General features: G+C 42.8%; 2 protein-coding genes across 2 annotated transcripts; both read right to left on the bottom strand.

The window, feature by feature from the left end:
• Window positions 1-46,655: 46,655 nt before the first annotated feature.
• On the bottom strand, window positions 46,656-51,008 carry LOC133906174 (uncharacterized). Its single transcript, XM_062347981.1, has 4 exons — window positions 49,252-51,008; window positions 47,564-47,780; window positions 47,275-47,473; window positions 46,656-47,082 (listed from the first exon to the last, which is right to left on the bottom strand). Exon 1 carries the CDS (start codon window positions 50,878-50,880, stop codon window positions 50,104-50,106), a length of 777 nt encoding a protein of 258 aa, XP_062203965.1. The 5' UTR covers window positions 50,881-51,008; the 3' UTR covers window positions 46,656-47,082; window positions 47,275-47,473; window positions 47,564-47,780; window positions 49,252-50,103.
• Window positions 46,965-50,096, bottom strand: LOC133905968 (uncharacterized). Its single transcript, XM_062347788.1, has 7 exons — window positions 50,053-50,096; window positions 49,388-49,966; window positions 49,252-49,284; window positions 48,254-48,257; window positions 47,564-47,780; window positions 47,275-47,473; window positions 46,965-47,082 (listed from the first exon to the last, which is right to left on the bottom strand). Exons 1-7 carry the CDS (start codon window positions 50,094-50,096, stop codon window positions 46,965-46,967), a joined length of 1,194 nt encoding a protein of 397 aa, XP_062203772.1.
• Window positions 51,009-72,089: the final 21,081 nt, after the last annotated feature.

Raw genomic sequence — 72,089 nt, 5'->3', positions numbered from 1 at the left:
CGCTAGTGAAAGGGCATGGCGAACGGTGCACTAGTTGGCTGGGAACATCGATGCCAATCGGCTATAGCGTAGCTGTCCATGATGGTGACGACCGTGGTGGAGTAGATCGGGCTTTGGCCGAGGCTCGAGCTTAGCTAGGAACTTAGTATGATGCTAAAACAGTAGTAAGGGAGGATAAAAAGGGGTCCTCACCTTGCTTTGATGGTCTAGGAAGGATGATTCGCGCAGAAGATGACGTAACGCATCACGCGCGACGGCAGCGGCTGCTCCGGCGAACGGCAGCGCACAGACAGGGCAGCAACGACTTGTAGGGATTGAAACAAGGATTTGGATGAAATTTGAATTGACCTTGAGAAGCATCACGTATGATCAAGGATTGAATAGATGATGAATTCAAAGACTTTGAATTCCAACCATTAAGATCCTTAACTTATTCATTACTGAGTTTTGTAAAACCTTTTCAAAATCTTTTTCACTCAAAATGCCAAAGAGAAAAAAAAGAAAAAGAACTCTAATGCATTTACCTAGCGCCTAACAAAACTTAGCATGCAATGCACGCAAAATAATAACCTTAATTTATTGATTGATTAAGAAAATAGGTTTTAAACCTATTCTACTGGTGAAGCTATTCAATAATCTTGAATTTTTTTAGAAATTTGAGAAATCTGACAATCAGGGTGTTACATCAACTTGTTGGAATCTCTGCTCCTGCACTGTGCTTATAACTGTGTGGAGAATAATTATCCTCCGGCACAGAGATTTTTTCCTTCAAGATGTCAGAGGGTTTTCTACCTCTCTAGCATGGAGGCTATTGCCTTCAAGATGCCAGAGGGTTTTCTACCTCTCTAGCATGGTGCGATCTTTTAGGGGTATTTAGTTGCGTTGAGTGCGAACAAAACTGATCCCTACGTTGGCTAGCGTAAAGTGACCCACACATTTTTTGTGTGTAGAGTGGCCCATGCATTTTTTTTTGTGCGTAGAGTGTCATACCTCTTTGGCGCAGAGGCTATTGCCTTCAAGATGCCTGAGGATTTCTTTACCTTTCCGCCATGGAGGCTTACTAGGCCTTCATATGGCGGAGGGTTTATGCCTGTCCAGCACAGAGGCTATGCTTTCAAGATGCCAGAGCGGTCTTTGACTATCCGCCATGTAGGTAGCTAGACCTTAAATATGGTGGACAAAATATGCCTGTCTAGCACGGAGGCTTACACCTTCACTATGCTGGAGTAGTCTTTGCCTATCCACCACGTAGGTCAGCTAGACCTTAAAGCTGGCAGACGGAATTACTTCTCCGGCATGAAGGCACTGCCTTCAAGATGCCGGAGGTACTGTGTAATAGGTCTTTAAGACCTCTCCATCACCAAGGCTATGCTATCAGTGAGGAGTTTTTTAAGATATCTCCGTTTTGCGGAGGTTTTTCGAACATCTCCGTAGGTGGAGGTTTTTAGAACATCTTCGTGTGCGGAGGTTTTTCTCTTAAGACATCTCCTCGTGCAAACGTTTTTTTAAGGCATCTCAGGTTTAGGGAGGTTTTTGAAAGACTCTATTTTTGCGGAGGTTTTTGGAAGACTCTCCGTATTTTTGGTGGTTTTTGGGAAGACTCTCTGTTTTTTGCAAAGGTTTTTTGAAAGACTCTCTGTCTTGCAGAGGTTTTTGAAACATCTATTTTTAAGACATCCTCGCACTGAGGCAAGGCCTTCAGGTGCGGAGGTCATGGAAACATCTCCGCGTGTTAGGTTTTTAGAACATCGGCTGAGTCAAGGAACTCCACGGGTTTGTGAGGAAGGGCTTAGCACATGGGTACTTACCTTCACACGTGGTCCGTGATTGCCCGAAAGAGCTCACCGAGGGTGGCCTCCGGCATGGAGTTGGGCCAGAGCTCGGCCTCTAGGCATGACCCTCAGCATGAGGTGGCACGGCGCGTGGCCTCTGGCGAGGATATAGGCATGGTGGACTGGAGTGCGGGCATACGCGTATGCACACGCGAGGATTTGTGCGGTCTTGTATGCACGTATGCAGCAACAATGCACCATAGAATGTGCATGGTTGCATGCAAGCATGTTTGGCCACCAGCAACCATATGTCCATGGAGCAGCTAATGCTAGAAGGGTCCTTTGTGAAGCCAAGGAGAGCCCAGAGCTGGAGTAGCTAAGGCCGAAGGGGTTCCGCAACACCGGAGGGAGCCCATAAGAGCTGGAGTAGCTGAGGCTGGAGGGGCCTTTGGGATATCGGAGGGAGCCCATCGGAGCTGGAGTGGCTGAGGCTGGAGAAGTCCGCGCTGCCGGAGATGGTCTCTGGTGAGTCTTCCGGAGCAGCAACGAACCGGAGAGGCCTTCAGAATGGCAGCGAGCCAGAGAGAACCTCCAGAGCGGCTGCGAGAAGAAGGTGCCTTCGAAGTGGTTGTGAGTAGCGGAGTGGATGGAGGGGCTTCAGCATGGTGAAGAACCGGAGGGGCCTCCGGAGCGGTGGCGGCTCGAGCACTAGGTGAGTCGAAGGCTTTGGAGAGTAGACTCTGGCGCAGCGATGAGACGGAGGTGCCTTTGAAGTGGTTGTGCTCCAGGCGGAGGGAGCCTTCATAGTGGCTGGGAGCAGCTCCGGCAGTGGACTTCCTCTCAATTTGCGTCCATAGCTAAATGTGTACATGCATAATGCATAGTCCCATAGCATATAACTTGTTTGTGCTCCCGTAGAGCTTTTTGGGCATATGGCCGTAATATCTCAATGGAGTGCAACGAGATTTCGTTAGTGAAGGATCCTCCAGCATCGAGCACAGCGAGCTTCAGTAGCGGAGGGGCTTCCAGCGTCGAGGAGTGCTCCGGTGCGAGGTGGCCCTCCGGCGGGTGTGGCTTCAAAGCGAGGTGGACCTCCAGCAGAATCCTACGAAGCCTATCCAGCTCGGAGGCCTGGGAGCTATGAGGCAAGAGAAGAAGCAAGTAGTGGAATCTTTGTGGCTGCAAGAGCTCGAGCTCTCTGGACCTGCGTGCGAGAGAGATGTAGAGAGCACCACTAGCCATGTGCATTTTAGGGAAAATGCAGTGACGTATCAAAGTTGTTTATGGCAGCATACACATGTGAGCTGATATGACCAACCAGACAAGACATATGACAGTGCGGCTACAAAAGTAAAGTTCATGCACTTGCCATAGCAAAAGCCTCACGAGTGCATGTATGTTACTGCCGGAATAGACCGTGCTAGCGCGGTAAAACATGCCAATACCCACCATGTGCATTAGCGCATACTGCCAGGCGAACTTTTCTAACCCATGCCCAAGGCCGTGTGCCCTTGACTGACTAACTTGGGATATTTTAACTTTTTAGAAAGGAGTGGCTAGCAGGTAACTTAGCTCCTATGGCATGGTGGCTTTTAAAATATTTGTGGGTAAGCGGAGCGTGGGCACACAGGGCTGCTATATTTAATGCACCTGCCACCGACAATGAGATGAGCTTGCTAGAGCAAGGATACATGGGTACCACAAGAGTCGAGAGCTACCCTTCGGCACCATCCACATACATGCTACTATCTCTTCAGTGTATGCTAAATAAAATATACTACTAGGTCCCGTCCATGAGAACAAAATATCCACGAGACATGGTCTGAAAGCAAGGACCCTTAGTCCAGTATTGCGGTGCCATGTCTTGCGGTGGACATTGCATGTGCCAGGAGCACACACAGGGTGCATGAAGAGTGATAAACGAGAGGGTGCTTTGGGTGCAGTAGGCACTCGACTATAGATGAGCATGCCATGAGGAAAATACTAGTAGGAGTACTAGCTAGTCCACTTGCAGGTCCCTCTGACCACCGACTGACAATAGGAATAAATAAAGGTATTCTCAACCGTTGAACAATAAATGGATGCGACCTATTACCTTGTGCGTGGAGGTTCGCACGGATTTTACCTTCTGCCTTTTCTCTCACATGGTTTAGCCCTTGCTTGAGGCTAGATGGGCATGGAGAGCCACACTTGTACGTGCGTTGCCTTTGGGCAGCCTCGGGAACCGCTCATAGCATGCCATGGCTACAGTTCATGCGCGCGCGCCCGGGCCAATGCAACTGTGGTTTCTTCACCCACAAGATGCTAATGACTGCCGAAGGACGGAGGGAGGCTCCGGCAGCCTCCGAACATGTTTCGCATGGAGCTGTGTTCAGAGGCGTTGTCTCGTCCTATAGACCGGAGGACATGTTTTGCTCTTTTGATGTCTTCCCAACCTCTTTCCTCTCATGGCTTTTTGTATATGCATCCCCACAGATGGCGCGCTATTGGCACAAGAGGATGTCTTGCGTGAACAGAGCATGGCAAGAGTCTCTTCCAACGAGGAGGCTCAGGCTTAGGACTGCAGTGAGCTGAGAGGAGAGAGTGAGAGAAGGTGTGTGTCTGTGATGGACCTAAGAACACAAGAGATTTTACTAAGTTTGGGCCTCCTGCTCGGATAACAGCCCTTACGTCCTATGCTTTTGCATATGGTGTGTATCAACTGGTTACAAGAGGAGTTTCTACATCTGCTCAAAGGAGAAAAATCCTTCCCCAGGGGTCTCCTCCTCTCTTCACCTCTTGATGAGCAATGTTGGCCTGATCTTCCGATAGGTAGTGATAAGTCGGTGGGTGGAGAACTCGACGTTGATGATCCAAAGGCTTTGACCCGAACCGATCGTCTCCCTTGCAATCACTACACCACAACTCCGATGGTTATCAACCGTGTCGCGCGGTTGACCTCGCCAAGAAGGCTCAATCCCTGCAAGCGTACCGAGAACACAAGCAAGAACGTAGAAGATGCAATCTGAAATATTGCGAATTGAATTCAAGCACTCGAAGTCGGGGTTCCACAAGCACTTGCAGCGGCCTAGTCGGTCCGGAACAAGAGCGAAAATCTCACAACTGTGTATAGATCAATGTCTAAGCAAAATCCAACCCTAATTAGGGCAGTGGCTACTGTATATAAAAGACTAGGGTCGGCCAAGGACCCCTGGACGCGTCCCTAATGGACTCCAACACGATACACGGCCCAACGGCCCAAAAGATGGTGGCACAGCACCCTAACAGATTCTGGACGTCCATTTGTTTCGACGATTCCCGTTGACTCAGAAAGAATTTGGACATGGGACCAGTACCGTTGGAAAGCTTATCTCCTTAGCTTTCCAGCCATGTGTAGAACGTCAAAGACGGAGTCCGTATGCGTCCTGGGCGACGATTTTAGTGCGGACTGGTCCTGGACTCCAAAACGGACTCGAACTGGATTGGGCCTCCACCTTGGCTTGGGCGCCCTTGCTATTCTTCTCCCGTGTTCCTAAGTAATAATACATCACAATTATTCAGTAGCATCCCATCCTCATCAAAATATAAAAGAACACTAAGGAACGAGCTCACCTCATGATTTAGTTGACGTGCACGAGCTCGTGTCAATGGACCTATTGTTGGAGGAATACTCGGTGTGTGTGTATCCGAAAGAGTGATATCCTTATCATCCTCCCCCTCTTGAATTGGAGTCGTCCTTGATACAATGTCATCTTCTTCTCCCAAGTAAGGCTTTAAATCTGAAATGTTATATGTGGGACTAACCCCATAATCTGCAGGCAACTCAAGCTTATATGCATTATCATTGATCTTTTCCACAATTTTAAAAGGACCATCAGCTCGAGGCAGCAATTTAGACTTTCTCAAATCAGGAAACCTATCTTTGCGCAAATGTAACCACACAAGATCACCAATTTCAAAAGTAATATGTTTCCGACCTTGGCTACCATAAGTTCTATACTTCTCATTCATCTTTTCAATATTTTTCTTAGTCAACTCATGCATTTTCAGAATCAAATCAGCACGTGTCTTAGCATCAAAATTCAATTTCTTGGATGTTGGTAAAGGAAGTAAATCAATAGGGGCACTGGGGTTAAAACCATACACTACCTGAAACGGACTTACCTTGGTGGTGGAGTGAACTTGTTGTAAGCGAACTCAATATGGGGTAGACACTCTTCCCACATCCTCAAATTTTTCTTCAAAACAGCCCGCAACATGGTGGATAATGTGCGGTTCACAACCTCCGTTTGTCCATCGGTTTGAGGGTGACATGTCGTCGAAAACAGCAGCTTTGTCCCAAGTTTATTCCAAAGTGTCCTCCAAAAGTGGCTCAAAAATTTTGCATCACGATCCGAAACAATGGTGTTAGGCACTCCATGCAAGCGAATGATTTCCCTGAAAAACAAATCAGCTATGTTTGTAGCATCATCGCTCTTGTGACAAGGTATAAAATGTGCCATTTTTGAAAAACGATCCACAACGACAAATATACTATCCCTCCCCCTCTTGGTCCTAGGCAATCCTAAAACAAAATCCATAGAAATATCCTCCCAAGGCACACTAGGAACAGGAAGAGGCATATAAAGTCCATGTGGGTTCAAGCGAGACTTAGCTTTATTGCAAGTAGTGCAGCGTGCCACGTAGCGCTCGACGTCGTGCCTCATCTTAGGCCAAAAGAAGTGAGTAGCCAGTACATCCTCGGTCTTCTTCACTCCAAAATGTCCCATCAAACCACCTCCATGCGCTTCCTGCAAGAACAATAGGCGAATAGAGCTAGCTGGGATGCATAGCCTGTTAGCACGGTATAGTAATCCATCATTCAGCACATATTTATTCCAAGTTCTTCCTTCTTCACAATGTTCAAAAGCATCTTTAAAGTCCAAATCAGTAGCATATAATCCTTTAATTGTTTCTAAACCAAAAATCTTATGATCGAGTTGGGACAACATGGTACAACGTCTAGATAACGCATCTGCAATGACATTGTCTTTACCTTTCTTGTGTTTAATGATATAAGGAAAAGACTCTATAAATTCAACCCATTTAGCATGACGTTTGTTCAGTTTGGCTTGGCTTCTAATATGTTTCAAAGCTTCATGATCAGAATGAATAATAAACTCCTTAGGCCAAAGATAATGTTGCCATGTTTCTAAAACTCGCACTAAAGCATACAACTCCTTATCATAAGTCGAATAATTAAGAGATGGCCCATTCAATTTCTCACTAAAATAAGCAACGGGTTTACCTCTTTGTAGTAGCACTCCTCCAATTCCAGTGCCGCTAGCATCACATTCTAACTCAAAAGTCTTACCAAAGTCTGGAAGTTGGAGTAGAGGTGCATGCGTAAGCTTATCTTTCAGCGTATTAAAAGCTTGTTCTTGTGGTCGCCCCCATTGGAACGGAACGCCCTTCTTTGTCAACTCATTGAGTGGGGCAGCAATGGTGCTGAAATCTTTCACAAAACGCCGATAGAACCCTGCAAGGCCATGAAAGCTTCTCACCTGTGTGATAGTCCCGGGGGTCGGCCAGCTCTTGATGGCTTCAATTTTAGCTTCATCCACTTCAATTCCCTGTGGAGTAACAACATAGCCAAGAAAAACAACTCTATTCGTGCAAAAGGTGCACTTGTCAAGGTTAGCAAACAAACGTGCCTCTCTCAAAGCAGTAAAAACAGCACGTAGATGATCAATGTGTTCTTCATGTGACTTGCTATAGATCAAAATATCATCAAAGTACACCACCACAAATCTTCCTATGAAAGCACGTAAAACCTCATTCATCAATCTCATGAAAGTGCTAGGTGCATTAGTTAAACCAAAAGGCATCACTAACCACTCATATAGACCGAACTTAGTTTTGAAAGCAGTTTTCCATTCATCTCCCAATTTCATTCTTATTTGGTGGTAACCACTACGCAAGTCAATCTTTGTGAAAATAATAGAACCACTCAACTCATCAAGCATGTCGTCGAGCCTAGGAATAGGGTGACGATACCTTATTGTGATATTATTAATGGCTCTACAATCAACACACATGCGGCATGTACCATCTTTCTTAGGAACCAAAAGAACAGGAACAACACAAGGACTAAGGCTCTCTCGTACGTACCCACAGTCCAAAAGGTCTTGGACTTGTCGCTGAATTTCCTTAGTCTCCTCCGGATTGGTCCTATATGCAGCACGGTTTGGCAAAGTCGCTCCCGGGATCAAATCTATTTGGTGCTCTATCCCTCTCAATGGTGGTAGCCCCGGGGGTATCTCAGCTAGAAAGACATCCTTATACTCCTGCAAAAGGTTAGTGACAGCAGCAGGCAAAGAGCTAGGTATATCATCAATTGAAAATAAAACCTCTTTGCATACGAAAGCATAGCACAAAGTATCATTATCTTGAATTTCAGCAAGGTCAGATTTAGTAGCAAGCATAACATCACCCTTTAACTTAATGCCTTCGGACCTAGGTGTGTTCTTCTCTTTCTTAGGTGGAAAAACAGATTGAGCTACTTGCTGATTTTCAGATTCCAAAACACGTTCTTTCTTTTCTTTTTCAGCTAAAGCTTTATCACATTGCACAATTTCAGCAGGTGTCAAAGGAAGCAAAGAGATTTTCTTTCCCTTGTGCATGAGAGAGTATTTATTACTTCTACCATGGTGTGTAGTATCGGTATCAAATTCCCAAGGACGCCCTAACAAAAGTGAACATGCTTGCATAGGCACTACATCAAAATCAGCATAATCATGGTAGGAACCAATAGAAAAATGTACTCTCGCAGATTGTGTTACCTTAACCTTACCGCTATTATTGAACCACTGAATGTAGTATGGATGAGGATGTGCACGTGTTGGCAAGGAAAGATTCTTCACAAGATCGGAGCTCAAGAGGTTGTTGCAACTCCCGCCATCAATTATGGTACGAACACGTGCATCTTTGACAATGAGGAATGTCTGGAATAGATTATGGCGTTGTAGCTGCTCCGCTTGCCCCATTTGAGAACTCAAAACTCGCTTCACAATGAAAGTGCGTGCTGCATAACTCTCCATGGCAGCGGTACCACTAATCTCCTCCCCCTCACTATCCATGTCATGATCGGCTACAAGATTAGCTTCAAATGCACATTCTTCCTCGACATCACTATGACTAACATATCCACCATCTGCTGTTGCGGAGTATGCTCGCTGGCTTGGGCAATCCTTCATGACGTGGCCAATACCTTGGCAGCGACGACACACAATGCCCGTTGTACGACCCGTGGTAGCTGCACCTGAAGAAGAGCGTGGCATTGGATCCTGCGAAACAGTAGATTTACTCACCTCACGTGATGGTTGTGGTGCTCCTGCTGAACGCGCCCGAGTGTTGGAGGAGGGGGCAGCAGATCGTGTAGATGTAGAAGGGAATGTTGTTGCTTGTCCCGGTGGTACTCGTGAAGTAGATGTACTCCCAAAATTGTTCCGCAATTTCTGCACCTGTTGTCGACCCTGCAGTTCTTTTTCTGCCAAGATAGCAAAATGGAACAATCTATTGGTAGTATTGTAATCTTTGTAATCAACAAGGTCCTGAATTTTACGTCTCAACCCGGAGTAAAAACGAATCATGGTATCCTCATCATCCTCTTGTATACTACAACGAAGCATAGCAATTTGAAGCTCTTGATAGTAATCATGCACAGATTTAGAACCTTGATTTAAGCGCTGCAATTTCTTTTTCAATTCACGTGTATAATCAGGAGGAATAAATCTATTGCGCATGGCACGCTTTAGTCTAGGCCATGATTCAGGTTCTAAGCCACTAGAAACTAGACCATTCCACCAAATAATAGCATAATTAGTGAACTCACAAGTGGCTAGTCTAACTCTATGCATTTCAGGAACCATATGAGAACTATACTTTTGATCAACCGTCATTTCCCAATTCAAATAAGCATCAGCATCATATGCACCATCAAAAGGAGGCATTGAAAACTTAATCTTAGAATAAGGATCATCGTGACCGTTGTAATTAATATTATTACCTCCATTACCTTGACGACGTTGTTGTTGGCCACGACGTAATTGTTCAGCATGAGGACGTTGCTCAGCACGCGCATCTTGCCCAACAAAAACCTCACCATCTTCTTGGTCACCATCATTAGTATAATCATCATCATCATGTGAATGGTCATCATCTTGTGGTGGCTGTCGCAACTCAAGGTCGTTGACTCGCGTGACGAGGTTAGCAATGCTTGTTCTAATGTCTGTCAATAGCCTAGTATGCTCCTGCAAGGCTTTGTTGAGTTCTTCCTTGGATACACAATCCTTAAAATCCGACGGAGGGCCATCACCTGACATGGTTAGTAGAAAACAAAGGACAACAAGTATTATCCCTATCAACTACTAGGTTGTGGAAGGTGGAGTCACACACACTCAAGCGTCTTACCACGCTCTTACAAATATTCTTACCAATGCAGCAAGGAGGAACAACCGGTGACGAGTCTGGAAGCGTGGGATGATTGCAAGAGTGAACCTGTTCGGATCAAAGGAGGTGGAGCTTGGAAGGCACAATATGGTAGCAAGGGTTAGCAATAAATGTAATCAGAAGAGCAAAGCTAAATAAGTGTCCAAAGTATGAATCACAGTTGCTGGTCTATCACGTGTCCCTAGTCCTAGCACAACAGCTGAAACAAAGCTAAAAAGGATGATCAGAGAAAGACACAGCAAACAGCACAATTATCTGGGTGTTCTCTATGTGCTCCTTTTTTTTTTCTTTTAGCACTAGTAGGAATCACGAAAAAAAAATTCGTATTTTTCTGATATTTTTTTCTGAACTAGGAGCACACAAGCAACAACCACAGAAATTTTCAGCTCAAACGGATGCAAGATGTGGCCTACAGAAAATCAAGCACGTTCTCTGAAAAGCGTGCGGAAACTTCGCGGCTCGAATACTCAATCTTCCAAGCCGAATTTGGGAAAAAAAATTCGGCGGAACCCAGCAAAGCAGGGATTAATGGATGTAACTTTTTCTGTAGATGTCCGTGAAAAAAAAATTTGCCTGATTCCGAGTCCGTATGAGAAAGTTATGGCTGTTTTACTGAACCCCTGTCGAGTTAGGGTTTTTTTTCAAGCAACTCTTGCAGAAATTGACCTCTGTAAGGTATTGCAAGCAATAGGATTGCGAGATGAACAAGGATGGCAGCGGTGGCAGGGCAATTGATACAAGGCGGCTTGCGACCTATCTAGGGTTGGCGTGGCGGAAAGTAACACAAGGCGGCTCGCGGTGGCAAATCGAGTAACGTGGTGGCTCGACTTGTTGGTGGGGATGGTGGCGATGGGATAGCGGCGTGATCAAAGCAGCACGGAGCGTTGACTAAAGACCAAGAACACGACTCTAAAACCAGCAACAAGACTCGACCACGGACACGAACTCAACAACGCGCAACTGAAAACAAAAATTGCAAAGGCACAAAGGGTTCTAGGGCAGCGGAAATTGACGGAATTTTTTTGGCTTTTTCTGGACTCTAGGTAATGAAAAACAGACTAATCTAAAGGAGAAAACGAAATTACCTAACGGGCAACCTGAAAATCTGATACCAATTGATGAGTAATGTTGGCCTGATCTTCCGATAGGTAGTGATAAGTCGGTGGGTGGAGAACTCGACGTTGATGATCCAAAGGCTTCAACCCGAACCGATCGTCTCCCTTGCAATCATTACACCACAGCTCCGATGGTTATCAACCGTGTCACGCGGTTGACCTCGCCAAGAAGACTCAATCCCAGCAAGCGTACCGAGAACACAAGCAAGAACGTAGAAGATGCAATCTGAAATATTGCGAATTGAATTCAAGCACTCGAAGTCGGGGTTCCACAAACACTTGCGGTGGCCTAGTCGGTCCGGAACAAGAGCGAAAATCTCACAACTGTGTGTAGATCAATGTCTAAGCAAAACTCAACCCTAATTAGGGCGGTGACTACTGTATATAAAAGACTAGAGTCAGCCAAGGACCCCTGGATGCGTCCCTAAAGGACTCCAACACGATACACGGCCCAACGGTCCAAAAGATGGTGGCACAGCACCCTGACAGATTCTAGACATCCACTTATTTCGACGATTCCTGTTGCCTCAGAAAGAATTTGGACATGGGACCAGTACCGTTGGAAAGCTTATCGCCTTAGCTTTCCAACCATGTGTAGAACGTCAAAGACGGAGTCCGTATGCGTCTTGGGCGACGATTTTAGTGCGGACTGGTCCTGGACTCCGAAACGGACTCGAACTGGATTGGGCCTCCACTTTGGCTTGGGCGCCCTTGCTGTTCTTCTCCCGTGTTCCTAAGTAACAATACATCACAATTATTCAGTAGCATCCCATCCTCATCAAAATATAAAGGAACACTAAGGAACGAGCTCACCTCATGATTTAGTTGACGTGCACGAGCTCGTGTCAATGGACCTATTATTGGAGGAATACTCGGTGTGTGTGTATCCGAAAGAGTGATGTCCTCATCACCTCTCCTTTGGGGCTTCTTTTATAGGGAGAAGGAGCAGGGAATATTACTACCCTACCCGTAGGATATTATCCTACAACCACATGGACAGGAGGGGTTCTGGATCCTTCATCCCTGTACACACCACGTGGTAGCGGGGATATTATGGTTCCTAGAGCAATGCTACATTGCACCGTATAAATATTTCAGGCTAGGGCGTTCCCCCCAATAGAGAGAAAACAGTGTGAGCATGAATTTGAAAATTAGCAAGTAGCAAAACATATTTTTCCACCCAAAAAGAAGAAAGCAACTACAATTTCTAAGTCTAATGGAATTAAATTGAAAGGGTGTGTTATGCTTGCTACTAAATCTGACCTTGTTGAAATTTATGATAATGAGATGCCATGCTATGCTTTGATATGCAAAGATGCTTTAGATTTAATTAAGGACATAACTAGCTCTTTGCCTCCTGGTATTACTAACTTTTGCAGGAGTATATGGATGTATTTCCAGCTAAGATACCTCTGGGATTACCACCTATTCGAGTGATCAAGCATCTAATTGATTTGATCTCGGGAGCGACTTTACCAAACCGTGCTGCATATAGGACCAACCTAGAAGAGACTAAGAAAATTCAACGACAAATCCAAGACCTTTTGGACTGCGGGTACGTATGAGAAAGCCTTAGTCCTTATGTTGTTCTTGTTATTTTGGTTTCTAAGAAAGAAGATAGTTGACGTATATGTGTTGATTGTAGAGCCATCAATAATATTACCATAAGATATCATCATCCTATCCGTAGGCTATATGATATGCTTGATGAGTTGAGTGATTCTATAATTTTTACTAAAATTGACTTGCAAAGTGGATACCACCAGATTAGGATGAAACTTGGAGATGAATGGAAGACCGCATTTACAACTAAGTTTCGCTTGTATGAGTGGTTAGTGATGTATTTTGGGTTAACTAATGCACCTAGTACTTTCATGCGATTAATGAACGGAGTTTTGCATGCTTTCATTGGGAAATTTGTGGTGCTTTATTTTGATGATATCTTGCTTGCAGCAAGTCACATGAACTACACTTTGATCATTTAGGTACTATTTTCAAGGCTTTGAGAGATGCACATTTGTTTGGTAACCTCGAAAAGTGCACTTTTGCACAAATCGAGTCTCTTTTCTTGGCTATATTGTTACTCCACAGGGAATAGAGGTGGATGAAGCAAAAATCGAATACATAGAGAGCTGACCGACCCCTGAAATTATCATGCAGGTGAGAAGCTTTAATGGTCTTGTCAGGTTCTATAAGTGCTTTATGCGGGATTTCAGCATCATTGCTGCCCCATGAATGAGTTGTCAAAGAAAGGAGTGGCATTCAAATGGGGATCTGCACAAGAAAAAACATTCAAGTTGTTGAAAGATAAGCTCACCCATGCTCCATTGTTCTAACTCCCGAATTTTGGTAAGACTTTTGAACTAGAATGTGTTACTAGCGGAATTGGAATTGGAGGTATGCTAATTTAAGAAGGTAAACATGTTGCTTATTTCAACGAGAAATTAAGTGGGCCAAGTTGGAATTATCTACCTATGATAAAGAATTGTATGCTTTAGTTTGTGTGATTGAAACTTGGATATTATCTATGGCACAAAGAATTTGTTATACATTCTGATAATGGATCACTAAAACACATTAGGAGTCAAGTTAAATTGAATAAATGACATGCTAAATGGGTAGAATTTATTGAGTCATTTCTATATGTCATAAAACATAAGAAAGGTAAGGACAATATGATTGCTAATGCGCTTTCTAGGGGTAATACCATGTTATCTCAACTTGATCGTAAGATTTTTGGTTTAGAGTGCATTAAAGACTTATATGCTACTGATTTAGAATTTAAAGAAGTGATTGAATATTGTAAAGAAGGGAAAATATGGAATAAATATGTGCCGAATGATGGTTTGCTCTATCATGCTAACAAGCTATGTGTTCCAGCTAGCTCCGTTCATCTTTTGTTGTTGCAGGAGGAGCATGGAGGAGGTTTGATGGCACATTTTGGAGCAAAGAAGACTGAATGTGTGTTGGCCGCCCACTTCTTTTGGCCAAAGATGAGACACAATGTAGAGTGCTACATGTCACGCTGCACTACTTGCAATAAAGCTAAGTCCTGCTTAAATCCACATGGTATTTACATGCCTCTTCCTATTTCTAGTGTACCTTAGGAGGATATTTCTGTGGATTTTATTGTAGGGTTGCCTAGGACAAAGAGGGGGAGGGATAGCATATTTGTAGTTGTGGATCAATTTTCTAAAATGGCACATTTTATACCTTGTCACAAGAGCGATGATGCTACAAACATAACTGATATGTTTTTCAGACAAATCATACACCTACATGGAGTGCCTAATACTATTGTCTCGGATTGTGATGCAAAGTTTTTGAGCCACTTTTGGAGATCACTTTGGAATAAATTAGAGATGAAACTGCAATTTTCTACTACATGTCATCCCCAAACTGATGGACAAACAGAGGTCGTCAACCGCACATTATCCACCATGTTACAGGATGTTTTAAAGAAGAATTTGAAGATGTGGGAAAAGTGTTCACCACATATTGAGTTTGCTTACAACAGGACGGTGCACTCCACAACCAGGTAAGTTCGTTTCAGGTAGTGTATGGTTTTAGTCCCCGTTCTCTTATTGATTTACTGCCTTTGCCCACTTCTGAAAAACTTAATTTGGATGCTAAAAAGCATGCTAAATTTATTATTAAGTTTCATGAAACAACTAAAGAGAATATAGAGTGCATGACTGAGTAGTATAGGATTGCTGGAAGTAAAGTTACAAAAGATAAAATTTGAACTAAGTGATTTAGTTTGGTTGCATTTGAGAAAGGATATGTTTCCAGAATTAAGAAAATCAAAGTTGATGCCTAGAGCTGATGGTCCATTTAAGATAATTGAGAAAATAAATGACAATGCCTACAAATTGGATCTACTTGCAGATTATGAGGTTAGTCCCACGTTTAACATTTTAGATTTGAAGCCATATGTTGGAGAAGAAAATGAGCTTGAGTTAAGTATGACTCCAATTCAAGAGGGGGAGGATGATGAGTACATCACTCATTCGAATACGTGAAACTCTGCTCCTCAAGATATACAAGGACCAATTATAGGAGTACATGCGTGACAATTAAACCACCAGGTGAACTCGTTCCTCGTTGTTCATGCTTTCTTGGATGGATTGCTATTAAATTCTTGTGATGTTTTGTTCCTTAGGAATATGGGAGAAGCATCACAAGCACACATGGACATCATCCCTTGAAGACCAAGCTTACTAGGACTTAAAGTCAAGCTCTAGTAAAAACCGAGTAATTTAAATAGATTACAAGTCTTTAAAATCATTACAAGCTTCGTCACATCTAATAAAAACCGAGTAATTTAAATAGATTACAAGTCTTTAAAATCATTACAAGTTCGGCAATTTAAAGGTATTACATGCTGAAATTTAAAGATGAGAGCCAAATAAAAAAGTTTGGGCTATCAACATGACACCAATCAAGTGCTAGAATTAATAAAATAGAACAAGTTTAAATCTGATGATGGGTAGAGTAAAACTACCATATCTGGAGAACCTAGGATTTTTCTACATTCTCAGGACATATCTCTATCCTTGGGAAAGTAATCCCTGCATATATAGAAAATGCCCATAGATAATCAGGATATCTCTATATATATGAAGTCATACAATGACACCCCTATATATATGAAGCTAGGAGACCCTGCAGAGGACAAGCCAATTGAAGTCAATACAACTCCATTGGAGCCATTCAAGCCTACAGGAGCTCTGAGCCCTCGAGCCATCCGCAACTTAGATCTGTATTAGCGTCTCTTTCTGACTACACAAGGAGCCCTCTGGCTAGGTTTAGATCCATCTAGGCTAGCCAAGCACCCCTTTGTAAACAATCTCATAGATTAATACAAGACCAACAGGATGTAGGGATATTATCCTAAGGGATGCCTGAACCTATATAAGATCATGTGTGCACTGTGTGATTCGTCTACGTAAAACATCCCCTACTATTTATGTAAGTTTGTAAGATGAGGGGTTCACCAATCATCAACAGCTGGCATTGAAACTACTGCATATGACATGCCATCGGCTTCACCCAAACCTGCATTGAGGACCAGCTTCTTGAACAACGGGTTCTATGACAACTTCATCCCCTCGACCAACGACAAAACGGTGATCGACTGGGTGGACCTCGATGAAGACATAGTCGGTAATGACTCTAGCTAAGAGGTAAGTTGCTTTATGGATCATTGCGTCAAGGACTACGACATCGAGTTTGAACCACTCGATTGTCAAGATGATTGTGGGAGTGACGTTCGCCGCAAGTCAGGATCTTTCCCTATGGCTTCCGATAATATGGATTGTCGAGATACCTATCCGGAGAGTTCCTCCGATGACAAATCCATAATAGATATAGACTCCTCTTCCATTGAAGGTTACCCTCGAGAAGCCTTTTAACTTGGAGATGGGGACGCCGGTCTAGTCGATCATGATGACAGTCCTGTTGACACGCAGGCCCTCGTCGCTCTGGCTATGGGAGACAGCAGCTAGTCTCCGCTGGTAACAACTCATCAGATCTAAAACCCTAACGGAGTGTGAATCTAATGTCTCGTGATCATCAGCAGGGGGCTCAATGCTATAGATCCTAATGGTGCAAAGGTTTTTCCTTTTGCAACAGGCCCTCCAACGGCCTCCCACCACAGATCTGACTACCCCCGACAGCAAGGGCTGGATGAATTCAATCACCAATCTGGCCAAGGAAGCTATGATCTAGGCTGAAAACTATTATTTAGCTGTCAGCATGAATAGCTCTAATCGGGGGATGTCTCACCTTGACCCTTCTCGTGGTGACTCAAATTTAGAAAAACGTAATCCCCGAAAAAAGATGGCTTGGGAAAATAACCGAGCACCTAGCAACCAAAGGATCACACCGACAAGAGGTCATCCCATGAATGATCTGCGTGAGGTTATCGATGCTCGAAGATGCCTGAGGAAATCAACTGCGCCTTAGCAGTCTAATCGGAGGAGGTCCTGATGCTACTCAAGTAGAATATGGGTAGATCTCCAACGCCTGTGGGTAGAACGCCCGTGGCTACCCGGACCAAGCTAGGCACCATCAACGGGTGTCAAGCCTTATCTCTGAAATTACGGAGGGTGAACTAGTTGCCTCAGTTCTAGCCTTGGTCGATCGAAAAGTACAACGAGAATATGAATTCCATTGAGTTCCTCGATATCTACTCTACGACCATCCAAGCGGCTAGTGGGGATGAGAAGGTAATAACAAATTACTTCGCCACACCCCTTGAAGGGACGACCAGGACCTGGATGACCAACCTATTACCTGGGACAATCTACTCGTAGGAGAAGCTATACGATCTATTCCAAGCCAACTTCCAGGGTAGGTACTTTTGCCCTAGCACAAAAAAAGATCTCTTTCATTGCGAGTTGATGGAGATGGAAACCTTGTGCCAGTTCGTGCACCACTTCAACAACATTCGAAACACTATCCCTAAGACAAATGAGTATGACATCATCTAGATATTTACTCGAATGGTTAGGAACTAAGACAGTCAAGGAACTCATGAAGATCCTTAATTAGACAGCCAAGGCAGAAGAGGAGCTCTTGTTCGTCAAAGAGAGGGACCAGGGCATCAAACACCCTCAGACTAGACTCAACAACAACATGACCAAGAGCAAGCGCAAGAAGAACTCCAAAGGAGTTAATGGCAAAAACACCAAAGTTTTTGCAGATCTACCTAACACTGTCTCGATAAGCGCTCCAACTCATCCTGAGGCAAAAACTACCAACCAGGCTGTAGTGAACATGATGGCAAGCCTTTGTGTGACCTCCACTAGACCGACAACCATAGCCTCCACTAGTGTTGCCTCTGGTAGAAACTGGACAAAGACGAGATTGGCAAGGCCAAGGGGAAGGAGACCTAGGTCACGACCCAAAGTAGGGAGTCCAGCTCCAGCAGCAGCGAGGATGACTCAAACACGATGTCCTATGGACCAGAAGAGAGGACTGTCAACCATATGTCCTTTGATTAGGATGACTGCCCTGAAACTTTGTACAGTTAGGCCGCTTCCCAATAGTGGTCAAGCCTATGATCAACAACTACAAGATCTCCTGAGTGCTTATTGATGGAGAAAGTTCCCTAAACATCCTCTTCATAGGTGCACTTGAAGTGATGCAAATCTCCCGATCTGCAATCAAGCCAATTATGCAAGCCTTTGACGACACAATACCTAGATCTTCGATCACATCCTTTGGCTAGATATCGCTCCCTATTATCTTCGGGAAGCAAGACAACTTCCAAATAGAGAAGATTATGTTCGACATAGTTGATTTTGAGACGACATATAATGCTAGCTTAGGACAAACAACCCTAGGGAGACCCAAGGGAGTCATCACCATCCGGGGTTGCCCCAAGGTAGGCCTCCACTGTAACAAGTGGAGTATTGACATGGCAACGCAACATCAACCCGATAAGGATACAAAGAACTCAAGGTCTAAGGTGGCCGTAAAGTCCCATGGCGACATCAAAACAGTTCCTCTAGACCTAGTGGAGCTATCCAAGACTGTCTGGATCGGCTCTAACTTGGATCCAAAATAGGAACTCGCACTCATCACCTTCCTCTGGGCAAACACCAACGTGGTTGCATGGTAACCACCTGACATGCCCGGTATCCACAAGGAGGTGATCAAGAACAAATTAGCTATTCGCCCTGATGCAAAGCCAGTCAAACAGAAGCTCTAACGATTCACGCCTGACCAGAAAAAAGCAATAAAAGAGGAAATTGGGAGGCTCATGAAGGCTGGATTAATTAGAGAGGTGGATCATCCTGACTAGCTAGCCAATCTTGTCTTGCTTAAAAAATCAAACGGTAAGTGCCGCATGTGTGTGGACTTCACCAACCTCAACAAAGCCTACCCAAAGGATGCCATCCCCTACCGCGTATAGATTAGATTGTGGCTACCTAAGCCTTCTTGATGCTTATTCCGGTTATCACCTGATTAGTATGCATCCAGAAGTTGATGAGAAAACCTCCTTTATTATTCCTTTAGGAGTATACTGCAATGTCAAAATGCCCTTTGGATTCAAGAACATTGGCGCCACGTACCAACGAGGTATGCAAATAACCCTCAATGACCAGATTGGCCAAAATGTTGAGGCCTACATCGACGATCTCGTCATCAAGACTAAAAAGAAGGAAGACCTCATATCCGACCTACAAGAAACCTTCAATAATCTACGCAAGAACCAAGTCATGCTGAACCCGGAGAAGTACGTGTTTGGAGTCGACACGGGAAAATTACCCTAGTACCATGTGTCATACCAGGGGATTGAAGTTAATCCTTAAAAGATCAAAGCCATCAAAGAAATGAAACCCCTAGGTTAGTACAAGAAGTTCATATATTAATCGGGTGCATGGTAGCTCTTAGTCATTTCATATCCTGACTCAGAGATCAAGGACTTCATTCTTCAAATTATTGTGCCAACATGACAAGTTTGAATGGTCAGAAAAGGTAGACGAGGCATTCAAGAGTCTAAAGAGGCACCTTTCATCCCCCCTGTGCTAGTCACTCCCAACCCAAACGAAGATCTTTTGTTATATATAGCGGCCGAACCACGTACCATAAGCGGGGTTTTGGTGGTGGAAAGGGAAGTGCCTAAGAAGTGAGAGAGGAGCCATCGACCGATATACTATGTTAGCGAAGTACTTCACAGTCCCAAGGAGTGTAACCCACAAGTGCAAAAGCTACTGTACACAGTGTTGATGGCCTCTCACAAGCTAAGCCACTACTTCCAGGCTCACAAGATCACCATACCATCAATATTCCCACTTGGAGAAATCCTCTACAACAGATATGCCATTGGACGAATCGCTAACTAGGTTGTCAAGCTTCGGAAATTTGACATTCGCTTCATTCCTCAGACAACGATCAAGTCGCAAGTACTCAGTCACTTCATTATCAAATGGAAAGAACTCGATCAACCCCAGAATAGCTGCAGCAATGTGTCAGGGGTATGGACTCTTTTCTTTGATGGGTCGCTTATGCTTCAAGGCGCAGGGGCTAGAATCATACTTATCTCTCCCATAAGAGAAAACCTACAGTATGCTTTGCAGATTGACTTTCCAGCCACAAACAATGTAGCTGAATATGAGGGTCTGCTAGCCGGACTTCGAGTAGCTTCTCCTCTTGGTATCCACCGCCTTCTCATGAAAGGGGATTCATATTTGGTGGTGAAGCAAGTCAGTAACGAGTATCAAACCTCGGACAAAACCATGATAGACTACCTCGTAGAGGTGAGGAAGCTGGAAACAAAGTTCATCAGACTCGAGGTCAAATATATCAAAAGGAAGGAAAATTGGCTCACCGACAGTCTTGCCTGTCTAGCCTCCTCACGGTATCCAAGACAAACCAGGATTTTCATAGAGAAACTCTCGTAGCCATCCATCAAATCATCAGATGAACCATTCAAAGGAGTGATGATCTACGGGACCTATAACCAGCTCAGGTGCTCGCCAGGAATCGACACTCCAAATGGAGTTGCTAGGGAACTTGTGTCTGAGCTCAAAAATGAAGATTTGTGGATGGATCCAATCCGTAAGTACCTTCAAGATCGAGTTGTGCCTGAAGACGATGCACTATCCAAGAAAATATCCCATTGTCCAGGATGTATACCCTAGTGAACAGCATTCTATATCAACGAGGCGCCCACGGAGTACTAGTGAAGTACATCTCTTAGAAGCAGGGTAGAGAACTACTCAAAGAAATCCATAGAGGGATGTGCAGACCTCATGCTTCATTCCGAACCCTGGTCAAAAAGGCATTTAGACAAGATTTCTATTAGCCTACAACTCTCCATGATGCGAGTGAGCTGGTAAAAACTTGTACCAGTTGTCAATTGTAAGGGAACAAATAGGCTACTTTAACATAAAATAAAAATTTTCTTCCACATTCAACCAGGAAACCATGCTAGTAGGAGATCATAGATTGTTACCACTAGACGCACAATGTAGCAGAAGAAGAGTTGGAGTAGATCAATCCAACATTGTGTGTGTCACGCTCCTCGACCAGCTCCAAGCAGGTGTGTCGAGTTCTCGACCAGTTCTAAGTGGTTGCGTTGTGTTCCTCAACAAGTTTTGAGCAAGTACGTCGAGTTCTCGACCAGTTTTGAGTGGTCATGTCATGTTCCTCGATAAGTTCCAAGTGGTCACGTCATGCTTTGCGACCAGCACCGAGCAGGTATGTCAACCAGTCGAACAAGTCCTTGACCAGCCGAGCAACAGCATCATGATCTTCACACCGAAGAGATTAGCACCATAATAGCAGCAGCGCCTCTACTGTATCTACATGTACTGGGTAGGATCACCGTGCGCTGGGTGTGCTAGCACCGCACACACTGCTAGAGTTTTGGGAGATCGTGTTGCAACTAGGGTTTTGGAGTGGTGCACCCTTGCCTCATCCAACACCTCATCTTATATAGAGCTCGCTTGGGCTCCCATGTTGGAAGCCCTTTAGAACTCTAACTTCTCATGGATCATAATCCAATCAAACCCATATATGAATCTAATCCGTATGTTTTATTCCAACCCATTAAGTGTGTGACCCGTTAGGTTTATGCACAAATGACTTCAACTCGGATACCCTTTTTGAACTGAAATAAATAGCGGCCCCTAGAAGGACATATTGATTTATGAATATACACAAAGATCATATCGGCTGAACCTTGACAAACACATGCATTGATCCCTTTGCCTCACAATATAAGTCAAGCTTAAGGCGAGATACGTGCCATCCTTAGGATAGCTCAACCATTCACTCGATCAAGTAGTGGATTCAACATGATTAACTCTTTAATCATATATTGGCATGGCCATGCACTTTCTCAATCCAACTATCACGAGGGGTCCAGAGATATCTCTCCCGATATCAAGGAGAGGTAAATTTCATCTTGATCGCTCACACCCCACAAACTGTTTCAAGACAAACCCAAAAACTACATTTATGACTACCTAGTTACGAAATAGTGTTTGGCAGCCCCAAAGTATGTCACTACACATTCTGGGAATCAATGACGATCTCAGGTCTAAGGTTCCTGCAGGTACACCATTTGAGATAACAACTGATGGCACATCATTAATAACAATCCCAACAGTATCTAACGGTGGGTCTATCCAACATCATGTTCCCTAACATAAATGTTTACATTATTGATTTGGTATCTCTATACCTATGATCCGTGAAACATGATGATCAATCAATACATGTGTTGGCCTTACAAATCATCACAATGATATGTGACCAGTGATCAACTTAGAATAACATCATGTTACAATTAAAAAGTTTCACGAGCAAATCACGTGCTTGCTAATCAATGTAAATGATAGTGAATCTTGGAATAACACACTAGTCAAAAGTACATAAACATAGACATGATACAATCATCTCTATGATTGTCTCTAGGGCATATCACCATCAATTTCCCACTTGCACTAGAGTCAATCATATAAGTATCTAATACTCATAGCTCTCATGTGCATCTCATGCTTGGGCAGCAGGAGTGGCTTTGTCAACGGATCAGAGATATGGAAATTTGTGTGCACCTTGCATATCTTCATGTCACTCCAATCTAAAATGATAGGGGAAAACCCGTGGGTTGGCCCGATCTTCACGGCAGTAGGTACGATAAGAGATAACTTGCTGAAAAATGCAGCGGGATAACTAGCTTTATACCTGACAAAGGTTGGAATGTGGCCAAGTAACGAGGAGAGAGGCACCGAATCCTTGGACTTGACTCGATCTCCACGAACTCAAGAACACAAACCAGGTAGCTTTAGACCTGGTCAAGGTTGGTTGCGACCAAGCGACGGGGAGAGAGGCACCGAAACCTTGATGGATTTCGACTCGATCTCCGAACGACCACAGAACCACAAACCGGGACTAATCCACACAAAATGGTGCAGCCTAACTGGAAACCGTAGAGCACGGATTAGGGGGTCCCAGAGGAACCTTCACATATAAACCGGTGAATCGGTCTCTCACAAGTCGATGAAGAACTCGCAAGAAATTTGGGGTAAGTCACTCAACAGCTCTTGGCTGGAAACACCATCTGGTGGATTTTTCTTAAATCATAATAGTCCCCCCTTTGGCTTAGATACAGTAGGTATTTATACTAGGAACACCCCTCCTAGCTAGGTGTGAAAGTTCTATAAGTTTCCACGAAAATAAAGGGAGATGAAAAGGTGAAAACATGGGTTCCCGAGAAGCCTCACGTGATCTTCAGCCTCCCTGGCAGTCTTCACTTATATGGTCATTACTCCTTAATGGGAAGTCGAAAAGACGAGCCGTTTGTTGGAGGTGAAAGTAGACTTGATTATCTTTCTGTCCATGTGCATTATGCATGGTGAATCTTGACCAGTTTGTGCATGTGTCTCTTGGAACATGGCTCTGATGTCAGGAGTCAGTGTGATGGTTCAGCTTCTGCGTAACTCGTCTCCTTCTCAGTGTAACTTGTCTCCTTTGGTCCAGCAGCAGCTCCAATATGCGTAAACCTTAGCAATACAGTAGAACATTTAGGTAGTATAAAATTCTCATTTGTATTGTAATCAAATTTAGTAAGGAGGGAGTTCACCTTTTGCTGCAGTTTCCTTGCACGACTCCGTGTGATGGGTCCTTGTATTGGTGTAATTGGTGCTTGACTTGTTTCAGCTGGTCCATGGCTTGGCACATTTGCTGGGAGGTCCTCATCATAAAATCTCTCAAATGAGGTGATAGCGCCGCAATATGTACTTGGTCTTTTGGTGCAATCTAGGTTCCTTGGCTTGCGCAATGGCTCCACTATTATCACAATAGGGATCCATTGGATTAGAAGTACTAGGCATCACACCTAACTCAAAAACAAACTTTCTGATCCAAACAGCCTCCTTTGCAGTTTCAGACGATATGCTCGACCTCCATCATAGAATCAGCCACTGTTTCTTGCTTGGAACTCTTCCAACTCATTGCTCCTCCATTGAGGAAAAACACAAAACTAGATTGTGATCTCAAATCGTCCTTGTCATTTTGGAAACTAGCATCGGTGTAACCACTTAAAACAAGCTCCTCCTCACCTCCATAGACTTGGAACATATCTATAGTTCTTCTAAAGTACTTCAGGATATTCTTTGTTGCTACCCAGTGAGCTTTATCTGGGTTTGATTGATATCTACTCGTAACACTTAGAGCATAGGAATGGGCATGTACAAAGCATAGCATACATGATGGACCCAATAGCAGAAGCATACGGGATCGCGCTCATCCTCTTGAGCTCATCAGGTGTCGAAGGACACCGACTCTTACCGAGAGTGATGCCATTTGACATTGGCAAGAAACCTTTCTTGGAATCCTGCATATTAAACCTTTTCAATACCTTATTGATGTACGTACTCTGGCTTAATTCGATTATCCTTCTCAACCTATCTCTATAGATCTTTATGTCCAATATGGATGCTGCCTCTCCTAGATCTTTCATTGAGAAACTCTTTTGCAACGAAGATTTGACAACATCAAGCATTGCAATATCATTCCTGATTAACAATATGTTATCTACATATAAACACAAGTGTGCTCACACAAGCCTTTTTGTAAACACAAGTCTCTTCTTCATTCTTGATGAAATCAAACCCTTTGATCACTTCATCAAAATAAAGATTCCAATTCCAAGAAGCTTGCTTTAGCCTATAGATGGACTTTTGTAGCATGCAAATCTTTCCAGCATTTTTTAGATCGACAAAACCTTCATACTGTGTTATGTACACATCCTCACTTAGGTTTCCATTAAGGAAAGCCGTTTTGATGTCCATTTGCCATATCTCATAGTCATAATATGTGGCAATAACTAGGATGATCTGGATAGACTTTAGCATTGTGAAAGGCGAAAATGTTTCATCATAATCAACACCTTGAATTTGCCTAAAACCCTTCACCACCAATTGTTCCTTATAGATGTGAACATTTCCATCAACGTCTATATTTTTCTTAAAAAATCATTTACACTCAATAGTTTTAACAGCATCGGTTGGATCAACCAAGTTCCAAACTTGATTATCATGCATGGATTCTATCTCAGATCTCATGACTCCAAGCCATCTCACAGTGTCTGGTCCCATCATCGCTTCTAAGTAGGTCTTAGGTTCATCATTGTCCAACAAATACCTATCGCGCTTCACCGTGGTTAGGAACATAATCCTCTCAGGTGTACGACTGGCCCTTTCCGACCGACGTGGGGCTGGTTTCTCCATAATGGTTTCTGCAACATTTTGGATATCCAGTTGTGGTTCAGTAGGAGTTGAAATGCTTTCTGATGGTTCCCAAATCTCTTTGAGTTGCACCGTGCTCCCACTAACATTCCTTAAGAGAAAACTCTTTCTCTAGGAAAACACCATTCCAAGCGACAAATACTTTGCCTTCTTCCCAGTTATACAAATAATATCCTTTGGTTTCCATAGGATACACCACAAAGAAGCACTTATCTGATTTGGGAGTGAGCTTATTGGACGTCAAACCACTACTGCAGAAACCCCCTTCACTGCCGGTTTTGGAGCTGGCAGTGGGCAACGGGTAGTGATAGTGATGGACTATCACGTCCAGCTCGGTGGACCGGTAGTGAAGGGTGTTATCACTGCCGGCTCAAGGATTTAGCCAGTAGTGATAAACCTGAAATCACTGTCGGCTGAAGGATTCAGCCTACAGTGTTTTGACTCTCCTCCCTCCCCTCCTCCCTCTCTATGTCCTCTCTGTACTCCCTCTCACTCCTCGATCTCTCTGTCTCTCTCTCTCTCAAGACATGAACATAATGATACATATATTTAATGTGAATCAATAATAAATGCACCTTCATTAATACATAGTAATGAACACATATTTCAAGTCATAGGCATCGACAAACACACATATGTACATAATAGTTCTCACAGGTCACCCCCTGAAAAGTCGGTTGAGTTCAGCCAGTCCAGTATCCCTCTACATATACCTCTTCCTCTCCCGCGATGAGGACCGCATCTCTGCACTGTCGACTGTTGGCGTGTGTACATCCGGGGACATGGGAGGACCGATGGTGGTGGAGCGTTGGACCTGGTCATGCCTAATCGGCCACAACGTCGCCTAAACTCTGGGCTCGCGAGCGTGTCAAAGACATCAAAGTCTGACACCTGAACGCCTCTACAATTTGAGCCTTTAGCCTCCTCCGCAGCACACTGACGGGCCACCCTCTCGTCCTCCTCCTCCTGGGCATGCTTACGAGACGCAGCTTCTTGCTCCTCCGCAGTGCACAGCTGACGGGCTAGCCTCTCATCCTCCTCTTGGGCACGCTTCCTGGTCGCTACTTCTTGCTCCTCCTTTGCATCATCGTTGGAAGGCCATCCCGTCGATACCAACTCCGCATCATACATAGTAATTCATATCATTCATTAACAAATAGTAATTAATGACATACATTAATATCGTGTCATTTGGTGAAATATAATACGTTGTCAAGCCCCTTGGTAGCCTTCCTCCTTGTCGCATACTCTACTAGAATGAATGGTGTCAGCTGAAGATCTGTGATGTGTGGATGGCACGATCGGTTCATGGAACTCGTTGATTGGGTTGATAATATGTTCTAAGAAGAACCTGGCGATCTGTTCTTGAAGGGCATGTATTTCTGCAGGTTGTAATACATTTGTGCGTAGTTTCAAGTGCTGTGTTTGAAGAATCGAAAGAATTAGTCCTTGAACACGTATAGAAATTGAAAAGAAGGTATCGATATGTTATTTCATACCTCAAGATCATTGAACCTAATAGCGTCTCCATCCAAACTGAATGCGTGCATGTTAGTAACAACATAAAACGTGCAGAGATTGTTGCCGGCTACCTGCCTCATACACTTCAAGAGGAAAGGATTTGTTAGTGGAATGAATTGAACCTTTTTATTTAGTAGGAAATGCAAGATATGAATATTCCCTGCGTACCGAAAAGTCAATTTTACATCATATTGCTTCCTGAATGGAAAGTAGATGATACTCTTTTTTCGGTATCTTGTGTACGCCCTTGTACATGAATATGAATACCAATTAAACTTAGATGCAATCGTCGAGAAGATTGAATGATCGAGTTAACCTTTTTAGCATGCCGATGAGGTGTTGGTAAGTCATATGATCTCTCTTTTGTGAATCCAAGACAATGATCTTGCTCAAGTCTGGGTGGATGACAAGGAGGATCCAATGAAAACTGCAGAATATGTCACCATTGCAAATTAGTACTAGAATCAAGTTGCCCATAAAATGAAGACACCCTGGCGCGCAAACACTTACTCATAATTGTAGGGAAAGAGTATGAATTTCTTGTATTGGTGGTGAAGCAGACATTTCAATAAGTAGTCCTCGATGAAGTTTGGATTCTCCCTTATAAGTTTCTGGTTCACAAGCCCAGGATCGATGAATCCTAATTTCTTATCTAAGTCTTGTCCGCATGCTTGGATCTCCATTCTACGAAAGAGAGAAGTTAGCTATGCAATTTCAAGGTACAAGATCATATAACGTGAAATATATGCATAAGTCACTTACAGAGTCCATGCTATCACTATAGCCACGTCGAGGGCATCTGCCTTATACAATTCATACAAGTCCTTGAAATACACCCACAATGAGCCATCCCCGTTGATGAAATAATCATTTGTATATCTTACGGGGAACGCTTGAAAACCCTGTCTGAAATGCTCCAAGTACCACTGATGTAATCGGCGCATTTGAGTTGTAAGGTTTCTTTCTGTATCTGGTTTGACCAAAGGTTTCGTCAACACAAACAGCCATAAAACATCCATCTTTTGGATATCCGCTCCCACAGTGAGCTATGCTAGTTCCTCTGCTGTTATTCTTAGTTCAGCTAGGAAGTCCGCAATGCTTGGAGCATCCTTAATGATTGGTCCAGACTTGCTCTTGGCCTGCTTCTTGCTGATGCGTTCATAGTCAGTCAGCGGCTTTCTTGAAGCCGCCCTCGTCTGTTTAACTTTGGCCATTTTTGTGAAAAATTTCACAGCATCTTCAGGCACAATAGGCTTCGGTGGAGGTGGTGGAGGATGGAAATGAGACGTGACATAGGCATCCACTATCTTTTTGGTTTCCTCAACAGTGAGTGAATAGAAATCCTTGGTTTACGCCAACTTCTTAAATGCCACTGACTTTTTAGATGATGTCGTCTACTTGCATGCTACAGAACCTGATCGTGTTTTCCGAGCTGATGGCTGGGTTCTTAATGGTGCTAGCTTCTTGAGCGGTGGACTTCTCTGAGGCAATGGCTGAGGAGGTGGACTTCTTCTAGGAGATGGGTGAGGAGAGGGAGATCTAAGAGGCAACGATGGCCCAAGGTGTACTGGAGAGTAGAGGTTCTCAAGAGTTATCCTTGGTGGAAACACTATGTATGTCTTCTCTCACACGATGAATGTGTGCTCATTCTCTCCTATAGTGTTCGCCCCGTTCTTTGTGGGGTAGTCCACCTCAACATGGTGGTACTGGTCAACCGCCTCGTCTACTTCGATGACAGTGTAGCCCTCCGGTATCGGATGTAGAGGTTCATGGGAGCCCTGGGGATAAGCAACGCTGGAAGCCACCTTGATAGTAATTTTCCTAGCACCAATGTGTAGTTCACACGGTGTCCGTGCTGTGATGAGGTCCACAAGATAAGTGATGGAGTCAGCTCCTGGAACTCCCGTAGACGCACAACTACTCTGACGACCACCGGGGCTGGAGCGCACACCATCAAGAAACGCTTTCGACCATTCCTGTTCGCTCACAATGGCACCCTACTGACGCATGAGGGCTTGTGACACTACTTGTTCTATTTTTTTCTTCTGTATGTTCCCTCTCCTTTTTTAGCGCCGGTTCAAGCATTTCCATCATCCTAGCTTGTTCTGCCTCTCGTTCTGCATCTCGCGCTGCTTGGGATCTCTTTCGACTCTTGTAACTATCGACGTCGCGTGGGAATACATATTTCCAACCCATCACCCCAACGCCTCATGTGTGACCACCAGGCTCCTTGTTTCCCAGGGCCAAGGTGAGCTCGTTCCTATCCCTATCTAGCTTTAAAGAGCCTTGTGAAGACTGCTCGTGGGCTTCCGCAAGCCTTTTTGTAAGATCTTGCATCGCTTCCAGGTCTTTGAAAGTTGTAAAGGATAAGATTCCATCAGACGAGTAAGAAGCGCCCCTCCCAAGAAGGAAGTGTGTCAATCGTTCGCTCCAGCCCTCCGTCTCAGTCGTGACACCTCTCTCTCATAGTTCATCTAGCTGTTGTTGCCACTGCGTTTCTTTCCTCACATACCCATGACTGCTGACTCTATGGGGGTACAGGTTCTTCTTCGAGTTTGCTTTGTTCACCTCACTCAACCTCTGTGCTTCTTCCGACAACTTGTACTCCGCAAAGGCTTGCCAATGATCTTCCGGTTGCGACCATTTGCGGAAATCTAGCGTTGTACCTTTCTGAACATACATTCTGTTCAATGTCCCTTTCCAGTTCCTAAATGAAAGGCCCATGATCATTAGTGTCTTACGCTTAACTACTTTCATATCTGTCTCTTCAGGGAAGTCAAACTTCTCTAATATCTTGGGCCACAAGATGTCGTTCTTGATCGAATCAGGAACCACATGCGGATCACCTCGTTCACCAGTCCACAATCTGTAGCTGATGGGCACGTGATCCTTAATAGCAATCTCACAGACTAACTTGTATGGCCTTAGAACTCTCTCTAGTACAGTTGGCTCCCCTGCTGGTGAGACCTCTGTGATCACAAATCTCTCGTAGGCATCTTAGAGGGACCTCGAACACGATGCCACTACTGGTATTGCTCAATGTCGTGACCCTCCAGAGCATCAAACATCTGCGCATAAGCGAAAAAACTATTAGGAACCTATACGATAATATGTACAATAGATGTATTCATCTACTTATGATTTACCTCATCGCCTCCACAGGCGTCTATTTGGTCCAGGTTGAGGAGTGGCCCGGGCTACCTTCTTTAATGTTTGATGGCGGCACTACATCTCCTTCTAACACCTGACCTGGATTGGCGGTTGGTGATGCCATCACTTCTTGGGAGTTCTACATACGATAACGACAAGCTGTTGAGTATTCTACATATAAAGAGCAGAGGAAGGAAGAATATAGAGATAAAGCCGATGAGGGAGGGAGGGAGGTTGTCGAAAGAGTGAGATAACCATGAAGGAATCGATAGGTTACGACCACATTTAACCAAAAAAAATTCGCATCTTACAAAGCAAAATAGGCATAAAGGTACTGACAGTTGACACATTGATCTTACAAGTCACATCATCTTACATAGCAAAATAATGATGATTACAACCAGAACTAGGATTATGACATCTTTACATGTGAAATCACATTTCTTATTTTCAAAGTTAGACAATTTTAGCTTAGCTTGGATGACTTGACTGTTGTATGCCGCAACAGCTTCATGTTTAGACTTGTATCCTTTGTAACATGCTCCTTTGAATCCACTAACTTGTGCGTGGCATTCCTCCCAACTGGAGAACACTCCACTTTGCCGACCACGATGAACAACGTATCATGTCATAGCAGTTCTAAATTTTAGAGAATATGCAAAAATGATATACTACAAACCACACTAACACCAAAAACTATTACTGCGACGAAAAGATAGTGTTCATGTTACATTACAGCACAATGGCTCTAGCAAATGGCCTTATTAGGACTTCAGTACTGATTACCTGTTCGGAGAGAAAGCATTCTTCTCAAGTTAGCATTTATGTGCCAGTCCTACTAGTTTAGAGAGCAGCTTCTCTCAAGACGAGCTGGACGCCCAATCTGAGATTGACCTCAAGAGTTTTCTTTTAGGGCCTCCAACTCATCTTGAGAGAAGCTACTCTCTGAACTAATAGGACTGGCACATAAATGCTGACTTGAGAAGAATGCTTCCTCTCTAAACATGCCATGTTGAAGCATCCTCGAGCCATATCATCATCACCACTATATATATTTTCCTATTACCATGCCACCCTCTGTACTTCTTTTTTTTTTCTACATGCATGACTCCAGCCTTGTGCAATGCGTACATGAGTAGTATGCAATGCTTGGCAATGTGATTATTTTCTCCTAGGCAATGATCAAGTAGTGAACTCCCTTGTGAATTTTGGATTACAAGTTTCATTTTTATACGGATGCTGTTTGAATTGGATGACAATCTGATACATCAATCATACTTCATTTCTTCCTATTGGTTCTCAATAACCACATATCAAACTGCCCGATAATAGCATGCATCAAGCAAAACATCAGTCGCAATTAACATACATGTGCTATGAAAATAATCACAATGGATAAAAATAAACTACATCAGTGAAGAACAAACTACATCAAGCAAACCGCCTGCTAGTTTTTTCACTCTAGCAAAATAAACTTTACACCACTACTAGGATAAACTGTGAAAAGGGACCTCTGTTACCAATTCGGTCTGTTACCAATGCAACTATGGTACATTATCATCTAGTTCTACTTCATTAATCACAATGGTGTTTCAGCACAACTCATAGTTCACCCAATACCAAATTCTAAACTGACAGCGATCTGCGAGGCACACAATACCAAGGAGGGCGGGGGATTTACCGTTGCTCTATCAGTTGGCGAGGCGGGTGGGTGCGGACGACGGTGGCACAAGCGGGACGGCAGTGTAGGGGACAGAGACGGCGGCCTCAACTCCGGGATAGGGACGTGGATGGCAGCCTCCGGGATAGGGACGGCGGAGCTCTAGGGACGGGGACGGCGGCCTCTAGGACGGGGACGACGGGGCTCTAGGGACAGCGAAGTCAGGGAGGATGCGGCAGGGATGGCGGCATCGGGGAGGATGCAGCGGGGACGGTGGTGTCGGGGAGGAGCTAGCGGTGTCAATGAGGTGGCGGGGACGGCGGTGTCACAGAGGGCACAGGCAGGGAAATTTTTTCTAAGTGTCAGATAGCAGGCGTCGAACAATATAGGGGAGGGCTTTCACTGCCGGCTCAATTTGAGCACCGGTAGTGAAAGGGTACCTTCACTACCGGCTCAATATAACGACCGGCAATGAAAGGGTATCTTCACTGCTGGCTCAATTTGAGCACCGGAAATGAAAGGGTACCTTCACTGCCGGCTCAATATGACAACTGGCGGTGAAAGGGTACTTTCACTGCCAGCTCAATAATTCCACCGGCAGTGAAAGTAGTTTCGCTGTCGACCTAATATGTGCACTGACAATGAAACCGCTTTCACTGCTGGTGGCTTGGGCTGCAAAAAAAATTTCAAAGTTTCACGCGCGCGTGAAGAGACTCGAACCCACGACCTGCACAAGTAAGACTGAACAAAATGTTGCGCTACTCAAGTGATTTCAATTTAATTTGTACTATCTATACTTATTAACATTCTGTTGACCTAAAATCCTAATACATATTTATTTAAATTTGAACTTGCTATATACCAAAATTATGTTTTGTATATACCTAAATTTCCTGGTTCAATTTTCTAATACAATAAATAAATAAAATAAATATGTTCATAACTATAGGTAATTCATTAAAAATTGAAAATAAATATGCTCATAACTATAGGTTATTCATTAAAAAAAAAATAGTAATACATAGCAATAGTGCTAGCTTGTGCTATTGCTAATTCATTATTAAAAATCAAAAGTCAATATGCTTAATAATAAAGACATCTTCCACCATTAACTAGAAACTAAAGGTTCCATAACAAAAGTGAGGTATATTAATTGCATCTGAAACAAATTCATACATAGTAATTAATACAATTTAACTACTTTGTCTTAACGATTCGCCCTATATTATGATCACGGCATACATAGGGAAGTTCATCGGTGTCTTCCATGGGACCTAGGTCGATGTCCTCTCTGAAAGGAGGTAGCGCGTCGAATTGATTGTAGTCTTCCTCGTCAACAACATTCTCCACTCTGACAATCGTTCTTTTTCCTTGAAGAACCACATGGCGCTCCTCCTTGTTAGCCGGGTCTGAGTCCTTTACATAGAAGACTTGCATAACATCATTCGTAAGTATGAATGGTTCTTCTCTGTATCCAATGAGTTTTTGGTCCATTGTAGTCATACCGTACTTGTCGATCTTCACACCCCTTAGGAGTCTGACCCATTGTCACCAGAAAAGAGGAACCTTTAACACTCCATAGTCAAGCTCCCAGATCTCCTCTACGAATCCGTAGTAGGTCTCCCTATTTCCATTGCAGTCGTAGGCATCTATATAGACACCGCTATTTTCCTTGGTGCTCTTATTATCCTAAGCTCTCGTATAAAATGTATAGCCATTTATGTCATATCCTGAGAATGTGAGGATTGTAGTTGACGGTCCGTGAGCCAACACAGTCAACGAGCACACTCTATCTACTTATACATCACATGTCTACGTAACCAGGTGCCAAAATGATCTCGGTGCTCTCACGTGATCCAAACATCGGACTTCCCTGGGTTTATGGTGCGTAGCATCTTCTGGTGTTCTTTGACATATGGGTCCACTACAACTGATTGTTGTACAAGTGCGAAATGTGCTTACGTAAATGAATAGGAGTCGTTAATGCGGAATGAGATTGCACCGATCATCCCTTTCCCCTGTAGCCTCCCCTCATGGCGAGATACAGGCACACCAATCGATTTGAGATTCATGTAGTCGACATAGAAATCAATGACCTCCTCGTTCCCCAGCCCTCGGCCATGTAGCCTTCTGGCCAATTTTGGTTACAAACATATTTTTTCAGAACTCCCATGAACCTCTTGAAAGGGTACATCTGATGCATATTCACAGGGCAAAGAATTCGTATCTCTTTCATAATGTGAATAATGAGATGCACCATGATATCAAAAAACGATGGAGGGAACAACGCCTCAAGCTGGGATAGAGTCTCGACCACGTCTTCCTGTAGCTTATCTAGCTTGGTCAGATCGATGGCCTTCTGTGATATCACGTTGAATAATGAACACAGCTTTATGATTGGGTTTCAGACCTTCGATGGTAGAATACCTCTAATTGCAATTGGAAGCATCTGTGCCATCATCACATGATAATCATGAGACTTCATGCCAGTTAATTTCAAAACTTTCATGTTTACTAGTCTCTTTATGTTGGCGGAGTAACCCGATGGAACTTTGATTCCATGCAAGCACTTGCACATTGCAATTTTCTCCACCTTGCTCATATTGTAGCTAGCAGGACCAAGATATTTGTCACCTTCTTCCATATCTTCTGGATGTAGATCCTGTCTGAGTTTCATTCCAGGTCCTTCCGTGCTTGGAGTGTATCCTTTGTTTTGCCAGGTATGTCTAGTAATGTACCAATCAAGCTATCACACACATTCTTATCAATGTGCATGACATCGATTGCGTGTCAAACCACTAAATCTGGCCAATAAGCTAAGTCATAAAAAATAGATTTCTTTTTGAACATAGGAGCTCTAAGATTAGATTTTGGAACCGGTGTACTCCCGCGTCCCTTTCCAAGGATAACCCTAAGTCCCATTACCATGTCATATACCTGTCTCCTAGTGCGATGCTTAGGACGTGAACGAGTCCCAACTTTTGCATCAAAAGCTCTCATGTTACTGCGGTGCGGGTGATTCTTGCGAAGAAATTTATAATGACCTAGGTACACCATTTTCCGGCTAGTCTTCAGCCACAAGCTCTTTGTTTCATCCAAACAATGTACGCATGCACAGTAGCCTTTGACAGTCTGACCCGATAGGTTGCCGAGGGCTTGCCAATCCTAGATTGTTACGAATAGCATTACGCGTAGGGTGAAGTTCTCTCGTTTGTATGCATCTCATACCTGCACACCATCGTTCTACAGTATTACAAGATCTTCCATTAATGGCTTCAGTTATACATCGATATCGTTGCCAGGTTGCCTCGGCCCTGGTATTAGCACCGGCATCATAATGTACTTCCGCTTCATACACAACCAAGGAGGAAGGTTGTAGATACATAAAGTCACAAGCCAAGTGCTATGACTGTTGCTCATGTTGCCGAATGGATTCATCCCATCAGTACTCAACCCAAATCTTATATTCCTCACATCTTCTGCAAAGGGCTCCTTGTATTTCCTATCAATGTTTCTCCACTGCGTAGAATCAACGGGGTGTCTTAGCATTCCATCATCCTTGCGCTCCTCGGCGTGCCACCACAACAGTTCAGCATACCTTTTGTTCATGAATAAACGCTCCAAATGGGGGACTATAGAAAAATACATGTCACCTTGATGGGAGGCCTTTTATCCTTTCCTTCACCATCGATATCATCAGGGTCACGCTTGTACCGTGACGCACCACAGACGAGACGCTTCCAAGTCTGCATGCTCTCTGCGATACAACATGCAATCGTTTGGACATGCATATATTTTCTGCACTTCCAACCCCAATGGGCACACAACCTGCTTGGCCTGGTACGTGTTTTCTAGCAGCACATTTTCCTTTGGAAGCAATTTCTGCAAGAACAGTAACAACTCTGTGAAGCTTGTATCAAACCACCCATTGCTTGCCTTCAATTGTAGCAGTGAAAGCACGTTACGTAACTTTGTGTGCTCCTTCTCGCAGCCCGGGAACAACGGTGTTTTAGAGTCCTCTACCAACAGTGCTCCTTCTCTTTCATTGGTGAAGTCCCCCTCCCCATCGGGCAACACAACCTGTTCTCCTCTGGTGGATCAAGTTGGATGCTTGATAGCGGTTGCACAAATCATAGGACCGGAGAGAAGGAAATGTTCTCATCATTTGAGGAAAATGAAGGATCTTATGAAAATATTATTTTTGGTGATGATAGGAAAGGAGAGGTAATCGGCTTAGGTAAAATTGCTATTTCCAATGATCATTCTGTCTCAAATGTCTTGTTAGTCAAATCTCTTAGTTACAACTTGCTATCCGTGTCACAACTTTGTGAGATGGGCTACAATTGTTTTTTTACTAATGAGGGTGCGACCGTTTCTAGAAGGGAAGATGCCTCAATAGTTTTCACTAGTCAGCTGAAGGGTAAGCTTTACCTTTTTGATTTTTTAACGAATGAAGTGAGGCCCAACTTGTTTGATTGCTAAGTCTAGCATGGGTTGTTATGGCACCGCCGACTAGCTCATGTTGGTATAAGGAATTTATCTAAACTTCTAAAAGGCAACCACATCCTAGGACTAACAAATGTTTTCTTTGAGAAAGATAGGATTTGTAGTGCATGCCAAGTGGGTAAGCAAATTGGAGCTCCTCACCCCTCCAAGAATGTGATGACGACCACATGGTTGTTAGACCTCCTTCACATGGACCTATTTGAACCAATAACCTACGTAAGCATTGGCGGTAACAAGTATGGTTTGATTATTGTTGATGACTATTCTCGTTTCATGTGGGTATTCTTTTTGCATGACAATAGTGAAACACAAGCCATACTCAAGAAATTTGTGAGAAGAGCTCAAAACGAATTTGATGTGTAAATCAAGAGGATAAGAAGCAACAATGGAAACAAATTAAAGAATACACAAGTTGAATAATTCCTTGATGAAGAAGGGATAAGCATAAGTTCTCAGCACCCTACTCCCCTTAGCAAAATGAGGTTATCGAGAGAAACAATAGAGCTCTCATAGAGTCGGCAAGGACATTGCTTGATGAATACAAGATTTCAAATCAATTTTGGGTGAAGGCCGTCAACACCGTATGTCATGCCATCAACCAGTTGTATCTTAACAAGATCTTGAAGAAGACCACTTATGAGATTTTAACCAGTTTCAAGCATAATGTTTCATACTTTAGAGTTTTTGGTAGCAAATGCTTTATTCTAAATAAGAAAGTAAGAAGTTCCAAATTTGCTCCTAAGGTAGAAGAGAGTTTCTTGCTTGGTTATGGATCAAATGACTATGCCTACCGTGTTTTCAACAAAACCATCGGTTGTGTTGAAATTGCACGTGATGTGACATTTGATGAATCTAATAGATCCTAAGTGGAGCAAGTTGATCCTAATATTTTAGGTGATGAAGAAATTCCAAGCGAGACGATAAAGAAGATGGCAATAGGTGGAATGATGCCTCAAGAATCTCAAGAGCAACAAATGGCCAATAATGATCAAGCTCAACCATCTTCATCTACTCAAGTTGAGCCATCAACATCAATTCAAGATCAAGGTCAAAATCTAGTACAAAATCAAGATCATGCTCATGATTACTCCAGCAAATTTCTTGATGATGATGAAGTGGAAGACACTCAACCCCAATCTCAAGTGCCACACCCAAGAGTTCATCAAAGTGTCCAAAGAGATCACCCCATTAATAATATCCTTGGTGATATTCAAAAGGGGGAAAACCACTCGTTCTAGAATTGCAAATTTTTGTGAATATTACTCTTTTGTCTTCTCTTTGGAACCTTTGAAGGTAGATGATGCACTTGGAGATTTGGATTGGGTGATGGCCATGCAAGAAGAGCTCAACAATTTCAATAGAAATGAAGTATGATCGTTGATGGAATGGTCCAATCATAACGTAATTGGTACCAAATGGTCTTCCATAACAAACAAGATGAGAACAGAATCGTGATAAGGAACAAGGCAAGGTTAGTTGCTCAAGGATTTACACATATTGAAGGTTTGAATTTTGTTGAGACTTATGCTCCTGTAGCTAGGTTTGAGTCAATCCGAATATTACTTGCCTATGCTACTCACCATGATTTCAAGGTATATCAAATGGATGTGAAGAGTGCATTTCTCAATGGACCAATTTCCGAATTGGTGTATGTGGAGCAACCACCCGGATTTGAAGATCTCAAGTATCCTCAACATGTTCATAAACTCCATAAGGCGCTCTATGGGCTTAAGCAAGCACCTAGAGCATGGTATGAATGCCTTAGGGATTTTCTCGTCAAAAAGGGCTTTGATATAGGCAAAGCCGATACTACTCTTTTCACGAAGAAAGTTGATAATGATTTATTTGTTTGTCAAATATATGTCAATGACATTATATTTGGTTCTACTAATCAACTCTTTTGTGAGGAATTTAATAGGATAATGACTAAAAGATTTGAGATGTCAATGATGGGAGAGTTGAAGTTCTTTCTTGGATTTCAAATTAAACAACTCAAGGAAGGCACATTTATATGTCAAACCAAGTATATTAAAGATATGCTCAAGAAGTTTGACATAGAGAATGTCAAACCTATCAAGACACCTATGCAAGCAAATGGATATCTTTATCTCAAGGAAGATGGCAAGGCCATGGATCAAAAGGTATATAACTCTATGATTGGTTCTTTACTTTACCTTTGTGCATCTAGGCCTGACATATGCTTAGTGTGTGCAATTGTGCAAGACTTCAAGCTGCTCCAAAAGAGTGCCATTTAGTGGTCGTTAAGAGAATTCTTAGATATTTGGTTCATACCCCTTACCTTGGCTTATGGTATCCCAAAGGTTCATCTTTTGACCTTATCGGCTATTTGGATTTCGACGGTTGCAAAGTAGATAGGAAGAGCACATCGGGGACTTGCCAATTCTTGGGTAGATCTTTGGTGTCTTGGTTCTCAAAGAAACAAAATTCCGTAGCCCTATCTACCGCTGAAGCTGAGTATGTTGCTTCGGGCACTTGGTGTGCTCAACTACTTTGGATGAGGCAAACTTTGAAAGATTATGGCTATAACATGACCAAAGTCCCACTTTTGTGTGACAATGAGAGTGCCATCAAAATAGCCAACAATCCCATGCAACACTCAAGAACCAAACACATAGACATCCGACACCATTTCTTGAGAGACCATTCAACCAAAGGGGATATCGATATTTGCCATGTGAGAACCAAAAGACAACTAGCCGATATCCTCACAAAGCCATTAGATGAGCAAAAGTTTTGCGAGTTGAGAAGTCGGCTAAATATCCTAGATTCTCGCAACGTGGCTTGAAATGTTGCATACAATTGATTGTTTTTAGCTTTATAGTCTTGGTAGCTAGAAGTTTGCAAAAATATCATTTTTGTGCTATTTTCGAAAAGATTTGTTTCTTTGATCTTCGGATCATACTTTGCTACTTGTGATCATAGTTATGTATTGTTGTTTGTTGGCTGATCACAAGTGGTAAAAAGGTATTATATGTCCAACAATCATTCTCTCAAAATTCCTCGTCAAATCTCAGCACAAAATCATGTCCCTGTCGAGTTCCAAGACCCGGAGAGTCTGGCCTAGCCTAGAGTATCCGGATTCTGGACATCCTCAGCGCTCTGCTGGTCCTGTTGAGTTGACAGAACCCAGAGTCTCCGGGTTCACCCAGATACTCCAAATTCTGTCACTCAACCCGAGGGGTCCTGGTCACCCTCCAGGGAGACAGTATTGGTTTGAATTCTTTTTCATCCCGGAGTCTCCGAGTCCGGCCGGATACTCCAAGTCATCCAGTGGATATCCTTCACCCGTGGGAGTTACACCTCTTCTTTCAATCCTTTCTCTCCTCTCACTCCCTCTAACTGTGGAAGAGCTCCTCTGGCGATTTCCTTCCTCCACCATGGGATTTGGGAGTTCTTCATCAAATTAATAGCAACTCTTGGCCGGATTCTCCAACCCTCCCTCCGGATCAACTTTCAGTGCATTGTTTGCCTTAAAGGTACTCTTCAAGAACGATTCACCCGATCTCTAAATGTTTTGCTCTAGAGTTAGATTCCTTTGGTAAATATGTTCCTTATCCATCCTAGAACCACCTATTTCAAGGGTTTTGCAATGCCTTGGCCAAATAATCAAAACCCTAAAAAGCTGCCCAAGTCGGACAACCCAGAGTATCCGGGTTGGCCCGAATACTCCTGGCTATCCAATTTCTGCCAAGATTATTTTGGTCATCAACTCCACTTTTTGTGCAAACTTTCTTCTTTCTCAAGTATATATCTCTTGTGTTTCTCAAAACTTGTTGAGATGGGACATGATAAGGGTCATGCTTATCAAAGGAGAACAGAAGCCAAGTTTGATCCGTTTACCCAAAGTGATGTTTCTCCACAACAAACTGAGAGCAGTGGCAGTAGCAACGATAGTGGCAAAGGGAGTGGACATGGTCACGCTTATATGGTTGTCCGAAAGATGCCGGCCTCATCATGAGGCATTCGCATTAATGAGCCAACTCAAACCCCAAATGTACCTCGCGGCAGAACAAAGATGGCAGCTATGAGAGGAAGAGGAAAAGAAAAGGATGTGGCCTCCGGTCCTAGAGCTCAAAAGCAAAATGAGGATGTGAGGCAAGATGAAGAAAGAACCACAGTGCAACCTTTGAAGCTTCATATGCCCTACAAAGGTGCGAGATTTGGTGAGCTAGGCAAACATGTGGTTGACTACACAAAAAGGGCCGGAAAAGTGAAGAAGGAAAGATATGAAGATCCTTTTGTTTATGACAAGAGTGCACCAGATTATCATTTTTGGAATGAATTCCAAGCAGACTTTTATGAAACGGTGATTCTGAAGAAAAAGAAGCCAGTCAACTCAATGCAGTGGATAGATTGGGATTACATGGCAGGGAAAGATGATCCAATTTTCAATGATTCAGCTTGTGAGGAGAGAAAGATAAAGGACATCATGGCATTCAAGTATGATTGGAGTGAGGAAGTCATTGCTCATTTTTATGCAACACTCTCGTATGATCATGTGGACAACCAAATTATGTTTAGATGATTGCGGGAGAAAAATACAAATCACATATCGGAGTTTTGGTCACTTATTTGGATTTGATGTCCGTGACACACACAAGACCAAGATTCATAATGAAAATCAACTCTCCGCCGAAGATATGGATTTCATGTATTTGGATCATGGAAAGGTGACCCATGGCACTATTACAGGCATGAGGCCATTTTACAAATGTCTAAACTCCTTGTTTCATCTCTCTTTGGCTCCAAAAAGTGGGGACGCCACAACAATTCAAGGTATATCAAGAAACCTTCTTGCTAGAATGTCCAATGAGGCTGAATCCTTTAGTGTTGTGGATTTTCTTTGGGAAAAAATCCATACTACATCTCACACCCCTAGCAAGAGTTGTGCCTATGCATCGTATATCATGCATATGATTGAGACGATCACAAAGAAGAATTTTTTTAAGGAACTGAAGCATGAGCCCTATAGGATGAGGCTGGTGAGCATAAAATCATCTGCTCCCCCACCCTCACCTCCTCCATCAACTCCTAGTGCTCAAAGGGTGGCTCCAAAGCATATGCCTTCCTCACGTGGTTCTCCATCTTTCATTAAGAAGGCTCTCAAAGCTATATTCTATGTTTGCACCCACAATGCCATAAAGATCAAAGAACACAAAGACAAGACTAATATGAGGTTGAGGAAAATAGAGGAGAGGCAAAAGTCTATTCATACTCATTTGGGGATTCAACCCCCTTGCTCTCCCATTGTATCTGAAGAGGAAGCTAGCGAGTCAGAAATGTTTGATAACCCTTGGGCTTGGTATGGTGACACCCAAACAGCTGCAGAGGGAACCTCCTGAGCTCAAGAGGTTGATGGTGATAAGACAGAGGAAGAGGAAGAGAATTTGGGAGGAGCCAAGGAAAGCTCTCCGGAAGATGATGACGGCTTCGATGATGATGATGAGTAGAGCTTCATTTCTACTTCTCTTTCTTTTTGGTGCTTGATGCCAAAGGGGGAGAGAATGCATATCTTTTTCTCCTGCTTCAACCTAGAGTCTTCAGTTGGCCTAGAGTCTCTAGGCCTGTCAGTCTCCTATTTCAGCTCTTAACCATTATCATTCCATTTCCTTTGGATATGGAAGACCTATGTAATAATTTGTGATGAACTATGTGGTGGTGTGATAGTATTCGATCCTTTAAATGTTTGTAAGTCAATGTTTGTGTTAGTTTGATGTTGTGAGTTGTTTGACTTGTAATGTTTGTTTCTCTCTTTCTTATGTCTTGTGATATATCTTGCCATATGCATCACGTATCATCATATTCACTCACTTGCACCCCACAGATACTAGGATACAGGGGGAGCTCTTGCAAAAATTCTTTTTAAATATGTGCATCTAATTTCAAAATCATATTTCAATTAATGCACACATTTAGGGGAGCTCACCATATATCTTAGAATTCAAAATCTTTATTTCAATTATCTTATGTAAGCTTTAATCATGTTATCATCAATCAATAAAAAGGGGGAGATTGAAAGTGCATCTAGGCCTCCTATGTGGGTTTTGGCTAATTGATGACAAACAATTAAGGGACTAATGAGTTTACTGAGGTTATGAACAGGTTTTAAGTCCCTTGGAGAGGTTAAACGATGTTGGTGTCCCAAAAAGAATAGAGAAGCGGCATGTAGTTACTCAATAGGCTTTAATTCCTTTTATTGTTGAAATTGAGTTTAAAAATGCCGTACTATCAAGAGGGATGCGTAATGATAGTCTTGATGATGTCTCAGTGCTCAAAGTATCCTTTTAGAACCAAAAATTGAGAGACATAATCACCCACAAACATCGGGAAAAAAGGAAGTGTTGTTTGAACCTGGAGTCTCCGAGTTAGCCCGGACACTTCGGATTCAGGTATCTTGCTCGGAGTCTCCGGGTAGAGCTCTAGGACAGGGCTCTCAGTTCGGATTTATTTTGTATCTATAGTCTCCGGGTTAGTCCGGATACTCTGCGTTCTGGAGCATTTGGACCCTCCTGTTAGGCTCCAGACTGTGCTAAGTGTTACTTGGAGTCTCTGGGTACCCGGATACTCCGGGTCAGTTCAAAAGGCATAGTAATGGTTAGTTTTTTTAGATGATGTGTATAAGTACCCCTCACCTCTCTCTTCATTTGCTACTGAACAAATCATGGACAAAAGCATTCATTGACATTCAATAGCCATCCTAACTCCTCTAGAGTTTTGATTTTTGCAAGATTTGGGGGTTAGGGTTAGGAGAGTGAGATTAAGTGCTAGAGAGCTTAAATCGCATCCTTGAGCACTTGAGTTCATCACCAAGTCTTTGATTTGCATTCTTTACTCTTAGAGCTTTGAGCTCCTAGACGGTTGGCGTTGCCCGGAGAACACCCAAGCTTGTGGAGTGTCCCGAGAAGTTTGTATTACGCATCGATTTGAGTAAGTAACCCTAGCTCGATCTTTGTGGTCGCTTGGGTGAGAAAAAGGTTAAAAGAAATCTGGCTCTTTGTGAGCTCCTCAACGGAGACGTAACCACTTCTTTGTGGAGTGGCTGAACTTCGGGAACAAATCTTTGTCTCCTTTACTTTCTTGCTTTCTGTTGTTCTAGTTGAATTTGAGCGATTTGCTCCGATCTACTTGCTCATGAGTTTGTGGCTGCAGGTTGTTGGGGGAAAAGATCTTTAGGCATCTCTTAGAACCTGTGGTAACACATAGATCAATCTAGACTTGCTTAATTTTCCTTTGATTTCTGAGTTCCTGTATAGGCCAGATAGTCCCGGTCCGGACCCCGAAGTATCCGGATTGAACCGGAGTATCCAGGTACTGTTTAATTCGCTGCGAAGTTTTTAATTTTCAGAAAATGCCTATTCACCCCCTATAGGTGACATCAAGTACTTTCAGGTGTGTTCAGACTAATCTTAACAATACAATCACAAGTCTGGCATAAGATGGACCTAGCCAATTAATTAATTAGCTATTTTCTCAATATAGTATAGGTCAAATGGTGGTATAGGGATAGAACTATTTGGCACAAGAGGGGCTGCCATAGTGGAGGGTGTACTTTCACACCAGTGAAACCTTAGTAGGCATGCATATGTTATGAAATGGTTTGTAAAAGCTTTGCAATAAATTCTTAGCACACACCTCATAAATATGTAGTTTTCTGTCGGCCAACAGAATCTCAGTATAAATAGATGACATGTTGTGTGGGTAAAGTATATAATCTCTACAGAGTGTAAAATTAGTTATTCATCTGTGCTCAGAGTCAAGAACAACGACGAAAAGAACATATGATTACAATTAATTTGGTAGTTTGGTTTTGCCAATTATAGTGGTAGAAACTATGATTAAAGTGTTGGTTTGAGATCAACTTTAGTGGTGGGAATATTGGTTGAGATGTTTGAATCTTTGGTTAAGTCAAAATAGTTGGAATCTTGATGTTGATGTTTATTTACTATTATTCACTTAATTATTTACTTGCTTTTATATCGTTGTTTACAAATAAATATTGTTTTATACAAAATAAGTCATGTTAGCCGTATTTTTGTTGATGTCTTCATATGCATATTTTTCCTCACAACTTATCGAGTACAACATACTCTCAGTTACTATACTCAAACACACTCGGTTGAAGAAAATTTTGTAGAGTTTATAAAAGATGGTGCATTTTAAGATGATTCTCTATCGATTTGCCTGTGAAGGCGACGAGAGGAATAAAAAATACGTTTAAATATGCTACTTTTTTTTACCCTCGAATGTCTCTTTTGTAAAACAATTTAATCCGATTAAATTAAATATTACTATATTATCATCAATGAAGTAACTATATATTAAGGTTAATTCATGAGCTTAATATATAGTAGATTGAATTGTTTCTTATCCGGTGTTGATAGAGGTCATCCAAGCTACCTTTTTGACCGCTCTATGGGCAGTAAAACGAATTGATGTCACTATACCAAATAAACTGGTACTTTCAATACAAGAAAGTAATGATATTTTAGGTTTTCCTTAATGGCAGCTGAATGTGTATCACAGGGGTTGACGCTATGTATAGCTTGCTTTCAGTCCAGCCGCAACATTCATCCATAAACAACAATCGCGAAACAAGTAATTAAGTATGCATCCTCTATTAGTGGTGGATAATATATCAAGGTCAAGAAAAGCACATACGCTGGTCTCAACTAATTTACAGGAACATAAGGAACAGCACAGAGATTAATTTGTATACAGAAGTATCCACCTCCATATGGTGCTAGAGTGTCCGTTTTTATGGTTTGATGAGCATGGTGAAAAAAAGGTAAGCAATTATAAAATCTGCAATTAGTTGAGTAATTTTAATGTGCCAAACAACAACAATAAACGACTTCTACTAAATTGCTTCAAAAGTACAAAAACTATATACTGCCAAGGTACATAACATATATGGCATTTGTTCCATAATCACCTTGTCATATATATCTGATGAGGTCCTTTTATAAGCTATTAACATGTTTTTTTTTTCAGTTGGGCGTTCCAACCTACATACTACAGCACACCTAAAATCAAGTTTAAGATCCTGAATTAAACTAAAAGAGCAAATGAAATAAATCCATTACAAAATGTTTAGCAGAGGACATTTTTCATCTACCACACAACTGACTCACATTGATACTATTTTTTGTGGAACTTGCATTTTGTATTAGCAAAGAAAACCAAATGCATGCCTGCACCAGCACGCAAATAGTAAATCATCGAACAACTACAGACATAGAACCATAGTGGAGATAGCCTAGCAAGAGCTTGTACAGCTTGTGGCTGGCTACATCCCTACAGTTTACAGGGAAGGTAAAAAAAGAGAGTGCTTACCTACCACACAATTGAATGTTGTATATACTATGTGCCTATGTGGCAAAACTTGCATTCTTCCTAACGACCCTCACCCATGCAATAGTAAATCATAAAACAGCTATACAAGACAGAACCATAGCCTAGCCAGAAGAATTTGTATAGCCCTTGCTGGTTAAATCCCTACAATTTATTGGAAAGGGGAAGCATCACAGATTCACAATGATGAACCGACAAGGAACAGGAGAAGATTGCCACGATACACAATAAGCAGTAGACGCTGACTGGTGCAGTTCACGGCTGCATGCACCACCCCTAACTCTGCAAAAACAAAACACAACAAAAGGCAGAATCAACAAACAGCAGGATGATGAATATAGTTGAAACATTGAAGCTGTTAGCAGCACTGCTCCTAACATGTGACAACAATTAACCTGTTATCATAGTAGAGTTACTCTATCATTTTATCAAACAGATGGTATGCAGTAAGCAGGAAGATCAAAAGGTACAGTACGAAAACAGGGAAATCTTTAATCTCACTTAACAGGAAGATTGTGAGCAGTTTTCAGCAATGGCAGCACATGACCGTCAGATTTCATCGTACGGTATCTAGTTAAGTGGATATAAAACTATGATAACAGATAGCGAATAGACTTGCAAATCAGGATTCACCTTAAAATAGCCAAACTGAAACCAATATGATGATATCTCCTTTTCTTTACTAATACTTCGATAATGGAGTTGTCTGACAGCAAAAGATAAGCAATCCAACTTGAGACATGTACCGGATCGCACTAGTATGTAGTCCATACTTGGAAAAGGAAAAAAAGATAGAACATACAATGTTGGCATAGCATACGAATAAATTAGAACATGCTACTTAGGTCACACATATGAATCATGGATAATAACAAGAACGGTGGGTATTACACATCAAAGAATCCATAACAGAAAGCAGAGAATGAAAGCACATGCGGAAGGGATTTCTGTGATGTTCTAGATTCAAGTAGCTTCTCGGGATTATTTTCAACAGCATTCCTATTATCTGTGACATCAAGAAATTGATCATTCCTGTTCTGATAACTCTTGCCACAACATGGCAAATGCTCTTTACATCTGATTTTGGCTGTGGCAAAAAACATTCACAATAAAGCAGACTCAGATGTAAATATCACTCATCATCATCGCCGGTTTTCTGCTTCTTCCACTTGTAAGCAGCTTCTAGGATCTTAAGGTTTGGTGCTAGAGCAACTTCGTCTGGGAAAATGTAGTCAATATACTCCTCATACCTAAAGGGTTAAGCAAATGTTATGTCAGTACAAATGTTTCCATAGTTCCAGAAAACAAAGGAAAAAAGATAAGGCAACAGATTTGCACTTGCTATTTCTTCCTGATTTAAAATTTAATGGATACTGATTAATGAATAACATAGCTATGCATGCAGATGAAGTGCAAAAGAATGAACTGAGTAAAGAGCATACGCTATAGTGGAGCCATCTTCTGTAGGAATTGGTCTCTTCCGCTTGACTTTTCTTGGTGCCTTCTTCTGCACTAAACTAATATCGCCATGATCACCAAAGCTCACCTCCTTGTTAAGCCATTCTTCAAGAAGCATAGCTCTTTCCTCCTTCAACTCTGGGGCACTGGTTCTAAAGTAGTCAAATGCCCTTTCAAAGACAGCTGATCATCATAATACAAGGATGCTAAATTTATTCCACAATGAATCACTAAATGCAAAAATATATCTGCTTGCACAATATATTTAGTTACCTCTACATTTCCGGACCCGCTCCATCTTCTGCTCCTGATAACCAACTTCATTATTTTTTTCCTCGCTTTCACTATCTTCACCACCCAAGCCAGCTGAGGCCTCAAACTCAGCATAACTGATCCATACCTTCAAATGCTTTGTTCTATCAAGCAGTCTTTCGTATAGTTCCCTTGTTCTCTCAAACTCACTTTCATCAATTTCAAACTGCAAGTACTCCTGTGAGTTGAAAGGCAGGACATTAATTTGTAAGCATCCATAAAAAATAAAAATAAAAAATCTTAACAAATTTAAAAGGAAAGTACGACTGGAAGTAAAAGGCACTAAATGAATTAGTAAACATCGTATAGTTTTTTTCTTTATCCATGATTTTCAGGATGTCTCAAATGTCACAGTAATAAGGATCCATGCTGCATCAAGTAGATTACTAGATATGCAAAAGTTTTTAAATAACACCTAATAAAAATCATACATTTCAAGCTAAATCCTACAATGTCCCATTTCCTTTTTATAAAATGAGGTAGAAAAGTCCACGAGCATACAACAACACAGGTGTTTCCAGTTCCTTTCACTACAAACTGACCTAGCATTTTGCAATGATATTATATATGTGAATAGTAAAGCTACTGAAAATTCACGAGAACTCAGCAAGATCGCACCTAAACTTACATAAAAGGGAAATTAACTACAACCTTTCTGAGCAAGCATGCAAAAGGTTAGAAAATGCAGCTACCACATCCAACACTTTGTAACCATGAAGACTAAAGTATGAAAAGACAGTGATATGGCAAACCAACACTATTGTCTTTCAGTAGTTCAGAAATTAGTTCTGATAGCATAGGTTCTTAAGAAGCACTGATGAAAATTTTTATAAATTATGAACACCTCATGATGTCTAGTAAAAAATATAATACAAAAGGAAGAAAAGTTGCCCCAAGAAAAAAACAACAAATAGGATTCAGATTTGGGAACAGTAAAAATGAAACATAAAAAAGTAGTGTGCCCATTTTATCTTGACACGCAACTAATATTAGGATGTGTGCAGTTCACCATCATTTGATACTTAGGAATGAACTTGGCCAATTAATATCTTACAAAGCTTTTCATGTCTAAAAAATTGAGATGATCAGATCCAACGCTTTTCCTGCTCACACGGTTGGACACAACTACAATACTACAAAATGATAGATGTGTTGGATGTGTCAAATTTGGGATACAAGTCTACAACGATGTTGGGCAATGATCAAACAGCCCAATGAACTGTACACATTTGTGATTATTCGTCTCCTTATGGGAAGAGCATACAGAACAGGGACTAAAAAAATACAGGGACACACTAACAAATACGAGTGTGCAAAAAGAATGTTTCTGCAGGGTTGAATAGTGCCACGAGCATTCAGCCAAAAAAGAATAGGTAAATTTGCAAACAACTTAGCAATTCATGGATACGTACAACAAAATATTTATATCCAATGAATGGTGCCTAAGGCACCTAATGAGCAATAAATAGTTCACTAGAAAATGGATTCCAATTATTTCGTAACTAAGACTACACTAATAGATTATTTAGTAGAACATCATTTACACTCAATCAATTGTTTAGGAACAATAATAAACATATGAATCTACTATACACCACTCCAGACCATGGAATGTGATAAGGTAACAGGCCAACAGGAAGGGCACATACCTTCCACAGAACCTCTGGCGTATCAAGGGCTGGCTGCGCAATAGCAAGTTCGTATATTGATCAAGCACGATCAGTCTCACTAAGGTTTTTCTCCAATTCAGCATACTTCCACCAGGCATAACAGTTTGCTGGGGACCATTCGATGTACTTCTCATAAAGAGTCCTACAGCGATCAAAGTTGCCCAGATACAGCTCGATCTCAATGTATTTCTTAAATATCTTGCTCTTTGGGGCCATTCCAATTGCATTTCCAAGAATCTGTTGTGCAGCCTTTAGATTTCTCTGCCTTATCTCAAACTGGCCTGCCATGAGCCACATCTTTGCGAACGTGAATTTCTTGTGTGGAATTAACTTCAGGCATTCCTTGTAAACCTCCCTGGTCCGTTCTATGTCTTGTGCATCAAGTTCCTCACATAACGCATAGTTAATCCAGAGGTATATGTACCTCTGCCAATATCGCTTCTCCTCTGCAGGGGGCACATTGGCGATGGCCCTCTCGTACACCTCCCTGGTCCTCTCCTTATTCCCAACATTCTCCTCCAGCCTGATATAATCAAACCATGAGTCATAATTTAGTGGGTTCTTCCTCACCTCGTCCTCGTACTGAAATCTCCTCTTGCCCACAATGGCATCCTCAATCCCCTCACGGTCACCAAATTGCTTCTCAAATGCCAGAAACTTCCTGTAGAGTTCCTCAGCCCGACCCTTGGGCACCCTGTCCAGCGCATACTTGTATATTGCTCGTGCGCGCTCGACCTCCCGGCTCCTCTCCTCAAATTCTGCAAATGCCACAAACAGCACCTCTGCATCCTCATCATCTGCAAGCAGGTCGGCTGCACGCTCATACACTCGTCATGCCCGCTCTACTTCACCACGCTTCATCTCAAACTTAGCGTAGCGGATGAAGGTGTTCGGCCGCGGGTGCTCAGCCACAAACCGCTCATAGATAGCCCTGGCACGCTCAACCTCACCATACCGCAGCTCAAACTTAATGTAAGAGTTCCACCCGGCTGTGTCGGGCCGCCATGCCATCCAGCGCTCAAACACCTGGCGCGCATTGGCAACTGCGCCAAGCAGCTCCTCCATGTGGATGTACTTGTACCAGAGCTGGTCCACCCGGGGGAGGAGCGACACAGCACGGTCCCAGATGTTCCTGGCGTGGTTGACAAACCGGTTGCGCATCTCGAACTCGGCATACTTGAGCCAGAGCGTGTGGTCCCGATGGGCGACGTCCAGCGCGCGCTCGTAGACGGACCGTGCGCGCGCGAAATCGCGCTGCTGCTCCTCCCATCGCGCGTACTTGACCCACGCCGAGACGCTCCATCGCACGCGGCGGATGACGTCCTCGAATTCCTTCCGCTTGCGGAGGCGGTACTCGGAGAGCTCGTTGGAGTCGGTGATCTTCTGCTTCGGCGGGCGAATCTCAGGCTCCTGCCGCTCCCGGGCCTCGCGGAGGATCTGCTCGGCCGTGATCTGGATCGGCGCGGGGGTCTTGTTCTTGACCCGCGTGGTGCGGGGCAGCTTCACCTCGGTGTCGCGCTTTGTGAGGAAGCCAAGGCTGGGGTCGGTGGCGGACGGCGCCTTCGCGGGGTCTCCGCCGCCGCCGCCGCCACGTGTAGTAAGCGCCATGGCCGGTGTTAGGGTCAGGGTTTGGGTTTTTCGGAGGGGGGCGAGAAGGGGAGAGCGATGGGATTTGCCTCCGATTTGGGCCTACAAGAAGTTTTGAGGTGGCCGTGCAGGCCAGTTGATTCGGGCCGTCCAGTGAACCGTGATGCAACTAGGGATGCTTATTTTGTTCGGACGATTCTACGATTTTAATACTTAATAATTTATCTTATTTCTTATATATTATTATTACATCGATGACATATAAGTTTAAATCTCATATATTATCCTCATAATAGACGGTATATTAGAAATTAGATAGTTATTCGGTGGTGTATTGTGAATTTATCTTTTTTTTAACTCAAAACCCATGCGAACGGTGTCTTCGGACCCTGTTAATTCTCACGTGTGAATACGATGTCGAGCGCATGATTTCAGACAGCCTGTTATTTCTACTTGCGTGAGGAGCAACGCGTCTGGCACCTTCCTATATCTGGCAACGCGGGTTCACTCCTACTTCCCCACTCAATTCCCTTCCACTTTTCAGTGGTTTCAGTGCAAAAGTTTTAGCACAAAATTTATCAAAAAACATTTGAAGAAAAAACTATCCAAGAACTTTTTAGTTGACTTTTTTTGCAAAAAGGTTCTCCCAAAAGAGTTCAAAGAAAAAGAGAAACATAGAAAGAAAGAGACATGTTCCCCTTTCAACAATTTAAAGGAAAATTTTAGCTCAAAGTTTATGAGAAAAATTTGAACTAAAAAACTATCAAACAACTTTTCATACTGAAATTTAGTTGCGAGAAATCCGTGAAGTTTTTCACAAAAGGTTTCACCTAAAAGATTTTGCAAAAAAGGAAAAACGAAACAAAGAGAGAAAAGAGATAGAGGACGAAGGGACATGGAGGCGCGGTGGAGCCCTCGTTGGTGGGTAGCAGCCACCGCCAGCCGCTAGGACCATGATTCGGCGGAGTCCTCGCCTCCCGACACATCACTCCTACCGTCTCCGATCTAGTCTAGTGAGAGAGAAAAACGGTGGAATGGTCTTACTTCGATCTATTGGTTATAGAGAGAGGAGGGAGAGATAGAGAGAGGAAACAACATAGGGAGAGAAGGGGAGGAGTTTTGATGCCATTCGACGAGGCTCGCCATGCACCAACCTGATCTACTCAAGGAGGCGGGCCCTGCTATGCCCACGTAAATAGAGGGCGCTGCGTTGGGGAGCTATGTACGAAGGGGAAAGTCGATGGTGTGGGCCTCACCATGTGAAAGCGGAATTCAGGCTGAGCATCATACCAGCAAAAAAAGGGAAGGGGAAGCTATGCATCGTTCGCAAGCGGAGAAGGTAATGTGCATGCTCAGAAGAGAAATTTCATTGTCCTCCACCCCCTCCTCAAATTGCTCACATGACAGTGAGTGCGATGGATGGGCATAGCTCTTATTCCGTACAACCCCTGAAGTCCCCTCACCCTCCCACTCCCCAAGCCCACCAGCGACAGCTACCCCAGCCCTACTACCCCTCCCCCCATCACCATATACACACTCCCCGTCATTGGTCACCCTAGCCGTGACATCCTCCCTCTAATGAGGACATCCCTAGCATTGATATTTCTCTTATACTTAATAAGAGTGATGTTGATACATTGGGCCCAATTACAAGGCATAGGGCTAGACAATTGGAGAAGGAAATGCATTCTAAAGTGAATGCTAACCTTGTTTTGGTTCATCACAATATTTTAGATTACCTCTGCGTTTCCGAGTTCTTATTTCAATATTTTTAGAAATGATGGAGCGTATGAGAGTGTATGGAATGACGATGATTTTAATCCTCGGAAAGTGTTTTTTTGCAACTTGCTTTATCCTCGTGTTTGATAGATATGGAATCATATGCAAATATCATATGAAGATGAACAGGTGAAACATATTCCTAAATATCTAATACTATTTTCTATCTAGAATTATTATATTGTGTTTACATGTTAATTCTAGGTGGTGTCTTTGATGATGGATGTGCAAGGAATAGAGAAATAGAGAGCAACAATTGTTGCAACACTAAGGCAACTCCATGCATCTAAAAAGCAACATTATCTCTGCTTTCTCATGCCAGCATGGAAGCATAAGAAGTCCGACCATCCACCACACCAGTGGCCTACCCATGCAAGGATTGCTTCAGCTTCCAACTATTTAGATTTATTTATATAGCAATATGAACTGAAGACCACCAACTAGTACTATAAGTATCCTTGCATTAGAAAGCAACGATGACTTTTAGGCTTCCAATTTCAGAACATACACGTCTATTGAGATCATCTCATGTGAGTCTTGAGAGGCTTACAATAATTTGTTCTTTTGATTCATGTTTGAGTTGTAGAACGCCGAGTTGCAGTTCACCCTATTCGTGCCTTCATGTCTACATGGACATGATTGCGTAGGTTAGCTTTTTTAGTACGTGGAATGGCGATTGCCTCGGTAGTTCATCGCATGTGCAAAATCTTGCGGTCCACTGCCACTTCATCAGGTCACGCATCTCGTGTAATCCATAAACGTACGCACATCATCTTGTACAGGAGCCTATGTGACTCGGTAGGATTGTTCATCCCTTTGGTATGTTAGTTCATTTTATTAGAGAAAACAAAGCCAAAAAAACCTAGACTCTTATTCAGCATCTAAATAGTAATTTGCATCCTCGAGTTTTCAATCCATTTAGTCTTGTCTAGCTACTGGTTGTTTCTTGATAATTTTCTGTTGGTGCACCTCTTATTTTTATTATTCCAATCACCATAGTACTTTGATATAATCTCAAGTCCACCAAATTCTCCAAATATCAATTCAGCCATATAGGTCCATTGGCCACTATTTTGCATCTTGATTTTTGTATCCATTTTTTTTTTGTTCCTTGATGTGGATTTCACAAAAGTTTGCACCGGAGAAAAACACGGATGGTCCTCCTAGGTTCGTAGGTTATGATGGAGCTTGTTTCGGTTGATTTCACTCTGGTGCTAATTTTCGTGAAAATAGAGACAAAAACGGGTTCTGAAGTGGTGGATTTAACAAAAGTTTGCACCAGAGCGAAACATGCCCAAAACATACTGGATGGTTCTCATAGGTGTCGTAGGTCATGTTGGAGTTTGTTTTAGATGATTTCACTCAGTGCTACTTTTTGTGAAAATAGGTCCAAAAAAGGGTTCTGAAGTGGTGGATTTCACGAAAGTTTGCATCGGAGTGATACATGACCAAAAGACACTAGATAGTCCTCCTAGTTGTCATAGGTTGATGATGACTATTGGATAACTACCATATACGGGCACCCCAGGCTTTCCCGCAATTCTCGGGGCATATTTCTATCTCCAAGAAGGGGATCTTTGGATGAAAGAAAACTACCCGTAGGTACCTAAGGTATCCCGTAAATAGGGAAGTTTATCTTCAAGAACAGGAAGGAAGACTCCAGAGAACGTATGATGCCACCCTATATATACGAAACCTAGGGACCCTGTAGAGGACAAGCGATTACAAGCCATTACGAGCCATAACAAGTGCCTACAAACCAGAAGACACCATCACCGAAGTAAGAAAGTCATCGATTAGGTTTAGACTCATCTAGGGTTATTATCCTAAGGAATGCCCGAACCTATCTAAAAACTCTTCTGTGTGTTCATGTGATTCGTCTACTCGAAGCATCCCTCTTTTGTTCTTCAAGTTCATAAGATCAGCGGTTCACTAATAATTGACAGTTGGCATCGTCCGTGGGGATCGTGACAATAGACGTTAAAGATTCTGCACAGAACAGGTCGTCAGCTTCGCCCAAGTCTACGCCAAGGACTAGTTTTTCGAATGAGGAGTTATACGATAACTTCACCTCTCCCCCCGACGAGCCAGCGATCAATCAGGTGAATTTTGATGAAGATCTTTCTAGTAACGATTCTAGCAAAGTTACTTTATAGATCAATGCACCAAATATTATGACATAAAGTTCGAGCCACTTATCTGCCAAGACAATCATGAATGCCTAATTCACCACAAGTCAGGATCTTCCATCGCATGTTCTGACAACATGAATAGTTAAGATACCTACCTGGAGCAATTCGATGATAAATCTATGATGCTGGACACTTCCTCCAGTGGAGGTTACCTCGAGAAGTCTTCACCATCGTAGATGAGGGTGATGGTATGGACCATCATGATGATGACTCTACAAATGGGCAGGGCCCTCCCGCTCTAGGTCCAGGTGTTGCCCAACCACATATGACAATACAACCCCAGAACCTAAACCCTAACAGAGTGCCAGTTTAACCGTCTCCCGACCATCAGTAGGGGGCAAAACACATCAGACCTACGACTGCCAAGAGGCTCCTCATTCTACAAGAGGCCCTTATGTGTCCGCCAACCATAGATCTGACGTCCCCAGTTGGCAAGGACTGTGTGAACTTGGCGATTGACTTAACCAAAGAGGTTCTGATCCAAGCGGCTGATGGGGATGATAACGTAATCGCAAATTACCATTGCTATCCAAGTGGCTGATGGGGATGATAACGTAATCGCAAATTACCTCCCCACAGTCCTTGAAGGAGTAGACATAACATGGTTGACCAATCTAGCTCTAGGGACCATCTACTCATGGGAGCAGCTTTGCGACGTGTTCTAAGCTAACTTCCCAAGTACGTACGTACGCTCTAGCATGAAAAACAACCTCCACCATTGCGAGAAGATACTGAACGAGACCTTGTGCGAGTTCGTGTGCCGCTTTAGCAACACTCAAAACATCATTCCCAAGATCAGCGACTACGATGTCATCCAGACTTTCACTAGAGGGGTTATGAGCTAATGGTGTGTGGAAGACATCGCCAAAGGAGTCTGAGACAGTCAAAGAGCTCATGCAAATCATCGAGGATGCACTCCACTTTTACTTACCAGGTGTCGTAAGTCATGTTGGAGCTTGATTCAATTGCTTTCACTCTGGTACTAACTTTCGTGAAAACTAGTTCTGAAGTGGTGTATTTCATGAAAGTTAGCACTAAAGCAAAACATGTTCTGATGTGCGTTTGCCCGATCTTCCGAAAGTAATATGATAAGTCGATTGGTGGAGTTTCGACGTTGACGATCCAAAGGCTCCGAAAAGAACAGATAGAGAACCCTCTCAACCACTACACCACTACTCCGTGGTTATCAACCGTGCCAAGACGCAGTTGACCTCGCCAAGAAGGCTTTTTCTGCAAGCGAATCGAGAACACAAGTAAGAACAGATAGATGTAATCTGAATATTGCTAATTACCAATGAAGTGCTTGAGTTGGGGTTCCACAAACCAAACAAGCGGTGAAACTGTATAAAATAGAATAATCTAAGCAAAACCCGAGCCTAAACTACGATAGCTACTATGTATATATAGGGGGGGACGTGATGAGGTCGACTTAGGGTTGTGCAGCAATGGAAAGAGGCGTACACAACCTGGATTCCGACCCCGACACGATTACAAGACCCAACTAGGTCCAAAACGATGCTGCAACACATTATTTCATTGACTCTGACTAAACTATAAGTAATATTTGGTCGAGCTCATATCCATTGGAAATGGCTCATCATAAGCTTTCTAGAAAGTCCAAGATCACCTAAAACGGACTTCGTATAAGAGAGTTATGCCCGTTTTACTGACGTGCTATCCTGCGGCTCGACCACGACCACGACTTCGACCACGACCATGACTAGAGCTCAGCCTCGAGTCCAAGTAGACTTGTCCATCGAGGGGTGACGTCCAGGTATGGTTGTGGTGATTCTCTCACGTTTCTATGTAATAAAATATCACAAGAATTTAGTAGGAATCCATCCAAGGAAGCATGAACAGCTAAAAACGAGTTCACCTGATGGTCTAATTGTTATGCACGTGCTCTTGTAATTGGACCTTGTATGATTTGAGGATTATTGACGGTATTGATCATATCTGAAGGAGCCATGGGCTAATCACCCTCTCTCTCTTGAATTGGAGTCGTCCTTGACTCAAGCTATTCTTCTTCTCCCAAGTAGGGTTTCAGATTTGAAATATTAAATGTGGGACTAACCCCAAAATTTTACAGGTAGATCCCATTTATATGCATTGTCATTAATTTTTTCAATTATCTTAAATGGTCCATCAGCTCTAGACATCAATTTTGACTTTCTTAGTTCTGGAAACCTATACTTCCTTAAATGCAACCAAACTAAATCACCCGGTTCAAATTTTATTTCCTTCCTACTTTTATTTCTAGCAATCCTATACTTTTCAGTCATACTCTCTATATTCTTTTTAGTGGTTTCATGCAACTTAAGAATAAATTTAGTACATTTCTTAGTATCTAAATTAAGTCTATCAAAAGTAGACAAATGTAGTAAATCAATAGGAGCACGAGGATTAAATCAATACACTACTTGGAATGGACTTACCTTGGTGGTGGAGTGTACCAATCTATTGTAAACAAATTCAATATATGGTAAACACTCTTCCCACATCCTCAAATTCTTCTTTAGAACTGTCCATAACATGGTCGATAATGTACCGTTGACAACCTCTGTTTGACCATCGGTTTGGGGATGAAACGTACTAGAAAACAGCAGCTTCATCTCCGATTTATTCCAAAGTGATCTCCAAAAGTGACTCAAAAACTTTGTGTCATGATCCGAGATGATAGTATTAGGCACTCCATATAGTCGAACGATTTCCCTGAAAAATAAATCAACTATATTTGCATCGTCGCTCTTATAGCAAGGTATAAAATGTGTCATTTAGAAAAATAATCCACAATTACAAATATGCTATCCCTCCCCCTCTTTATCCTAGGCAATTCTAAAACAAAATCCATGAAAATATTCTCCTAAGGTGCACTAGAACAGCAAGAGGTATGTAAAGACTATGTGGATTTAAGCGAGACTTAGCTTTATTGTAAGAGGTGCAACGTGACACGTAGCGCTCGACGTCACGTCTCATCTTTGGCCAAAAGAAATGAACGGCTAGCATATCTTTAGTCTTCTTTGCTCCAAAATGTGCCAACAATCCTCCTCTATGTGCCTCCTGCAACAATAAAAGATGAACGGAGCTAGCTGGAATGCATAGCTTGTTAGCACGATAGAGCAATCCGTCATTCAGCACATATTTATTCCATGTTTCCCTTCTTTACAATGTTCAAGCACTTCTTTAAAGTCTAAATCAACAACATACAAGTCCTTATTTGTCTCTAAACCAAAAATCTTATGATCAAGTTGAGATAACATGATATAACGTCTAAAAAACGCATCAGCAATCACATTGTTCTTTCCTTTCTTATGTTTTATGACATATAGAAAAGACTCAATAAATTCTACCCATTTAGCATGTCGTTTATTCAGTTTAGCTTGACTTCTAATATGCTTCAGCGATTCATGATCAGAATGTATAGCAAATTCTTTGGGCCATAGATAATGTTGCCAAGTTTTAAGCACACGAACTAAAGCATACAATTCTTTATCATAAGTGGAATGATTCAGACTTGGCCCACTTAATTTCTCACTGAAATAAGCAATAGGTTTACCTTATTGAATTAGCACACCTATAATTCCAATCCCACTAGCATCACATTCCAGTTCAAATGTCTTACCAAAATCAGAGAGTTGGAGCAATGGAGCATGTGTGAGCTTCTCGTTCAACAACTTGAATGCTTGTTCTTGTGCAGGTCCCCATTTAAAAACTACTCCTTTCTTTGTGCAATGATGCTGAAATCCCGCACAAATCACTAATAGAAACCCAGAAGACCATGAAAGCTTCTCACTTGTGTAATAGTCACAGGAGTTGACAACCTCTTTATGGCTTTAATTTTTGTTTCATCCACCTCTATTCCCTGTAGAGTAACAACATAGCCAAGAAAAGAGACTCGATCCGTGCAAAAGGAGCACTTTTCGAGGATACCAAACAAATGTGCATCTCTCAAAGCATTAAAAATAGCACGTAAGTGATCAAAGTATAGTTCATATAATTTGTTGTAAATCAAGATGTCATCAAAGTAAACCACCACAAATCTCCCAATGAAAGCACGTAAAACTTTGTTCATCAATCACATGAAAGTATTAGGTGCATTAGTTAACCCAAAAGGTATTACTAACCACTCATACAAACCAAACTTAGTTTTAACTGTAGTCTTCCATGTATCTTCAAGTTTCATTCTAATCTGGTGATATCCACTTCGCAAGTCAATTTTAGTGAAAATTATAGAACCACTCAACTCATCAAGCATATCATCTAACCTAGGGGTAGGGTGATGATATCTTATAGTAATATTATTGATAGCTCTACAATCAACACACATACGCCAACTATTGTCTTTCTTTGGAACCAAAAGAACGAGAACAACACAAGGGCTAAGACTTTCTCGTACATACCCATGGTCCAAAAGGTCTTGGACTTGTCGCTGAATTTCCTTAGTCTCTTCCATGTTGGTCCTATATGCAGCACGGTTTGGTAAAGTTGCTCTCGGAATTAAATCAATTTGATGTTCAATCTTTCGAATAGGTGGTAATCCCGGGGGTACCTTAGCTGAAAATACATTCACAAACTCCTGCAAAAGGTTGACAATAGCAGGAGACAAAGAGCTAGATATATTCTCGAGTGAAACTAAAGCATCTTTGCATATTAATGTATAGCATGACATATCATTATCACAAATTTCATCAAGGTCAGATTTAGTAGCAAGTATAACACACCATTTTAGTCTAATTCCATTGGATTTAGAAGTTGTTGCTTTCTTCTTTTTGGGTGAAAACCTTTTTCCGCTACTTGCTGATTTTCAGATTTATTCTTAAACTCTTTTATCTTATTTTCAGCTATCTCTTGTTCACATTTCATAATTTTAGCAGGGGTTAAAGGTAGAAAAGTTACTTTTCTTTATGCATAAGGGTGTACCTATTACTTCAATCATGATGTGTTGCATCAGTATCAAACTCCCATAGTCATCCTAACATAAGTGAACATGCTTCCATAGGTACTACATCGAAATCAGCACAATCGTATGAACCAATACAAAATGCACATTAACTGTTTGCATTACCTTCACCTTACCATTGTTATTGAACCATTGAATATAATAAGGGTGAGGATGGTTTTTGGTCGGCAAGACAAGCTTCTTGATCATATCTGAACTTACCAAGTTGTTATAGCTTTCTCCATCAATAATGACTCGAACACGATAATCCTTGATTATGAGGAACATCTGAAACAAATTGTGACGTTGTAGCTGTTCCGCTTGCTCCATTTAAGTTCTAAACACTGATTGTACAATGAGGGTCCGATAATCCTCCGTGTAGTGGCATCGAACACTTCCTCATGGTCGATATCCGTCTCAGGACCATCCTCATCACCTACATGGTTAGTTGCAAGAGCATATTTATCCTCAACATCATTAGCACTTACATATCCACCGTGTTCTATTACAATGTATGCTCGCTAACTTGGGCAATCCTTCATGATATGGCCCATTCCCTTGCATCAGTGACATACAATCTTGGTCGATCTTCCTATAGAAGCAACCGAAGAAGAGCTCTTGGCTGGACCCTACATACTTACGAATTTGCTTACCTCGGGAGTGTGCGACGGTGTCAAAGGTACTGCTGAATGCGTCCTACTCGAGAAGGGGGCATCAGACCATGTAGCTGAACGTGAGGCTATTTTGACTTGTCCTGGTGTTGATTTTGAAGTGGTCGTGCTTCCAAAATTGCTCCTTGGCTTCTGTTTGTTGTCCCTGCAATTCTTTTTCTGCCAGACATACAAGTTGGAACAATCTAGGAACACTATCATATTCTTTGTAATCAATTATATCCACGCCTTAACCCTCCATAAAAGCGGGTCATTGCAGCCTCTTCATCCTTAATAATATCACAACGCAACATACTAATTTGTAGCTCCTGATAATATTCTTCTACGGATCTATCATCTTGGTTTAAGCATTGTAATTTCTTACAAAAATCACGTTTAAAAGAGGGTGGAACAAATCTGTTACGTATAGCAACTTTTAACGCATTCCATGTTGTAGGCGCTAATCCATCGATGCATACTCTATTCCACCAGATAATTGCAAATTCTTTAAATTCACTAGTGGCTTGCCTAACTCTATACACTTCAGGAACTAAATGAGCATTAAACTTTTGTTCAACCATCATTCCCAATTTAAATGCTTTTTAGCATCATAAGCACCCGCAAAAAATGGTATGGTAAATTTAACCTTAGCAAATGGATCATTATTAACACGTAGGTTATGTTACTGAAAATTATTACCTCTCATACCTTGACGGTTGAAGTTTATTGGGTCTCATTGTCGTGCATCAAAGGTGTCTTGTTCTTACCTCAAAATTTCATCATTTGCGACGGACTCCTCTTGCTCATGGTCTGCGCCACGAGGATCCACACGCCTATGGTTTGGTGGCTGATTAACCACTCAATCAAAGCGTGTGTTGAGCATAGCAATACTAACATTAAGTCGTTGTAATGTGGTGCTTGTCTCTACAAGGTTCTTATCGAAGTTGTTAGTAATAGCTTGTCGATGACCATTCAACACCATTGTGAGTTATTCCCTCAAAACACACTCTTGGGCATCCGATGCTTCTCCTGCCATAGTTAGTCGAAGATAGAAAATAACGAAAGATAAATGATCCCTATCGACTACTAGGTGGTGGAGGTGGAGTCACACACACTCAAGCATCTTACCACGCTCTTGCAAGTGTTCTTACCAATCACCGCAGTTGGCACAACCAGTGGCTAGTTTGTGATACCTTATCGAGTGCGAGTGAGGTAGTTGGAAGGGTAGATACCATTCTGATTGAGGGAAGGTGTAGCTTGGATAGGAAATATTTAGTAGCAAGGAATGACAATAATTGAAATCAGATTAGCAGAGCTGAATAAAAGTCCACAGTCCTCGTCACAGTTGCTAGCTCGAACACGTTCCTAGAACTGGCTCAAGCAAGCCGAAAACTATAACAGACACAAGCACAATGGAACAGAATTCGCAATGCAAACTGATTCTGTTTTTTTGAATTCTCTCTCTTTTTTGCACTCTTTGCTTCTTGCTTACTTTTCTTTTCTTTCCTTTTTTTTTTGCGAATGTGACACAAACTCAAAAACTCTACTACTGCTTTTTCTAAGACCAGTGAGGTACGTGCGTTAGAAACTTTTTTCGGAGAGTAGGGGTATAAAGGTAATAAAATATTCTCTCTCTAAACTTTGGCTACCTCTATTTCGGCTATGGATTGCTACTCGAACTTTATCGAACAATGCTCGATATGAAGGGTGTATGGTGGGATCTGAGAGTAGCCAGAAACATATATACTCGACTGGACTATGGAGGCAAAATCGAATGGATAGTCGAATCCGAATGGATGGTCGAATCCGAAGAGGTGGTAAAAAATGACTAGTGATCAAACCTGAGTAAATGGTCGAAACGACTAGTGGTTGAACCCGAGTAGATGGTCAACTCGGCTAGTGGTCGAACTTGAGTAGATGGTTGAAGCGACTTGTGGTCAAACTCGAGTAGATAGTTAAAGCGACTAGTGGTTGAACACGACTTGATGATCGACTCGACTAGTGGTCAAACTCGAGTAGATGGTTAAAGCAACTAGTGGTCGAACATGACATGATGGTTGAAGCAACTAGTGGTCAAACACAACTTGATGGTCGACTCGACTAGTGGTCAAACTCAAGTAGATAGTTGAAGCAACTAGTGGTTGAACTCGAGTAGATGGTTGAAGTAACTAGTGGTTGAACACGACTTGATGGTCGACTCGACTAGTAGTCGAACTCCGATCCTGACACGATTACAAGACCCAACTAGGTTTAAAATGGTAGTGTAACACCTTATTTCTTTGACTTTGACTAAACTATAAGAAAATTTGGTTGAGCTCATATCCATTGGAAAGGGCTTGTCGTAAGCTTTCCAGAAAGTCCAAGATTGCCTAAAACGGACTTCGTATGAGAGAGTTATGCCCGTTTTATTGATATACTGTCCCACGACTTTGACCACGACCACGACTTTGACCACGACCACGACTTTGACCACGACCACGATTAGAGCTCAACCTCGAGTACGAGTAGACTTGACCTTCGAGGGGTGACATCTAGGTAATGTTATGGTGCTTCTCCCACATTTCGAAGCAATAAAACATCACAAGAATTTAGTAGGAATCCATCTAAGGAAGCATGAACAGCGAGAAACAAGTTCACCTGGTGGTCTAATTGTTGTATACGTGCTCTTGTAATTGGACCTTTTATGATTTGAAGATTATTAGTGGTATTGATCGTATCCGAAGGAGCCATAGGCTCATCATGTCCAAAACACATCCGATGGTCCTCCTTGGTATCGTAGGTCATGTTTGAGTTTTTTTTGGTTGATTTTGCTTCGGTGCTAATTTTCATGAAAACGTGGTAAGAATGGGTTCTGAAGTGGTGGATTTTACGAAAGTTTTCACCGGAGCAAAGCACCCAGAACAAGCTAGATGGGCCTCCTAGATGATGTAGGTAATGTTGAAGCTTGTTCAATTTTTTTACGCTCTAGTGATAAGTTTCATGAAAACCTTACCGAAAACGGGTTCTGAAGTGTTGGATTTCATGAAAATTTGCACTGGAGCGAAACGTGCCCAAACCAAACAAGATGATCCTCCTCGGTTTCATATGTCATGTTGAAGCTTGTTTTGGATGATTTCGCTCTAGTGCAAATTTTCACAAAAACATTGCCGAAAACGGGTTCGGACATGGTGGATTTCTTAAAAGATTAGGCTGGAGTGAAACATGCCCAAAACTCATCAGATGATCCTCCTAGGCGTCGTAGGGCATGTTGGAGTTTGTTTGAGTTAATTTCACCATGGTGTTAATTTTCACAAAAACGGGGCCAAAATTGGGTTCCAGAGTGGTAGATTTCACATAAGTTTGAACTCAAGCGCAAGGTACCCAAAACTCACCGTATGATCCTCTTAGGTATCATAGATCATGTTAGAGCTTGTGTCAGATGATTTCATGAAAGTTTACAATAGAGCAAAACCTCAAAACACACGAGATGGTCATCCTAGGTGTTGCATGTCATGTTGGAGCTTGTTTTGGTTTATTTTGCACTGGTGCTAATATTTATGAAAACAGGGCCAAAATGGATTTTGAAGTGGTGGATTTCGTGAAAGTTTGCATTGGAGCAAAACACACCCAAAACACAATGTATGGTTGTTGAGACTAGTTTAAGAAAATTGACCAATTTCTTTTATGTGTTGAGCCAAGGAATCAATCCCAACACATACTGACTTCATTGATGATAATCATTACAATATTCATACCTTAATCGGTAAATCGTCTTACAAAGTAGACCTTCAAGGGTCGAAGAACCAAATAAAACTACAGCAGATCCTAAACGTGGTCTTCATCTTCACTGATAACTCCACATGCAATCGACGAAGAGCACCTACCTATAATGCACCTTCTTGAAGTCTTCAGAATCTTTCCCAACTGAGTATTTGGTTATAGCATGTGTGAGCACATTTCGTACTTAGCAAGTTTTGAGGAAATAGTATACATATGAAGGCTTTAATAAGGTAAGGCTCATTTAGCTCTTTTGTAGAAAAGCAACATTTATTTCAAAACAATTGAAAAGTGAGTAAATAATTGACTGAACAACAGTAAATAACATCTAACCTCAAGATTCCAACTATCTTGACTTAACCACCAAACTGAACACCTTAACTAAGATTCTCACCACCAAGGTTGACTATCCAATACCTCAACTATGGCTCCCACCACAAAGATTGAGCAACTACCAAAACACCGTGATTGACAACACCTCAACTATGGTTCCCACCACCACAGCTGATCACTCTAGCAACCATCAAGTTCTAATCATGGTAGGTTTTTCTTGCTGCTCGCGACTATGAGAATGGCTCATTAACTAGTTTTACACTCTGCAGAGATTGTATACTTTACCCACAAGATATGATCAAACTCTTTTACTGGTACCCGTTAGCACCTTACACACTTATGAGGTGTGCCCTGAGTTGACCACTTCAAAGCCTTTACAATGCCCCTCTCAGCACATGCATACCCGCTAAGATTCCACCGCCGCGTGAGTACATCTCAACAACAAAAGCCCACTCTTGCGCCAATAGAATATTCTAGAATTATATTTTTTCTGTTCCACACAACCGGATGGTCTATAAAATATTGAGAGCATAAAAATTAATTGGCTAGCCCCGTCCCATACCAAGCTTGTTGTTGCAATGTTTATAGGGAAATGTCACCCCACGAACAGGTCTAGATTTGAGCAAGACTATCACATCCCCACCGCACAACCTGTACCAGTCTCATCAAACCATTTGCTCAAATCCTTACATCATATTGCTACAAAAATCATAACATCATCTTTTATCATCGTTGCATGAGACCAATATCAAGTTTCGTAGAGCAATTATTATTATCACTATCCCAAAGCAAGTCTAAGCATCATCTACTCTCCCATAACCCAAACTATAACCAAGGTAACAGGGATGATAAGGAAAATAAGGGTAAAGCCTAACTCTTGGGATTCTTAATAAATTATTAACATGCATATTTGTAAAACAAAAAATTTTAAAAAATGGGATAAATATGTTCAAGAATATAACTTGCCTTTACTCGGCTCAGTTGGGTCTTCAAAGTCTCAATCCTGAAGTCCTTGTAGCTCCTCCGAAACGTTGGCGTCTACTCGCGAACATAATAAAAAAGGCACATTTAAACACAAAGATCCAAAAAGAATCAAATACCACACAACAATTATCATCACACACAAGACTACGCTTTTCTAGGCAATCCAACGAGAGAATGGGTCAAAATGAAACTATGGTTGATATGCCACAACAACTGAAAGATTAAAACATGACAAAAATATTAACTACAGATGAAATTATGTTGCTAGAAATTATAAATCTACATAAAAACATTAAATAGAAACAAATAATATCATTAAACCATTTGACATAGGCAAAACTATTTTTCAGAGTTGCTCCTATTTTTTTCAGGTTTATTTAATTTTTCTAGCAAACATTATTAAAACTTTAGAAAAGTATTAAAAACATTGGTAAACATTTATTTATGAAATAAAAGCATTTTATATTTCATTAACAGATAGATTACTAATCTCCAAGATTGTTATAATTATTTTCCTATTAAAGAAAACATTAAACAACCCTTATCAAATGATTTATTAATTAACAAATTTTTTTGATTGTTTATAAAAGATTACCCGAATTATGTTCCTAATAAAAATCTATCTTTATTGCGTCACTCTAGCCTTTATGACGGTGTAGAAAATCTATCTTTATTAGGCTCACCTTCCCTTACACCGGCACAACCGACAGTGGCAGCTTCCTTTCTTGCGGCGAAGACTCACCGGAGCTCGGAAGGGAGCCCTGATGAGCGGCGCAATGCGAATAGCGTGCAATGAAGAACTCGATCACCGTAGTCAGAGACACCGGACGACCTTGTTGTAGCCTGGCGACGTTGAGCGGTGGCAGGTGTCTTCGAAGCTTCAATCAGAGAACATCCCATCAGTGATTTCACCCTAGTGAGTTGGGGAAAAGACTCACGCTACCATGTAGAAGGTTCATGGCATACATATATGGGTCTGTCTAGTTGTCTGGCAACAAATTTGTTTGAAAAAATCTATCAAAGTGCAGAAGGACACAAGATGAAAAGACACCAAGTCACGCTATGATACTCCCCCCAAATCGATCCATTTCCTCTACCATCAATACATTCATGGTGTTCCTTCCTCTTAAACTTCGTCTCCAAGCTTAAGTCTCCTCCTTAGAAGAAACTCTCACCGTACTTGTTGGGGTAAGATGAACTCTTGCTCCAACAGCGTGCCGTCCGTGGGGATTCAAGCACATAAGTGCTAAGAGAGGTAGAATCCACTAGGAAAACCACCAAAGTGCTAGCCAAAACCGTCATACCCACCGTTGCAAGCATGCAACCATATGCATGGCTATCTCAGCCATGCGCACCGTATGCATGGCCCAGCCCCGCTGCCATGTGGGACGGCGTTCCTCCGGCCTTGGCCAACCCAGAACCTTAGGTCGGTATAGGAACTCCAGACGGTGCGGAGGCCTTCCAATCTCTACACGACGAAGACCTCGCCGCCTCAGGAGAGGACGCGGCCGAAGCCACGACCAAGCAGGACACTTTCCAGTGGTTCTGGGTGGTCCAACCGAGGAGTGTTCCCGCCTGGGCTTGGTCCCAAAGTATCCCCTTTGACAACACCTGGTATACCCCGAGCGAGCCAACATCTTTGGAAAGTCTGTTCACCCAGCGTCCTCCTTGGGCCCCTCAGGCGAAAGAAGGTTCTAAGGATATGCAAGGCTCCGAGGTGCGCGGACCCCGCCAGCGCCTCTGACGCTGCCCTCGCCACGCCAACCATGCGCAGGGAACCCGAATCCCACCTCGTTCGGGTAGGCATAGTCAGAACCACTTTGGCTCCAAAAGCTAGTTCACCAGACAACCTCGACAGTCTCCTAAAGGGGAAGTAGACCCTGAGGAAACCACTGCTCCGGGACACACCGCCTTCTGCAGCGACTCCAACGACAACTCCAAGCTCTGGTGCCCCCGGAGGCACACAGGTGCATCCTGCATGGACCAGGGCGCGGCCACAATACCAACGAATGCCGCACCCTCATGACCTTCCGGGAGGAATACCTTAGAAGGAAAGAAGGATACCTAGCTGCAGAAGGGACCGGCGAAGGACGACGTAGGGTTTGGAGGCCTAGGGAAAACTCCTGGGCAAATCTCCAGCCTCTTAACCTTGCACCGTCACTACTGACCCTACTACCAACGGTACCATATCCAGCAACGAGAACTGAGTCGGGGACACGCTGTCACCAGGCTTCGGACAGAGTACTTCTGGAGCTGGGTAGCGGCTAAGGGCTGAGGGGGTCGCAGACCACCTCTCCCGCCTAGCCCTCGGCTTCGCCTCTGACATGCTATCGCTAGGCTCTGGACGGAGTACCTCCGGAGCCAGCTAGCGGCTAAGGTTTGATGCGGTCGAGGCCCGCATCTCCCGACTAGCCTTCGACTACGTCTCCAACACGCCATCGCCAGGCTCTAGAAGGATTACCTTCGGTGCCGGGCAATGGCTAAGGGCTGAGAGGGTCAACCACTGCCTCTTCCGGCCTAGCCACAGGCTTCGAGGCCTCTAAGCCTCACAATAGAGGCCTTATCCCTACAAAGGTACACCACTGTTAACTATCAGTAGTTTACCTAGTGATCCATCTTTCATATAGCAAGATTAGAATATGTTGGAGGCCTCCAACCTTACTGCTAGAAGTCTTTTGCAATAAATAACCACTAGGTAGAAGGAGTAGAACTTAAGTTACATTCTCATTTAGCATGAATAGTTATATAACCTAGGTATATTTTATACTACAATCAGCTTCTTATTGCCAACAATAGACTGCAAAACTTAGCTAGTATAACCACGCAAAATCCCTACACTCCCGCAGACGCATTGTGCCTCGGTCGCTTGGGGGGCGGGTCTGCCCAGGTTTCCTGGAAGGCATTGTGCGGCGTCGAAATTGTAGTTGCCACGTATCAAGGGATTTCCTTAATAGACCGTGTTGCGGCGCCACCCGTGGGACATCTTCGGGTGGCGTGACAAGCACACGTACCGCAGACGTAGCATGCCTAGGTCACCTAGAAGGCAAGGCTGCCTAGATTTTCTGGAAGGCATTGCGTAGTCTTGGTAGATAGTGAGGCCCACACACCGCAGGCACTGCTTATGCCTAGGTCACCTGGAAGGCAGATTATGCCCAGGGTGCCCTAGAAGGCATTTGCATAGCCTTGGGTGTTGAAGCCACGCCCTGGGGGATGTCCTCGTTGGTGGAGATATGGTGCTTTAAGTAATGCTGTCGCAAGGAATCCTCGTTGCACGACATACTTGCACACCGCGGTCGTAGAATGCCTAGGTCACCTGGAAGGCAAGACTGCCTTGTTTTCCTGGATGGTATTGTGTAGCCTCGATAGTGTGTAAATGCCAGTTATCAAGGGACTTCCTTGTTAATGTATTTGCGGCACCCTCGAGGGATTTCTTCAGCGGCGTGACAGGGCTATGCACCAGTAAGCATTGCCTGCCTAAACCCAAGGACACCTGAAAAGGTTTACCGGAGGGTAGGCTTTGCCCTGGTAGGCAGTGGAGCACACACACCACGGGCGTAGCATGCTTAGGTCACCTGGAAGGCAAGACTGCCTAGGTTTCCTAGAAGGTATTTGTAACACCCTGATTTTCAGAATTTACAACTTTTTAAAACTTTCCAAGATTATTGAATAACTTCACCAGTAGTATAGGTTTAAAATCTATTTTCTTAATCAACCAATCGATATAGGTTATTATTTCTTATGCATCGCATGCTGAGTTTTGCTAGAAGCTAGGTAAATGTATTAAAGTTCTGTTTCTTTTTTCTTTCTCTTTGGTGTTTTGAGTGAAAAAGATTTTGAAAAGGTTTTTACAAAACTCAGTAGTGAATAAGTTAAGGATCTTAATGGTTGGAATTCAAAATCCTTGAATTCATCATCTATCCAATCATTGATTATACTTGATCCTTCTCTAGTTCAATTCAAATCTTATCCAAATCATTGTTTAAAGTCAATATCTCATCTTTCTCAAATTCTACCAAAATCCAAAATCAAATTCTTTATCTACTCCTATTCTTGTTCAACCTCACTTTTTTTTCTCTTAAATTCACTCCAAGCTCAATTCAAATTCAAACCCTATTCAATTTTCTCTGCAAAAATTTCTTTTCTAAACACTAGATATACCTAAAGTATATTTGGGCTCAATCTTGCTCAAGTCCAAACCCTTAGCCAAGTTTTCTAGATGGCCCAACAAAGGATCCACGAAATCTGTAAATTTTTGCGGAGTCCTGGACAGGCTCATCTTCTCATGAAGTTTCGGAGTTCAAAACGGCCTCATGCAAATCATGACAATACCAAAGTTGTAGGCCTCATCGAGAGCTTCGATTTGAACCTATGGAAGTCCTCTTTTGGATAATGAAGCTAGGAGTTATGGCCCCCGAAACAGTGCTACATAGATAAGTCCGAGTTCAAACAGTTTATTTGCCTCGGTCACTTAGAAGGCAAAACTGCCTAAGTTTCCTGGAAGGTATTGCGTAGCTCCGATAGTGTCTAGGGCATTCGGCATTAATACATACCAAGGAGTCTTACAAAACCTCCGGAAAAAACGGAGAACCTTACAAAACCTCCGACAAAAACGGAGAATCTTACAAAACATCTGACAAAAATGGAGAGTCTTTCTAAACATCTGACAAAAACGGAGAGTCTTACAAAACCTCCGGCAAAAAACAGAGAGCTTTAGTAAACCTCGACACAATGGAGAGTTTTACAAAACCTCCAGCAAAAACAGAGAGCTTTACTAAAACCTTTGCACAACGGAGAGCTTTACCAAACCTCCAGAAAAAACGGAGAGCTTTACCAAAACCTCCGCACAACAGAGAGCTTTACCAAACCTCCGCCAAAACAGAGAGACTTCGAAAAACCTCCACACAACGAAGAGTTTACCAAACCTCCACCAAAACGGAGAGACTTCCAAAAACCTCCGCACAACGAAGAGTTTTACAAAACCTCCGACAAAAATGGAGAGCTTTACCAAACCTCGACACCACAGAGAGTTTACCAAACCTCCGCCAAAACAGAGAGACTTCCAAAAACCCCTGCAATGGGGATGTTTTTCCAAAACTCCGCCGGGTAGAAAGGTTCGGAAAGGACCTGACGGGAAAAGTACCCCAGCATCTTAAAGGCAAATGCCTCCGTGCCGAAGGGGTACGAAACCCGCTGGCCTCCAAAGGGCACAACAAATAGATCAAGGGGGTATAAAAATCCTCCTCCCTAAAGGGAAAGGTATGACCCACGTGATTCAAACACGTATGGTAAAAGGTAAAATCATTACCCTGCCATCTCCTTTAAAGACACATTTCATACGTCATTTTATGAGTGTTATGCTGACATTTAATAAAAGCCCACGCTGTGTGGCACGAAAACATAGTGGAACCCTCGACTGTCCATTGCAGAGGCCGCAAATTCATTGCAGTAGCTAAGGGTCGAGGGGGTCGCGGACCACCTCTCCCGCCTAGCCTTCGACTTTGCCTTCGACACACCATCGCCAGGCTCCGGACAGAGTACCACCGGAGTCGGGTAGCGGCTAAGGGCCGAGGGGATCGCAGACCACCTCTCCTATCTAGCCTTCGGCTTCGCCTCCAACAACGCTGTCGCCATGCTTTAAACAGATCGCCTCTGAAGCCGAGCAGTGGCTAAGGAACCCGAAGAGTCGAGGACCACCTCCGGAGCTTATCTCCAAAGGTTCCAGATGGAATTCACTAGGTCAGAAATCTGGAACAAATTTGGAAGAAGGCCCTACTAGTGCCGAGATCGAGGAGTACATAATAACTAGGAACGACGAGGTCACCACTGTTTCACCCGGCCCTCCTTAGTTTCCCTATGTATCTACCACCACCAGATTCCCGAGGCCACCTCACTCCTGAAGGAATGAAACCGACAATGATCTATGCGAAGCTCAGTACCTCGGTCATCCGAAAAACTAGCCATCGCCTATGAAGGGTACGAAGAAGCGCAGCTCGAAGGCACGAAGGCACACACACATACGGTCACCTGTTGGAAAGATCCCCTTAGACTCCGATACAGAAAGAGACACGACTATCCCTGAAGGTCCATATTATATTATCAAACAACTAGTACATCCAGAGGACACATACAAAAGCAACAGTACAGAAATTGCTACGAAGAAGATAGACTCCGACAGAGTAAAACAGGGTGAGAAAGAGTACAATGTGACTAAGTCAAACCATGGGCCCACAGCGAGGCCATGGCCGACCATGAGATATGAATGCCTCACGACTTCACCAAGAACTCTCTCCAGGAGACTGCCTTGACTTCCTATAGGTCCCGGCAAGGGCCACGCATGGGGTGACGTATATGCCTCATCTGCAGCCTACCGCTACGGAAGCCGATACAGTAGCCGGCTCCCAAGCTATCAGAGGACGAAGAAGAGTCTGATGAGGTCATCGGCGAGGACTTCTCTCTCGCCTTCCTGGCCTCCTCCTTTTCCATCAAAGTCGCCATCGTCTCCATAGACACCTGCTCGCTCTCCCCCCACAGGAGATCCCAGTCAGTATCCTCATCGTCATCGGAGATATCGATGATCTCGACGAGAGTGGCCTCCCA

This window comes from Phragmites australis, chromosome 23 (genome assembly GCF_958298935.1).
Source record: "Phragmites australis chromosome 23, lpPhrAust1.1, whole genome shotgun sequence".
NCBI classification, from domain to species: domain Eukaryota; kingdom Viridiplantae; phylum Streptophyta; class Magnoliopsida; order Poales; family Poaceae; genus Phragmites; species Phragmites australis.
Note: the sequence above shows the minus strand (reverse complement) of the source record. Positions and strands in the feature narration are given on the sequence as shown.

What these genes read in the sequence shown, in the direction of transcription:
- LOC133905968 (XM_062347788.1), bottom strand. Translation starts at nt 50,096, where the DNA reads ATGAGCGTGCAGCCGACCTGCTTGCAGATGATGAGGATGCAGAG. An exon ending in CAGATGATGAGGATGCAGAG is followed by an intron (nt 49,967 to 50,052) that starts GTGCTGTTTGTG and finishes TGCGCTGGACAG; the next exon opens with GGTGCCCAAGGGTCGGGCTG. An exon ending in GAAGATGGCTCCACTATAGC is followed by an intron (nt 47,083 to 47,274) that starts GTATGCTCTTTA and finishes TTAACCCTTTAG; the next exon opens with GTATGAGGAGTATATTGACT.
- LOC133906174 (XM_062347981.1), bottom strand. Translation starts at nt 50,880, where the DNA reads ATGGCGCTTACTACACGTGGCGGCGGCGGCGGCGGAGACCCCGCGAAG.